The 72,089-nt window shown below is 39.4% G+C and overlaps 2 protein-coding genes across 3 annotated transcripts in view; both read right to left on the bottom strand.

Annotated features, from left to right (window-relative positions):
* Nucleotides 1-552, bottom strand: part of TGFB2 (transforming growth factor beta 2) — an 82,448-nt gene extending 81,896 nt beyond the window's left edge. For both annotated transcript variants that reach the window (XM_077759513.1, XM_077759520.1), the window contains exon 1: nucleotides 1-552. This exon is cut by the window's left edge and continues 180 nt beyond it. In XM_077759513.1, coding sequence (XP_077615639.1) covers nucleotides 1-52 — 52 coding nt within the window. In that variant the 5' untranslated portion in view covers nucleotides 53-552.
* A 14,938-nt stretch (nucleotides 553-15,490) lies between these two features.
* Nucleotides 15,491-53,167, bottom strand: RRP15 (ribosomal RNA processing 15 homolog). The gene is made up of 5 exons (XM_077759502.1): nucleotides 53,023-53,167; nucleotides 42,069-42,343; nucleotides 39,262-39,359; nucleotides 36,454-36,655; nucleotides 15,491-16,002 (listed from the first exon to the last, which is right to left on the bottom strand). Exons 1-5 carry the CDS (start codon nucleotides 53,165-53,167, stop codon nucleotides 15,859-15,861), a joined length of 864 nt encoding a protein of 287 aa, XP_077615628.1. The 3' UTR covers nucleotides 15,491-15,858.
* Between the last annotated feature and the right edge of the window lie 18,922 nt (nucleotides 53,168-72,089).

The raw sequence follows: 72,089 nt of genomic DNA, 5'->3' as shown, positions 1-72,089 counted from the left end.
CGGCCGTGACCAGATGCAGGATCAGAAAAGCGCTCAGCACACAGTAGTGCATTTTTTTAAAGGTGGAAAAAGTAAAAAAAAAAAAAAAAAAAAAAAAAAAAAAAAAAAAAAAAANAAAAAAAAAAAAAAAAAAAAAAAAAAAAAAAAAAAAGTAAAAAAATAAAAACCGAAGGGAGGAAAAAAAAAGAAACCGACAACTCTCAAGTACAGATCAGGTAGTTTGTTTGTTTTTTTAATGCGAAACTTTTGCAAACAATCGAGAGTCAACGTCCAATAGAAAAAGGTATCTTGCTTGAGTTCCTTTAAAAAGAAAATGCAGGTCGTTCCAAAAGTGGAAATATTAACACACGGTGGGCAGGGAGAACCCTAACTTGGGGGAGTAAGAAAAAGTTTTCTTGGAGCGACGAAATGGGGGGTGGAAAAAAGACGAGTGGCTATTAGGCAGGAATAAATTTAAGAGGAGGCAACGGAGTTCAGTGTGTCAGTTTCGGGCGCGGAGTGGCGGATCTGAACTCGGCTCCTGCGGCCAAAAGGGAAGAGATGAAAAGGCCCCGGGGCCNCGGCCGCTCGCAGACGCGTCCGGCGTCCGGCGCGCTCCTTCGCCCGCTCCGCCTTCTCCTCTCGCTGCGGACGCCGACCCCGCCGCCGCCGGCAGCTCCGGGGGCGCGCTGACTAGGGGGTGTTATTCCCTACGGGGGCTGCGCGGGGAGGGGGGGGTCCCTTGGACTCCCTCCCTTCCCCACCCTCTCCTGGGTGCTCGCCCTCTCGGACTCTCTCGCTGCGGGTAGGTGGGCCCTTGGCACCCTGAAATAGACCCTGCGCTTCTCCGTTGTGCAGCCAGGCAGCTGCTCACTGTGTCCCGAAGGGCTCCCTGGACCGTTATACTACGTCCTCCATCCCTGTCCCCATGTCTCCGTCACTGCGCTCCCGCTCTTCTCTCGATTCCTCTCTGTGCCCCTCGCTCTCCGTCTCTGCTACTCTCTCCCTCTGCCTCTCTCTGTCTCTCTCTCTCTCTCTGTCTCCCTCGTCGGGAGCTTCGGGAGCTCCCCTCGGAGCGAACCTTCTGCTGCCAGCAGATAACATCACGATCTTGCCTGGGAGGAGAGATTTATAAGTTCTCCCTGAACCACGTGTTTGCCTTCAACAAAGTGACGTGCTAGGATTACAGTCAGAAGTCCTCTCGTTTACGGAGACCACGAGCTCTCCCCCGAAGCGTTGGGGGGGTGTGGAAATGAGGACGGCTGTGGGCCGGGGAGGGAGGAGGTGGAGTGTGCGCACTGACAACAGTGATTTATGGTATTTACTTTATATAGTCATTTTTGGACCCGTCTGTTGAAGGACAAGCTATCAAGCCTCTCGTTTTTACTCAGCGTGGCTCACTCACAGCCTCCCAAAGCGAATCACTTGCTCCAGAATGGCTCTCCTCCTATATTGTACACACACACACACACACACACACACACACACACATTCTCTCTCAGCAAATGAGCATCAGTTTACTCAGGATTCACCCAGCCCTGAGACCTGCTTCCAATCTAAGATTCACTTCCTCTTATTTTAGTGGAATTATTTTCTGAGATTCCACCAGACTATTGTTAGTGCCTCTATCCTAAAGCTTATCTTATTATGGTTTGCTGTTTACTGTGTAGTCCTTCCTTTGACAGTTAATTGCTGAAAGCATGAAAACAGAGCTCCATCTTTTAAATCTAGAGAATGAAGTCCATTTACTTGTTTCATTCTTTAAATGAATGGATGTGTATCTTCTTACTTGGCTGCCCCCACCACCTCTCGCCATGGCTCAGTCTTCACCATCTTCCAGCTAGACATGAATAACCACCTTCATTCTTTCCATAGCAGACACCCAGGAAGCTGGAATCGTAAAGTCTTTGATGTCTACTGATACGCACTACACGTAACTTGACATTTTCTACTTCAGTCTAGTCTCAGATGAGTCCAAGAACGATTCTTGCCACTGTTCACTTTTCCCTTTGTCTTTTATTTTATCTTTAGTTACTCAAAGTCAACATTTTCATTTCATCATGACTGTGGCCATACTGCCTAGCAGATGATTTCAACTGGAAACTCTGTTGGGTTTTCCCCCAAACTTAAATCCCTCGTTCAGATGTTTCTTTCATAATAGAGAGGTCACAAGGAAGTTTAACTTCAGGAATTTACATGGGGATGGGGCCCATGTCATGTGTAAATAAAGCGTTGAATAAATAGTCATAATAATAGCGGACACGTACTACCCTTAGATAGGTAGATGTGTATATATGGTCATTTAATCTTTACAACAACCCTAGAAAGTAAGTATTATAATTGTCTTTATTTTGCAAATGAGGGTACTGGGGTACAGAGAGATTAAGTACCTGGGTCAAGAGCATAGTAGTATGTGGTCCAGGTCGATTTTACAGCCAGATCCATTGTGTACGTCCTTACCCACTGTAGACTTCTAAGATGCCCTGGGTAGATGGGTACCAGGGTATGTCTGACAAACAAGGATTCCATAGTGAAGTCAGTTTGGGAGATACGTGGGTCCCCACTGCCTCTTGCAGATTCACCAGCCCCATCATCATGTTTAAGGTTCTGAGAATCTTGCAAGGGGAAAAAAAAAAAAAAACCAAACAAGAAACCCCAAAACTGTTCTGCTCTTTTAATCTAGCATATTTTGAACTCCTTTGAACATGGAATTATTTACCTATGAGGACACATCGGAAAACTCTGAAATAAAGAGACCGTTCCAATCCACTTCTAAACACTTCTGAAAATTATGTATAAATCAGCATTAGCAGTTGCCTCTCCTTGAGGCCAGTTTCAAGTCGAAGCAGCTTGAAAAGACTTGGACAACCAGCTGCCATTCCAATAGCCCAAGCAAAATATAATCCAGAGGAGCTACCGTGGGGCTAGCTGCTCGCCCCTTGAGTTCAGTTTGAGAACAGCAATAGTCTAGCTGTACACGAAGGGGGAAAAGTGAAAATTCACATATTGAGGCAATCCTATTTTTTTAATGTTTTATTTATTTCTGAGGGAGAGAGAGAGAGACTGCCTGAGCTGGGGAGGTAAGAGAGAGAGGGAGACACAGAATCTGAAGCAGGCTCCAGGCTCTGAGCTAGCTGTCAGCACAGAGCCTGACACAGGGCTTGAACCCACAAACCATGAGATCATGGTCTGAGCCGAAGTCAGCAGCTTAACTGACTGAGCCCCCCAGAGGCCCCTACTGAGGCAACTCTAGAAAGTAGAGCAGGACTTGCAAACAGTTATGAGAGACTGAAGACGTTGCCTTGGGGTATGGCTGCTTACCTCCTTCACTGATACTTCCCTGAGGACATAGGTTTAGCCTCCCTGCAAATCAGGGAGACTACCTTCTTGGTATAGACACAAACTCACCAGAGGTTAAGTGGATTCAGATTAGAGTGTGCTTGGATTAGCAAAAGTCCACCTACATTACTTCTAGGAAAACAATGTACGCCATAAATACTTCTGACAGCCCTTCCCAACAAAAACATACACATTTAGGTCCACAATACCTTGTTGAGCACTTACTGCTAACTTAAAAACGCTTTGGACCCCTGGCCTATTCATAATAGACTACTTTTAATTTCCGCCAAAACCCAGGAAGGTAGTAATTTCCATGCCCATGGTGACATGTGGAATGGAGAAGTGTAGCATCTTGAGGTATCAGGAGACCAATCCCTCTCTCAGGTAGAAACCCTTTGAAGATGTAACAGGCTAACTAACACTGTAAGAGATGCCTCCCTGAGAACCATCAGTGGCTCCTTTCTTCTATTAAATAACTCATTTGGAGCCTTTTCATCTCTATATTCAAGAAGTAAACATTCACTAAATTTACTGAGCTCTTATTATGTGGTAGGGACCTTAGTCTTCACGGTTAAAAGAGTGTTTAACCCATCTAGATCATCTTGATTACCTCAAAATGGCATTTAACCTACATAAACGGGTAGGCTCCAGAGTCAAGTTTTCACGAGTTCACATTTCTGCCACTTTCTAGTTTTGTGATCCTGGCCAAGTTACCCAGATACTGTGTTAGTTTCTTCATCTGTGAAATGGGGAGAATGCATAGGACCCACAGGATCACTGAGGATTAAGTTCCACAAGGTACACAAAAGAGTTCCAGCAAACCTGGCACTTAGTATGTGTTCATTAAATGACCCACCATTTCCATATCCTGTCACATCTTCATTTTTATCCGAGAGTGTATAATAAAACACGTGTGGCCTCTACTCTTTCTCAGATATACATAGAATGAAAAAGCCAGGGAAGACGCTAGCAAGACTTTGCTTCATGGTTACGCCTCTGAGGAGTTTTGGTAAATCCATTCCCACCCAGGTGTTTTAAATATTATGGTATTTTGCTCCCATTAATCGTAGGACGAAAGGACAAGAAAATACACTTCAGGTGAATAGAACTCTTAACTTACTGAAGTCCAGTTAGGTTGAAATTCAAGATTAAGGTCTCTTATTATTTACCAACCTAAAATGGACTCCTTTGTTTTCCAGAACAGAGGGGCTGTCTCAACCACTAGCCCTTCTCTGCTCATTAATGGGTCCATTTACTTATGTCATGTGGAATTCCTACAAGATGCTAAACAAATGTTTGATATCAAAACTACTCATCTCTGTCCAGGGTTTTACCCTGTGGGATCAGAGGCAAGAGTTTATGTCATAGGTCCTTCCTGACTCTAATGAAAGAAAAGCTTCATTGGCAACAACTTAGAAAACTTCCCACAAAGGTTTCAAGTATTAAAAACCAGGAGATAGAGAAAAGAAATCTACAGAACTACTGTGATCGATTACATTTTCCTCCAAATAGTGATACCGGCCAAATGCAAAATAACCCTGGAGTGTGAAAATATTAAGCCCTTTTCGGTTCTTCTAATTTTATATTCGATGCAATTCAGAAACACTGGTCTGTAAAAGTCTGTGTCTCGTGTTCTGTGCGCATTTCTAGAAGTAAACCAATTTCTGCTCTCAGAATAACGAAGTGGAAAGGTTAGTGATTTCCCCAATTTTTATCTCCATGTTGTAGCTGCAGGTTAATCTAAGACAAAGTGATAAGGGCAAAGGAGGGAACACTGGGCAGCAAGAAGAAAGACTGAAAGCGAAGATCAGAGGTGGTAAGAGATAAAGGGATAAACTCAAGAGATAGGGGCGAGACAAAAACAGCACAGCAGAGATAAACACCCTTTAATGATACACTGTGGGAACATTTGTCTTACCCTCCGGAATTATGGTTAGTTGATGGATTACTGCATTGGCTTTTGGACACTTGTATCTCTATAGGTCACCCCATTTCTGCTCTGTGACAGCTCCAGCAGAAGTCTCTCTCAGGGAGGCTGTCTCTCAGTGGCCTGGGCTTTGTCAGCCCCAAGGTCTACTGAAATCTGGTTTGTTTCTGGTGAAGTTCATCCACTAAAATAGCAGTTAGGGACTGATAGAAAGAAATGGACGTTCCGGGACACTTGTCACAGAGCACAGAATGGATACCTGCTCAATAAACTGCTAGTGTTGTTACAAAGAAGCCAGCAGTGAGATTGTCCTTAAGGCTGCGTTTGCTACTGAAGCTGACAGAGTGTCCGCGACTCCCCTCACCCACCACCCTACTGGGGAGAGAGGCAGAGAGAGAAGTATTTCAACAAAGCACAAATAAAAACGAAAGAGGAGTAGGGAAAAAAAGCAGGCACACGATGCAGACGAGATTAAGTTCTCATAATTAAAAAACATGAGTATCACAATGTAAAGTGGAATTTCTATTTTCCAAGGTATGTCCTCTTCTAAATGAATTTGTCATCATCTCGGAGGGTATCACCGTGTGAAATTCTGAATGTGTATGTTTTCATGAGCAAAGTTACCAGCCTATGTCTCAGACAACCTCATCTTTCTGTTGCCTCGATTATCCTGCTACTAAAAAATGAAAACAACAGAAAAAAATCAACAAAGCAGAGTGGTTGCACATAAAAAGAAAACCTGGAGGCAGCTTTTATGTTAGAAGGGAAAACTAGTGAATAATTATTTTAAGAAGCAAATGATAAGTATACTCAACAAATATGTTAGAAAGCAACATTATGTGAGTGGCTACAATCTGTAAAACTGAAGACTCATGGCTACAAACTTCCCCTGATGTTTGAGTCTCAGAAGAGAGCTCCTCCAATGGGGGTGACTGAATCATTTATAACACAAGGCTGAGCACTTTATCAAGAGTGAAGAGGACACTATTCCTAAGCACATGAAGACAAACAGGGTAAACCAGAACCATACCAGAGAGTCACTCGATTTTGAAATGAAGCCACTTGAAAATCTGAATCTGTAACATCAGCTAGACATTCACCGGTTACAGTAGTGATCTATTGTGCACATTTCCAAGTCTTTTAGTTTATATCTGTGCTTCAGATTCCAATCATCACTATCAGAGCTTAAATTTGAAAAGGCTTCCTTGCACAGCTTTAGCACTTATATAAGCCTGCACCACCCTGGACTTCAGCCCCTAAGAGGTGTGTGGTCAAGATGCTTTCAAGCTCCATGAAAGCCAGTCTCCCAATGGAAAGGAAGAAGACAGTAATAATTGGGATTAAGGAGCAATTCATGTATTCTGTCCAAAAATTGGTTTTTGAATTTTGGAAAATGAACAATCCATAAAAGAATTTGAAAAGGGAAAATGAATTCTGTCCTCTTAGTTTAGTGTGTGGAAAAAAAGAACAGAATGTTTCTGCTTGTTATCTGGTGCTTCTGGGTCACCTAAAACTTTTTTACATGTTGATCTCCCATGTTTTAATAAACACTAACAGCTTCATAAAAACAGGATTTCACTTAATTAAAAGAGTGGTTTCCTGCGAACTTGAAAATTTTTGTGATGGTAATTCCTACAATTTCTGCTTTCTCCTTAGACTATTTCAGTTATGCCCATGCGCCCCTTTAAGTACAAAGGCAGTATCTTTACAGCTTCTATCAATGGCAAGGTACTTACCATAAAAATACATTTCGACAATGGGTATGTGTTATGACTTTATAATACACAGAGTGGACCTTAGTTGCCTGGTCAGTACAGATAAGGTTTTCAGTCTTGCTTCTTTCAGAAGCCATCATCTTTTAATGTTCATTAAGGTTATTAAACAACAATTGCAATTTGAGGAGTTGTAAAAAATAAATCTAATCAATGCCACGGTTGTATCCACTGTTCAGAAACTAGCCACTCATCTGGCTGTAGGGAAAAAGAAATGTGTATCAATCAGTTAATTCAATGATAGCCTAAATCATGCCACCTAGAGGAGAGCAGTGATATTTCTCATAATTTACTATTTGGAGAAAATCAACAGGCTCAATCTTCTGAGTGTTTTCATCACAGCTTGTTAAACAATCATACAATTATCATTTTGCTGTAACATCTTTCAAAGAAACCCGTCAACGGTTTCCCCTCAAGAATATTTCCCACTGATTTGTTGTTTCATTTCCACAGGGAAAACACTACATACGAAAACTACAGCACAAAAAAATGAAAGTCACAACTTGACATATTGAAAATATACATGTTTAGAAAAGATCCTGGGTCATTAACAACGGAACTTCCTTAATTCTAGTTACCTCCCAGCTGGTGATATTCTCAGCTAAAACCTAGTCTTCATTTATAAAGCATAATTTAAATATCTACATTCGTAAGAGCAAAAATGTCAGCACTTACATTTTTATGAATCATCGAGTGTCATTAAGTAATAAACAGAAGCATCTGGGCCATCTACTGTATCTTGGTAATGAAAGGAGCAGCCGTCATGTGCTAAAAGACAAAACTTCTGGATGGTAATCCATTAGTAACAGCAGTTCCATTTTGCAGGATCTGGGTAATTAAAACGTTTCAATTACCAGATATACTCAAGACCTAAAGTAAATGATCCAATAGTACATTGTATGGTTAACCGGTGAACCGACAAAATGAAGCTTGAGAGGACAGGTGTTACTGTCAACTCTAAATTGCCACTTCCAGGAAGATTTTCACTTTTTTTTTTTTTCTTAAGATTTTCACTTTTTGATACTTGTTATCCACTTGCTACCCTCTTCAGGCCAAAGGTTTGAGTCCTAAGTAAATGAGACTGAAAAATACAACATGTCTATTTAGTTTTTCGGAGCAAAGTTGGATTTCTAGAATCTCACTGTCTATGGGACACTAATACCATCTAAAATGTGAAGAATCACTGTTGTGGACAGCACCTCTGTTGATTCGAGTGTGGACTTGACTGTATTTATTGGCTGTGTGACCGTCCCTGTTCCCTCAGCTGTTTACTGGGGACAGTAACAGCACCTAAAGGCATTATAAAACACTCAGTCGCATCAGGCATATGATAATTTTTGTATAAATGTTTGTTATTGTTTATTCTGTTCCAACCTAAACTTGAAGGATGGAACTATCAAAGTAAAATGGTTGAGCGTGAAGAGGCAACATTTCAAAATAAATCAAGGAAATATTCTCATTTCAAAATAAATTTTTATTAATCAAGAGACACAAAGTGACACACGAGGCGACAAGAATCACATTTTTTTATGTTCAAAGCCAGGTAACTATTAAAATTCAAAAGAAAAAACAGGATTCTAGCAAGCAGGACTCTTGATATAGTCATCTTTGCACTTCTCCCTATCAACCCTTAGAAGGTCCTGGGTAAGACGGTATTTTTATGTTTCAGTTCTGGAACAGGCTAAGTAGGCAAAAAATGTTTTAATATCTCATTAAACACCAGGATCTTTTTACTCCGTGGGAGACTTGTCTTTCAAACTGTCAAAATTATCTTTACAAAAGATGTATTCTTATATTCATCTAATGAATTTTTGGCATTAGGAAAAACTTACTTATCCTATCCATGTTTTTAATCTTACCTTTTCAGTTACCGTATTACTGACGCATGTGTTTTCATCGGTGTTCAGAGACATCATTCTAAATGGTAGCAGAAACGGAGAAGTACCAAAATGTATGTACATGATCTCTTATCACTGAACCTGTGTGGGTTGTCCAAAATTTCTTGCCATTTAAAACAATGCTATAGGGGTTGCCTGGGTGGCTGAGTCAGTTAAGCATTCAACTCCTGGCTTTGGCTCAGGTCATGATCTTGCAGTTTGTGAATTTGAGAGCCACATCGGGCATATTGGGCTTTGTGCTGACAGTGCAGAGTCTGCTTGGGATTCTGGCTCCTCAGCCCCTCTCTGCTCCTCTGCTGCTTGCTTGCTCCCGCTCTCAAAGTAAATAAACTGAAAAAAAAAATTAAAAAAATAACAATGCTGTAATACTGTTCACACACCATTTTTATCATCAGGATTTTTTCGTGAGTAGGGTTTCTAGAAGTAGAATTAGGATTACTGAGTCTCAATATGTATCTCCTATCTGGGGACTCTTTATCTAGAAGAGAAGCATTTACAATTACCTAGATCAGAAATGAATGAGAAGTCTACATGCACAGCACCTGACGGTCCAAATGCATATAACAGACCCTCCCTACTCCCCAGCAGGCACTGTGCTACATACGTTATTCCAATCCTCATATGAACAAGTGTCTCCCAATGGCTTTTATATGCTAGTGATATATCATTTCACCTATCAAGTGTCCTTGTTAGAACCAAAATATGGCAGTCGGGTGTCACATGATCTAGTTATTACTAATGCTTGTAGAGATAGTATCACCTTGAATCTTTTGACCTATGAGCTTGTGAATCAATGATACATTTAAGAGAGCCCAGTGCTCTTGGACAAAGACAAATATTATATAGAAATGGCCCCGATGTTAGGCTTGGTGCTATGCAGTATTTGGGGGGACTGCTGTGTCTGGCTGCCTTGCTGGTGTTTTGAGAGCGGAGGTCAATCCACTGTTTATGTCCACTCCATGGGAGGGGACACATTTTAACCTCAGATTGAAGTCTGGTTCTGCGAGCGCAAAGAAGCAACTGTCTGGTCGCCTGAGGGTGAATCAACAGCTGCGAGGCCACCCACGCGTAAGGACACAGCTCTCAGCTGTCTCTCCATTCAGAGTCCCAGTTGATCCTGACCCCATACAAATCTGGTGCTCTTGCTTTGATGTTTATGAACCGATTGCATTTAAAATGCAGGATAATGATTCAGGGGTTAGAGAAACTGTTATTTATACAAATGTGGTTAACACCTCATCATTTTAAACTGGCCGTGCTAATAATGCTCATTGCGCTCTGTTTTCTGTTTTTCTGCCCAAATCTGCAATCTGCATTTGCTCTGGCAGGATGTCGGGTGTGTGCTGGGAGAGACTGGAACCGGACGAGTCCAGGGCCCTGCACGTCGTCAAGGAACTTCCTCGCCGAGAAGTTATCTGGGATCTGTGAATCCGGCCGGCCTCCAGATGTCCTTTCTCCTGTAGCAGAAACCTATTCTCTTAGAGAAGCAATATGATTTAATTGGTGTATTCATTCCAAAAGCTGCAGATGATTACACTAAAAAAACAGTGAAACGCTGTTTGTTATTAACAGTGGCCTCACATTTGCGGACAATACTTACCTGAGAAATAGTGTAATTGTAAAGCAACTTAAAATATCTTCTTCAAAATACAAATAGGGAAAAAAAAGAAACTGACAAGAATTCAATCAATAAAATGACACCATATTTGTATGTACTTAAATTGTATGCATAAAAGTTTGTCAGAACTCGTACTCATGGTTTCAAAGATTACTGATACTATCAGACTAAATAATATGCTCCGTAACTTTATTTTTCTTTAGACCTTGACTAGCCACACATAGCCATTAAAATTTAAAGTAATTAATGAGGTGCCTGGGTGGTTCAGTGGGTTGAGAGTCTGACTGGCTCAGGTCATGATCTCATGGCTCATGAGTTCGAGCCCTGTGTCAGGCTTTGTGCTGACAGCTCAGCCTGGAGCCTGCTTCGGATTCTGTGCCTCCCTCACTCTCCGCCCCTCCCCTGCTCATACTCTGTCTCTCTCTCTCTCTCTCAAAAACAAATGAACATTAAAAAGAAATTTTAATATAAAGTAATTAAGTAAAATTTAAAACTGTTCTTTGTATCACTAGTGACATTTGAAATACTCTGTAACCACTTAAGCTACTATATTGGATAGTGGAGATTTAACGTATTTCTAGCATCACAACACTTCTATTGGACTGTTGTACTGACTTGAACACTGAAATTACAAGGGATTATGTTCACTTCTTTAACACACATGCTTGCTTACATCCTTGGTTGTAAATGCTACTTACAAAGAGCATTTTAGCAGAAAGCTCAATGTGAACCCCTGCCTTTGGAGGGAGGGGCAAAAAAGAGGGAAGAGGTGAGCAGTCTGGACTAGTGATTCTTGACAAAACATGTTTTGTGACTATCTCTGAAGACACCTCTCGTGAGCACAAAAGGTTCATCACACACCTAGATAAAAAGCCCTACAATGTAACTCCCTGAAATTATGCTTATAGGCTAGATGAAAAATCTTTACTGTGGTTCTCTAAGCTAGCAAGCACTCGTTAGAAAATCTAAAAGTATTTAAGAGGCATTAGATGTTACCTGCCATCTGTAAAATTCTGATTAGATGCATTGCAACTTAGTATTTTATCACTCCTCTAAATGTCTTATCATGAACCTCGAAGACCATTCATTCTACTTCCAAATCTGTCCCCGGGCCCTCTGGACTAATATGCCTAAGCAGGCTCAGGAGAAGCTCACCCAGTCAAAGGGTCACCAGGCCTACCTTTGCAGCAACAGTCACTGAGATTCATCCATCCACCTGGCAAAATTCAGACTCCTGTTTTCTTGGGGATAAAAAGAGAGAGCTTTTTGTAGGCAAGGAATAGTCCTCCCTCCTGTTTCCAAAATTTGTTCTTACTGCAAGTTCACCGCAAATAGTCCTCATATTCCTATCTGCAGGGCTTAACAGTCTCTCTACCTATCACTAGCATATCGAACGGAGACGCAGATGTCACAACTTTCTAATTGTTTTACATTTAAGACAAGAAACAATGGTAGAATTATTCTACAACTAAGTTAAAAATGTACAATTTGCTATTTTACACACAGCTACGGATTGAAGATGTGTCTTCCCAAATTCATATACTAAAGCCCTAATCCCCAATGTAATGGTATTTGGAGGTGGAGCCCTTTGGAAGGTAATTAGGTCACGAGGGTGGAGCTATGGGATTAGAGCCCTTATAAAAGAGACTGAGAAAAGAGGATCTCTCGCCTTCCCAAGCGAAGACACTGAAAGAGGCCAGCCGTCTATAAACCAGAGAGGATTCTCACCAGACATCAAATCTGCTGGCACCTCAATCACGGGGCTTCCCACCCTACACAACAACGGGAAATAAATGTTCTTTGTCTTAGCCACCCAGTCTGATATTCTGGTCGAGTAACCTAGGCTAAGACAGACACATAAAGAGACACACATTCTTGTTCCAGAGTGCCTGCATGGCTCAGTCAGTTGGGTGTCCAACGCTTGACTTCGGCTCAAGTCATGATCTCATGGTTTGTGGGTTTGAGCCCCACGTGGGGTTTCACTGACAATGCAGAACCTGCTTGGGATTCTCTCCTCTCCGTCTCTCTCAAATAAATAAACTTAAAACAATTACAAAGGTCCAAAATGTATCTAGTAATTTTTCAAATGTTTATTTTCAAAAGTGAAATTCATGTTGCACAAACAGATCAACATACTAAACACGATCATGGTACTCTAAAGTCATTACAAAGACTGAAAAAATAAAAGTTACATCCCACTTCACTTAAGGCTTTTTAGCACATATATTTATAAAAATCTATAATAGAAATAACAAAAAATAAGAAAAAAAGTGAGCAAAAAATTATCCAAAGGTTGTGAAAGTATCACCGTATTTATTTGACCACCTCTTTTGTCTCCTATAGAAATACTGATGCTCTTTGGGGATTCCTTTCCAGGCATGGCTTGGGCCATTCCTTTAACTCCTTAGCCACACAATTTATATCATCAGTCTGTGTATGCTGCTGTTCACACTTCAACCTCAGGACATGTCTGCTACTGTAGCTTTAACTAGGACATCTCTAGGCATCCGTGAACTGTAATCAGATGGTTGTATAATGAAGTTCTGGACTCTCATGGCCTGAAGACCGGCACAGGCGGCCACTGAATATGAAATATATTCATAAATGCAAACCACAGTGATTAAGAGAGTCCTATGAGGTTTTCCAGAACATAAACATTCCCTTTTCACTCCCTTGTAAAACACACAAAATATTTTAAAGAATTTGGACTTACCCTCAAATAAACCTTCCAGAACCTCCTACTGAGTCATTTTCGGCTCTGATTACTGAAGGTGAGCTTTGAACTCCCATCGAAAGGGTTTTGAGGTATGCTTTTCAATGAGTAGAATATTTGATCTATGTAGAATTCTAGGGAACTTGAAAATAAACCCAGTACTCCAACTCCAAGCGAAAGTGCTAAACCACTAAACTACTACGTGTCTTCAGTCAGAAACAGGTATTAATTTTGACTTGGAGATTTCAGTGCCTAAAAACAATTAATAACCAACACAAACTATGCTAAATATTGAGAACCTTCACCATAGCCTTCTAAATATCCAGATAAGGGGATAAGATGATACCTAGCTGCAAGTTACCTGGTTACTATTTTCCATAGTCTTTCTAAACAAAAATAACCTTTTTACTATTATACTATTCTAAATAGTTAACAAAAATAAAACCCAAATATTGTTGTTATATTTAGATAAATCGGGGCTAGGGTTACAGAAATGCAGTTCTTTTCTTTTTCCCCCTTAACTCAAAGACAATATAAGAAGATGGAAGATGTAGGTTTATCTGGCTGATGTGAGAATTTAAATATTGTAGGTAAAATACTTAGGGTAGAGATGACAGAGCTAGAATATTTAAAACATTCACCTCCAGATACATACTTAATTTCTAAAACAATAGGCTGATCCTTGGATTTACATTCACATACAATGGTACATGAATATGTACCTATATATCGTACAGCCAAGAGGCACCATTACTAATATATATCAAACTCCCCCCATCTTTATGATAGAAATCATTTCATGTACTTTGAATATGTTTTATAGCCTTCTAACAGAACTGATAGAATCTTTTATTATACTGGCAACTCATTTTTATTTTGGAATAATTTCCAAAAGAAGAAAATCTGCATATATTCTCTTTCTTATTTTCAGTTAAAAAATCTTGCCCAATTTTAAAAAATTAAACCAAAAACTCTAAGTGTATGTTTCCAAAGTGTTTTAGTAAATGAAAAGTTATTTACCCATTTCTATCACCCAAAAATTCTATTCAGAAGAATTTTTGCAAAGTTTTCATATGATCCAGCATAAGATTAGTAGTAGAAAAGAAGTATAACCTTTAATTCTAGGGAGAAAAAAAGCTTTTAACTGCTGCAACAATTTTCTTTTCCAAAATTATGTATGTATTAGGTTATAATGAAATATTTATCTGTGTTAGGTTATACTGTGATATTTAGCACTCTTGATTACTATTGAGGAGGATTTGTTCACACTTATTTAAATTACCCTGACAAAATGGTAGTCCTATAATTTAGTAAGATATCAAAGTTCAAAAGCTGGGATAATTACAAAAATGCAGTTTGAACCTTGCCGGTGTAATCACTTGATACCTTAGGTGTACACCTTCTTCATGATAACAAGTAACCAGGCCATGGACTAATTTGACCTTAGATATGTAATGCCTGTAACACTCAAATGGGTTTGAAAATATCAGTATCTCTGCTCCAGCATAATTTTGAGGGGAGGATGCAGGTATGTGCAAGTGAGTAGTAGACGGGAACCATTTTATTATGGAAAGATGGAGAAAGGAAGGGATCCTTTTTAAAAAAGGAACAGATAACATTCATTAAATAATTTCTCTACAAGCTTTCCATCTTAGGCCCAGTCTCACAGAATTTTGGAATGATATTCAACAGTCTTACTTTCTCTTTCCTTTCTGTTTAACAGCTGGATACTAAGTCACCCAATTTAATCACTTTTAAGGTAACAATAGGAACTGAATCTCCAACCCAAAAGAATATTCTGAAGCAGACTACTGGCACTCCAACCGCTATTTCACTGGTCAGTCAGACCAAAAAAAAGAGAGTTTGAGCTAACCCAAATAACAGGGAAAAGGGGGAGGGGGGAGACGCTAAAACATGTTAAATATGCTTTCTAAGAAATTATGCCTCACTGCATAAGTTAAACATGAGAATTTCTGTCCCAGTAAATCTCTCATAGAAAAGTAACCTAACACTTAAGATAAATCTAAATCATTACATATGTATTACGTAGCTTATAAAAGGACATAATATAAAAGGGGAGATTCGGTGTGCTCCTTAAATCTTATCTACCAGAAGATCTAAAAATGAAATCATCATGCTGAATCAGAAATAGTATCACTGTAAACGTCACTACATAAGTTTCCTCAATAGCTCNAAAGAAAACACAGTCACACAGGTCTATTAAGTTGGGAAGCTGAAACATAGTAACTTCAAGGAGTTCATTTTTAATTGTGAAGAGTACTGTATTTCTAGAAACTGGCGAACATGGAAAAAAAACACCAATGTCCAGACCAGTGTGTAAAACTTCCAACGTCCTGGCAAAATGTGCATCTTGCTGATCAGTCAGAAATACTTCTTTTTACAAATGTTTTGAGGGACCAATACTTAAGATGATACATAGCCTGAAAACTTAATTTCACAGAGTTTTCATGAAAAGGAAAAACATCAAGTTGGTAATAGTAAAAGTCTTTGGGGTTTCTTACAAATGATAGCTTTATAAATGCCCAACTCTGAGAGCATGAGGCATTTCTCTAGGGAAGATACAACGATGGGATACGTGTTTCCTCTACAGCCTACGTGTCTGCGTCGCTTCCGGACTCTGGGCCACTGTTACCCGTGCCGTCGCTTTCTTTGTCCCAGTCTTTCATGGACGCTCCCATCATGAAATCATCTCGCAGGATTGTCCATCCAGGGCCCTCTTCTGATTTCCCTTCAGTCTGAAGACAAATTACAGAACCAAAATATCAGAAGGCAATTTAATCATAAGGAAAAAAAAAAAAAACCCAAGCTACAAAACAAACTTAGCAACACTCAGTTTTACAACAGGAATGAAAACAAGACAAATTATAGATTGATTTAACTTATGCACTACGATATTTGCATAAACATGTAATAGAGCTAGCTATATGTTAATAAAATATTTTAACTCCATAAAAGAATGCTGGAAACAAAATAATTTTTTTGCAGGGGGAGGGAATATAGTAAAATCTAGGTTTATCACCAACTTTTTTAAAAACTGGCAAACAAAAAACTTAAATATCATTTAATGTTTAGTGACAATTTATTAGAAAAATGTTGGCAAATTATTTTAAAACAAATAGAAATTTAACAAAGGCTTCTAACCCAAAATAAAAGAAAGAAAAGGAAAGTAACTTGGTTCTGTGCTAGGTTTTTATAGATGTTATCTCATTAAACATTTGATAAAAATTTGAACCAAATGTTCTTTATTTAGGTTATGATCTCATTGCCTGACCTAATCATGTAATCAAAAGACTAATCACATGCTAAAATGATAAATAACTGAAGCAGGCAATAAACATAATAGGTAGTCAATTCATTTTGCTTATTTATAGGATTTACGTTAAACTGTATGACAGCCTAAGAATTACAGCCTTTCATTTCATGGTACAACAGCACCACCTTGTGGTATGAATACAATATGTGCAGAACTCTAAGCTCTGGGATTTCTTTCCTTCCTTCCACACACATTTACTGAAAACTGTGTATCGAGCACTGTTCTTAGTGGTGGAAGTACACTGATGAACAAAACAAAGTCCCTGTCTTCCTGGAGTTAACGGTCTACGCCTTTCTGTTTATACCGTTCACAAAAGTACACAATGTTGGAAAAATCTCCCTAAATATGTAAGAACCCATGCTATTTGGTTAGAAAATAGTGTTATCTTTATGGGGGCTATGCAATTTTTAAGAGAAAAGATAGTAAAGACACATTCCAAGTTATAAGAGACTACTTATCTCATTCTGAAGCCACCTTTTATTTTAAAAAACATAGCCCTGAAAGAGTCATTCCATTTAGGGAAAACAAAGGACACTATTACAAGTCAGAAAAAAAATGTCCTACTGGCTTACTCCTCTCTTCCTGGGATCAAAGAATCAAGCAGAGCTTGTACCTAAAAATAATCCGAAGGTTGGAAAGCATAGAAATGTGAGCAAAGATTTCAGAACTGACTCAATAAGTCAAAAAGCACACTTTGCACTATAACTTAACCAACATAAAGAACAAAAAATAGCTGTGCTGGTTAAAAACCAACAGTGCAACACTTCCACAGCCTCCCATGCCACACTCAATGGGAGTGATCAAGAAAGAAGGTAACGGGTAACCCTCCTCATGGAGTACGCTAAGCCCTCCCTTTCCTCAGGTCCACAATGTCACACCTACTTCCCTACAGCTATTTTGTTAGATTAACTTACCTAACTGATAAAAGGCTGGTTTTATTTTCTTTGCTTCAACTCAAGTTTTGTTTGCTAATCTTCTTACTTTAATTAAGACAAAGAGTTGTTCCCATGAAGGATCCACTTTGACACAATTAAAACCCCTCTCCTGCCAAATTAATCATTCAGAGTTTCCAAGTCAATTCAAACAAGTGTATGCTTCCTGCTATAGCTACATGCAAGTTACTGACTAGTAAAGACGTACCCTGACACTAATGCTGGTGCTTACACATGAACATGCACCATCTCAGCGGGGAGCTTCCATGTTTAGACAAGTGCACCCAACATGCTATCACCATGTTTCCAACCAAAAGGCAGACCCCACATGGCTGAGCTCATTCCAGACTGTTCCTACAGGAGAGCTCATCCTGACAGCCAACTTCTGCCGGACTGACGGACTCCTCGACCACGCAGCACCACTAAAGCTGTTAGCACCTGAAGAGATGAGGGAGACAGAAGGGTGGGAAGGCACAAAGCCTTAAACACGTGGTTCAGAAAGGAACAACAGTGGACCGAAGGAAAGGACTCCTTAATTAAAATGTTGAGACCGTGCTTGTCTTGCAAGACAATTATGTAAACGTGTATTTTAGGCAAAGAGAACAACAACAGTAGATTCAAATTGACCAATTTGAAAAATAACAATGAAATAAAGCTATACTGGGGGATTCTGGTGGTACTGTTTTTGTTTTTTAGGCATTCAGTACTGTCTGTATCAGTAATTTTCCAAGCGTGGTCCCCATTAGCATCAGTATCATTTGTTAGAAACTGAAAATCTCAGGCCCCATTCCAGGCCTCCTGACTCAAGAAACTCTGGAGGCTGGAACCCTGCAGTCTCTTTTAATAAGCCATCCATCCAGTGCTTCTGACACTTGAAGTCTAAGAACCACCCGTCTATAAAAGAACAAATATTTCTTAGGAGTTTCATTCACTACTGTAAGACCAAACACACTATATAGCTAGAGAGAAAAGATTTTAGATTTTGGAAATCCAATGTAAGACACGTCACTGGATGTTTTCTAAATAGCCATCATTCAAGCTCTCATATTACAGTGGTATTTTTGTTCTGTGAAGCTAGAATATGGAGGAAAAAAAAAAAAAAACCCAGACAATAGAGAACTTAGTACAAACAAGTATGCGTTAATACATTTTAAAAACAGGTTTTTTTCCTATAATATCTGTCATGATGGTGGTTCCAGAAAGAAAACTCTGTCTTAAAGGCAAAGGGATGACCCTTCACTTTCTATGCCTACACTTGCTAAAGAAATACACAGCAGGAAAAGAAGCGGGGGTGGGGGGTGGGGGGGCCCACATAAGGGACGGTTTGCACAGAAACAACTAGTCTTGCGCAACTGCAAAACTCAATAAAACAACAGAAAAGTGATTTGTTGTTTTAGATAAAATCCTCAAGGAGAAGATGCAGAGACCCGGCAGCACAGCTGTAGAAGGCGGAAGCAGGATGGACGAAGAGAAGCTGCCTTGGCAAACCCCAGAAAGCAGACTCCGAAGACTGCAACTGTCAAGCTGCAATCAACCCAGCTTACACTGCAGTCTTCAAAAAACCAACCAAGCAAAGCCCCAGGAACTGGTATCTACTGGATACTTCTGGACGTGAGGGTAAGAATGGGAGGATCAAAATAAAGAGAACTGGACGGTGTTGAGAGAGAAGCGGATCTCTGGATCTCCCCCCAGTTGCACACGAGCTGGGTGGAAGACTGCTCAACCTCTGAGAGGCGACGGGGTGGCACCAATGAGGCACACGTGCACACCAGGAACGGGATTCAGTTACATGCCCTGTCCCCCAGCAAGGAGTCCCAGGCCTCTTCTCGCCGTTGGGCTCCCAAAAGGCTGGCAGGCAGACCCTTTCCTTCAGGCAGGAGATCAGGAAGACTCTAGAGAAAATCTAGCCAGTCGCTAATAAATCATCAATCGAGAGAATGCTATAGTAAAGCTCATGTCACATGGGCAACATCCACATGGTCCAGAACTTCAATCACCTCTTTGGGATTATTTGTTCTAATCAGGAACAGATAATTTAGGATTATCAGAAAGAAAATAGAGAATAACAAACATAAGCATTTAGAAAGCAACTTGTAGGAAAACAATACTGTTCAGAGAGAAAAAAATTTATGGGAAAATACCATGAATATTCTCAAAGAGTCAGGACATTATAGCACACCCACAAAATGAAAGCAGTTTGCTATTTAAGCTCAGGTCATGATCTCACAGTTTGTGGGTTCAAGCCGCACGTCGGGTTCTGTGCTGACAGCTAGCTCAGAGCCTGGACCCTGTTTCAGATGCTGTGTCTCCCTCTCTCTCTGACCCTCCCCTGCTCACGCTGCCTCTTTCTCTCTCTCTCAGAAATAAATAAAAACATTACAAAATAATAAAAAAATAAAACTAAAAAAGAGACATTAAGAGAATAATAAAGACCTTGAAATTAAAAACATGATGGCAGAAACAGAAAAATCAATACAAGGGTGAGAAGATAAAGACTGAGGAAAATAGTGTAAAAAGAAAAAAAGTAGTGGAAAACAGAAGATAATTAATTGGAGGACCAGTCCAGAGGGTTCAACATACAAAAATAACAATTTTACAGAAAGAATGCAAAAAAGGAAGGGAGGAAAATCAATTAAATACTTCAAGAAATTTTTTCCCAAAAGTAAAGGACACACATTTCCAGGATGAAAAGAGCCTGAGGCATGTCAAGGTCATGGTGCAGAATTATAGATACTAACAGAACATCCTATAAGCTTTCAGAAAGGAAACAAACAAGTCACATACTTAAGAGATGATCAGGAATCAAAACAGATACAGATTTTCCCACAGCAATCCTGGATGCAAGAAAGGAAGAGACAAATTCTTTCAAAGTGCTGAAGGAAAAGATTTTCCAATTAAAATTCAGTACCCAGATACACTGTTACTCAAGTATGAGGACAGAGCAGAGGAACTTTGGGACATACAAGTCACCTGAAAGTTTACCTCTGGCAGTTCTTAGGAAACTGCTGAGAACGTCCCCCACAAAAAGGTGGAGTAAACCAAGAAGAGCAAGACACAGGAGAGAAACAGGAGGGGACGCAGCACGGGAAGGAGAAGGCACACAGCAGCACGAGGGGGGACGGAGACTCCAGAACGGTAACTCAGCCCCAGGCACACCGACAAGCTCCAGCGTGGTACCAGCATCTTAACCTGACACAAACATGGGGGCTACGCTTGACCAGGCCAGTGGGAGTAAACCAAGAAAGGAATAGGGAATCCAATCCAGGAGAAACTCCAAGTATCACAAAACACTTAAGTCCTGGGAGGACAAGTGTGAAGTGGCCCAAGAGTGCAGTCAGCCCAGAGAAGGAACGAAAGACTCTAGGAGGGAGCATCTCAGGGTAAACAACTATAATAGATGTTTTACCTGAGGTAACTGGCTTGTGAAAATAAATAAACTAAGAAAGTTCCATGTGAAAATCAAGACAATAGTTGGCTTCAGGAGAAACAAACAAGAAAGGAATAAGAATACAGAGATGTGTGTCGGTTAAGTGTCCGACTTCGGCTCAGGTCATGATCTCACAGTCCGTGGGTTCGAGCCCCGTGTCGGGCTCTGTGCTGACAGCTCAGAGCCTGGAGCCTGCTTCGGATTCTGTGTCTCCCTCGCTCTCTGCCCCTCCCCTCCTCGCTGTCTCTCAAAATAAAATAAAGACATCAAAAAAAAAACAAGTATACAGAGATGTGCAAATGCAATTTAAGAGCTAGAGGAGTAATAAGTGGTTGCCCTAGGGGAGGAGTCATGGAAGGTAAGCAGAAAACTTTTTTAAAAAAATTTTTTAATGTTTGTTTATTTTCGAGAGAGACAGAGACAGAGCATGAGTGGGGGAGGGGCAGAGAGAAGGAGAGACAGAATCTGAAGCAGGTTCCAGGCTCTGAGCTCTCAGCAGAGAGCCTGTCATGTGGCTTGAACCCACAAACCATGAGATTATGACCTGAGCCGAAACAGATGCTTAACGGACTGAGCCACCCAGGTGCCCCCAGAAAACTGGTTTATAATAAATAACCCTATTGGCAAAATGAGGCCTTTTAAACCACATGGATAAGTAGAAATTAAATAGAAAAAAAGAGGACAGCACAAACTATTACTCAGTGAGTTTTACAAATCTTTCACAAGCCTCCTCTAAGATCTTCCCCAAAAATCTCCCCTAAGGCACCCTCTGGTGTTACTAATTAACAATAGGATTCTGTTTTCCTTTCCAACTTATTCAAATGAAAAAACATATTAAAAACATGAGTTATACTATAAAGCTATTTATGCTGGACAGCATACATAATATTGCCTTTTTTCTAAGTCTCTTAAGATTCCTAGCCAGATAGTGATTGTCTTTCTCACATCTTACATAAGGAAGTGAAGGCTCAAAGAAGTGAGGCAACTTACTCAAGTTCAGTTAATAAATGGCTGAGTCCACACTCAAACCCAAATCCAGGATTCCAAGTCCAAGCTCTTTCTGTAATACTATACTGCTCTACAACTGAACCGATAACAACACTATATATGAGCATATCACCTGTTATAACCTATAAATTTCATAGCTGAATGAGTACTAAAATACACTGAAAATGACATTATGTTTAAGACAGCATCTATAAAAGTCAGAACTTGGGAAAATTATTTTACACAACAGATTTACGTACTATCAATTTACTGGTTTCTTCCCATAACGATGATTTGCCATTAAGCATAAAAATTTCCTGAATACCTAGAGCATCCACAAAGAAAAGGTGCATCAGAGATAAATATAATATAAAAAAAGAAGGCAGTTGAGGGAAATTTCCAACGTGTCATTCATTGGGAAAACTTGCCTACAGTGATTCCTAAGTAGATTTCATTACGTGTTAACACATCATGAGAATTAGGGTTTTTATTTTGCTTATAAAGCAGAGGTAGAGGTAATTCGATGGATTATTTTTACACCAGGAATGAAAAGCCAAGAGAGTTCTGGATTTGAATCACAGTTAACTATTGATTACAACAGTGAAAATCAGAAAGTTTAGACGTCTAGGACTTGAGACAAAGATAATTACCTTAACCTTAGTATAGATATAGTGCATATCTACTACATACATATGTTTACTGTATACCTATATTTACTACACACACACACACACATATTTACTATCATCAGATGGACATTGTATTAACATTAAGCATAGACTGGAATGATAAAAATTTAGCAGCTTGTAAAGCTTGTCAGTGTTGCTGCAGGCAGTTCTAATTCAATGACCCAAAGCAACCTATAAGATAACTCTCTGGGCCTCCATCAACTGAAAAGTAAAACTGATTAAATGCAAAAACTTAATGAAAACCACATGATGCAAGGAAACAAAATAGTCCCTTCTCTCATTGGCCTGGTTTTCTACAAATATTTAATCAAGATCATACAGAAGCAGTCTGTGTCAATTGTGAAGATGAAGACAACCCTTAAAAATGTTAATCAGCTTCCATTCCATTTCAAGGTTCAAACATACATTGGCAGCTATTGAAAAGAAAACTGAAAACAGAGGTTTGGAATTATTCATTAGTCTAATACCAAATAATTAAGAGCTTAACCTCATTTCAATTTTGGAGGGGAAAATTAAAGTCAAATCCTAAAACAATAAACAGCATAATCACATCTATATTTAGCAATCAGCAATAGTTGTGATTTCATTGCTTTCCCTGAGAAGAACGTTCAGTTTTCATTTTAATTTAGTTTCACCTAAATTAAAGAAAGTTCTTAACACACTGGCTAAATTCACCTTAATACCTTTCTTGTTGCAAGTTTTTTGTAAGCTGTTTATAATTGTAGTTAGCAATCTCCTGATTACTGACTAAAGCTTATCTGAAAGTTCTGCTGGATAAATGAAGGATACATGGGAAATCCCTTTATACAAAAGATACATTCTGGCAGAAATCAACAAAAGTGAAATGTGGCCCCAAATATTTTTACTCTGAATAAGGACATCAATGATTTTCTCATCATGCCAGACATTAAAACATCCCACTAACCATATGGGATTGAAAAGTTAATCATGAAGCACTGAAATTTTCAATGTAGAATGTGTAAGAGTTCTAATGAAGAACCTATGGAGTCAAGGTTATATGATGACCCCACACCAGTACACCCTCAACATTTTCTGATTCTCAAAGAATTTTTAATAAGCAATTTCTAATTGTCTTGACTAATCTGTGCCTTCCTCATCCCTTCACAAACTTGTTTTAATTTGCTTTCACTATATTAGTAGAATGGTATTCCAGGCAACAAGCTCATGTGCGCTTTGTTTTTGTTAACTATACATAGCTTCCAGATTCTTGTACAGTTTACAAATTTAAATGGGTCATTAATAAAATCAAAGCAAACTAGAGAAGTATTTAGTAGGATATCCAAGGAAAAATAAAAATCAAGATGCTAAAATTATGTCACTTTTAAGTATAGTCCAAGCATGTGTTAAATGTATAGCGTTCTCTAAGAAAACTTAATTTTGTGTGGCTTGCCAAGAATTCAGGCCTGATTGTCCTAAAGAAAAAAAAATGCTTTTTTGATGCAGTTTTCTTTTTCATCTGCTGCACTTTTTCATTTTAATTTCATTTGCTGCCGTTGATTGTACTATGTCCTCAATAACTATACCTTTGCTCAAAGTGATTCTATTTGGTGGCCTCTATTCTGAATTGCTATCTATACATTTAGCTTCAAAGAGTTAAATCTGAGGAAACATTCATGCAATAGAGGTTCTCCTCATTGTTTATAATATCTTAAGAATTGTTAATAAGCTGAAGTTGACTAAACTACCAGAAAGACCAATGTTAACACCTCAAGGAGCCTTTTTGGCACAAGCGCTCTATGTATTTTTAGACTCAATTAGGAGCTTGAAACACTCAGAATACACTCTGCTGATTAGTCTCTTAAAGCCTATCATTGTTCTTTTACCAGCTATGCTACATAGTACATAAATGAGAATTCAGGTTTATAAACAAATTAGTAGAGCTATGAATTCATCTAGAAAACAGACACTGATGTTTTAATATGATAATGTGTTAAAAAGTGTGAGAAAACACCGTGAAAATTCTCTGTAAAACTAGGAAATATTATAAAGAAAAGTTAGTTCTATCCAGTAGAAATATGCATACTACCAATCTACTTACTGAAATCAACAAAAGATTTAAAACTATGTGGACGGTTCTCACTCAAGGTCCTGGAAAAGTGGGTGACTCCAGCCAGGTCTGTAGTCTAAGAGTGTATTGTCCCAGAAACCCAGAAAGCACTCCAAGAAAAATGAGGTCATGTCAAAAGGGCACAAGAAGCTAGTTTGCACTTGTTCCCATCGTCATGTTTGTGAATTTAAACATCAAAAAAAGCATAATGATTCTAAAATACTGAGCAACTCGACATTCATCCTATGTCCATGATATTAAAAAAAGACAGAGAAGAAAGGTGGGGGCAGGGGACAAGGTTCACTTGCCGGCACCGGAGAGGACAGTTAAACCACCTCCTAACTCTGGAAAGCGGTAATTAAAAGGAAAGGAACATCAACCTTCATCTTTTGGAACTTAAAATTTATCCCTAGAGAAGTAAATAGAAATAAATGAGAAAGTCACTATTCTGCAAACTCCAGTAATACACCTGTTTTAAGCAGGGGCCATCAATTAAAAAGGCAAAAGATAGATGGGGGAAGGTGTATTTGCTCCTTTCAAATTATTCAATCCAGAAACTACTTTCGAACTGGAGAGGGGAAGACATACCTTTAATAAGGAAACATCGATTACCACCTCAATCAAATGAAACACGACCATCACTAGCATGGGGCATTCCAGTAACAGGTCTCCTGGCAGGACCGCATACTAGCTGTACAGTGTTTAAGTATCACAACTATGCAACAGTTGTGCCAAAACAGTTTAACTTGAATCCTGACCTTTACTCCCAACTTTCCACTTATAGTAAAAGGGCACAGAGGAGAAAGTTGAAAGACATGATGAAACGGATTCAGAACCCGGATCCCTTCTGCAAGCACCTGGTTTAGTTATAAATGAATCTTCTGAATTGTGTAAGATGTGAATTTTATCTCAATAAAGCTCTTTAAAAAAAAAAAAAAGAATTTCTAGGATAGTATGGGTATTACCTTCAAATCATCACCCCCAAAGAAACAAAAACTAGATGGAGATAAAGACAGGCAGACAGCTCTAAAAAACAAACACACAGACAAGTGTCATCAATTTTAGAACCCAGGTGATAGAAATACTGGTCTTTCATTACTTTCTTCCTGTTTGAAAATTACCATAAAGTAATGGGGGGGGGGGAGATTCTAAAATTTCTATTAGGCAAATAGTGATTAAATACAGGATGCATTTGATATCCAGTAAATTTTAATTAATTCCTTGATAAAAGAATAGAAAGCCAATTCAAACAGTGAACTTACAAAGAATTTCTTAAATGAGTTTGTTTCATAATTCTGAAATGTTCAGTATGGTAAAGTTTTTATCTTCGTTAACAGTTTTGAGAAATGAGATTTTCAAAAGTATACAGCCAATTAATCTTTGATAAAACAGGAAAGAANGGAGGAGGACACTTGTGGGGATGAGCACTGGGTGTTATGTGGAAACTAATTTGACAATAAACTATTTGTAAAAAAATAAAAATAAAAAAAATAAAGAAAAAAATAAAAGTGTGGTGAAGCAGAATAAAAATCACAATAATTGCCAAAAAAAAAAGAGAGAAATGAGATTTTCAAATCTATCAGTCTGGAGCGCCTGCGTGGCTCAGTTGGTTAAGCGTCCAACTGCAGCTCAGGTCACGGTCTCACAGTACAAGAGTCCCACATCGGGCTCTGTGCTGACAGGTCGGAGCCTGGAGCCTGCATCTGGGTCTGTGTCTCCCCTCTTTCTGCCCCTCCCCTGCTTGTGCTCTGTCTCTCTCTCTAAAAAATAAACATTAAAAAAATTTTTTAATCAGTCTGCATGTGCTGCTACCCATCCAATGAAGGGGATGTGAGACCCAGGGAAAAAACAGACTGCAAACCATCTCTCCCATCCTCTTTCTGGTCTCGGCGGGGACCATGTCGCTCACATTCAGACCCACCTCTTCTAGTTCATCTAGGTGAGGGAGGGGAGACACGGTTTTCAGCTCTGCTTCAGATTAGAAGCACCTCAAATCTTTTTAAGTAGCAGGCAGCAATGACTGAAATGATTTTGGGGCAATACAAACTGTTTTAACCCAGATTCTACCAATTACTATCAATGTGACCAGGGGCAAGTCACTTAATATTTCTGATTTGGGGTTGCTCACCTCAAAAATGAGAATTCTAGTACTTCTTAAAATGGTAATTATATAAAAACCCCTTTCAATACCCTGAACAAAACAAACACTAGCAAGTCCCCTCCTGATCCCTCTACCACCACTCTTACTTAGTAATGCCCTGAGTCACCACATATATGCACAGAATCCCCAACTAGGGACATGTGTAATCTTCTAATGATGTTCACAAAGATGAGAACCTTCAAATACCATAGTACAAATGCACCCATTTAGAAACCAAACTTTCGTTGGTAAGTAAAATCTTGTCAGTAACAGAGTTAGCTTAAGCATAACTTAAAATGGGGAAGAGGAAGTAGACAAATTTCTAGGTCCTCGAAACCCAGTTTTATTATTTTGTAAGAATTATGCATTACTAGAGTAGATACACTCGAAATGAGAGAGAACTTCCCAAATCTAAACATAATTTTTATAAAATTGTAGGATAATTTATGGATTATCTAATAATTCATAAGTAGTAATGGTTTCTTTTCAAACTGGTTTCCAACTGAGATTCATTTTTGACTATTATCCGTTAGGAAAGGAAGAAATAAATACAAGGAACAGAAAATAAAAATGACTGCCAACATTTATCCAGCACTGTGCCGCACTTTACCTATTCTAACTCAGTTGACTCTCAGTTATCTCTAGATGTTTACTACTACTAGAATGATGATCTTAAATACACAAGAACCCTGGGGCATGGTTTGGGTAAGTAACCCATACATAGTAAATGGCAGACCAAGTGGTTTCAACCCAGGCAGTCAGGTTCTAGAGTCTGTGGCCTTTGCTACCACATAATACATCATGCATCCCCATACACATTCTCAGCTGCCTACAACTTCAAAACAAAACAAAAACAAAAACAAAAAACAAAGCAAACAAAAAAGCAAAATCAAACAATAAAACAAAAACACCCAACAAACCCATAGATGATTTTCAGCAAGAAACAGTACAATATTCGTTTGATTTTTAAAAATGCACCATGTAAATGTAAGCATGTAGTGTTAAGACTCACTATGCACGAGACAATTAAAAAAAAAAAAAACGCTTCAACTTCATGGATGAAAATCCTATACAAGCATCCACTTGAGCAGCTTCAAACAGAACATTTCTTCAAACAGGGCCAGGAGACGTATGGCACCGTGAGTACTTTTAACAGTAACTAAAGATTTCTACAAAGCTATGTAATTAGTTCTTTTCTTCCCTCATATGCATTTATCCCCCATGTCAAAATGCTGCACGTACCACTGTGCCAAACATAAATTTGCTTTGATTACAACTGTCGTCCAAATCCGAAACCACACTACATTAAAGCTAAACAGCCTATTTTAAAAGGAGTTGAGAAACTGGCTTTAAGCTGTTCCCATCAATAGCAATGTGTACAATCATGCTCATTCTCATTTCAAACTCTGGAGTCTCTCTTTTGTCTAAACTCTCATCTATTTAGGCATTTTCAGTAAACAAACATGAAGCTGAATTATTTACAAAGCTAGAATTCCACACATTCCAGCCAGAGCTGCTTTTACGTGTGAGTGAAACACTGCTGCCATGTGATGCCGGGGCAATTTAAGGACAGCATCCTTCTCTACCCCCTTGCCTGCCTTCCACCCCCCCTCCCCCAAATTAAATCCTGAAAACTGCTGGGGGACCACCGAGGGAGCTGTGTGAGGGGTCCCTCCATTCCTAGGTTTCTTACTTCAAAAGCAGGAATTCAGTACGTCTCTGAACCAGTTTTAACAGAATACAGCAGTGTGGAGTCTAGGTCTAAGTTACTAAGATACGAAAGAAGCCAGGGATTTCAAAAGCATTCCCTCCCCTAAATACCTAGCTAAGAAGGAAATGTGATTGTCATTAATGAGAAATGTATGAGAGACAGAGCCCCCAAACTTACCTCTGTGTTTGCATTTCAAGTGCTCATATCACAAAAATCAGAAAACAAAACAAAACAAAACTTTCCTCCCTCAGTAACTTTTTCTCCAAGGGATTTAATTGAAATTTGTTGTCCAGCAATCACTAAGAAAATTACATTTTAACAGAAACTGGCTAACACTTTCCCCTACTATAAGAAAATTATTATTGTGGCTTCATTATAAACACAGGTGAACATGATATTGGCAACTTCAAATAAACGAAAACCACGCAAGTCTGTAATTCAAGAGTTTGAGTAACATACAGGCCATGCTTTTCTGTAATAGCAGCCAATACATTATTCTCTTTTAAGATTCACAGACGTAAAATTCACCATATACAGAGGTGCTTCAATCCCACCTTTAATGAAATAGGCACTTAAATTCTAAGAAATTTGACTAAATTTAGTCAACTTTTCAAGAAAAGGGCAAAAGGAATAACCACAACTTTGGAGAGTATGGGAAAAAATAATGGCTCTAGCTTATTAAAATCTAGATTATTCAATATATTGGGAAAGCATAACACTCTAGATAGGTATGTGTTCTGAATGACAGAAGGAAAGAATATTTCCCGAGGGATTAAAACATAAATTTTTAATGAAAACCTTTGTCATATAAAATGTAAATTGTTGTTGCTCCCTTAAACAGAGCATCCTCAATAAAATCTAAAAACCACTCAACGTCAAAATCAGGAATCAATCAATAAGCCTTCTCACATGTTGGTATGTAGCTGATACCGGGCTTCATTTATTTGGTTCAAGAGCAGGATTTAGGTTTGGGATTGTAGAACTCTCTCCAAATAACTGACAATTCTTTAAACCTAGAACATTTAAACTTAATCATGTGAAAAGCTCTGTAAATTACAGTACGTGCCTTCCCTGACCAGGTAAACAGAGAGGACTCCTGAATATCTGCAACAAGGGGCCTTCCTATCCACTGCTACTCTGGTTGTCTGCTCCTCTGTGCTCATGCTTCTGCACTAACCGAGTGCTCTAACTACATGTGCTGTTTTGAACCTGCTCTGTAAAGGTCATTCTTCTCATTTCTGATTACAACCTGGAGCGGACTTCATCCTGTAAGTCTTCAGCACTACAGGGAAGGTTGGGAGGGGAACGGGTGAAACAGGAGATGGGGATTAAAATGCGCGCCTCTCATGATGAGCACTGGGTTATGTATGGAAGTCCTGATTCGCTTTAACTGTACACCGAAAACTAACAGAATAGTGTTACACTGGAATTTAAGATAAAATAAAATAAAAAATAAACTCTACCTCTTAAACGTGTTCCACCTTTTACAGTTTTTATTTTGTGAAACAGTCTCCACTTTTGAATCTCCCAAGCTGTAGACCTCGTGGGCCTCACAACTGGCCCTGAATCAGGTCAGGCTCATATGAAGTCAACCTAAACCTGGAAACTACCTCTCCAACCTGGTTCCTCTCTTGCACCAACCCCCTCCTCACCACCGCTTAGCTCAGGTGTCCCCCTCTTGCTTTATGGCAACCGCCACCCACTGGCTGCTCTTCTGACAGTCCTTCCGTCCTTCAGCCTCCTTTTCCTTAAAAAGAATCAAATCTGATCAGGTCACTTACTGATGAAAATTTACAGCTGGCTCCCAAATGCCTACAGAATAAAGTCCAAATTCCCTAACCGAAGACAGAAGACTTAAGAATCTGACCCCAACCTACTTCCTCAGAATCCCTTTTCCAGCTTCCCAACCCATCAGCAAACACCCTATATTCCAACCTCTATGAAAGAAAGAAAGAAGAAAGAACGGAAATTATAAAGGATGTGAAAAATTGGAGAACTGGGAGGCTTTCCTCCCCTATGGGAGCACAATGGCTGCCGGCTGCTTTCCCGGGGATTACTACTAGTGAAAATGTCTATCCGTTATGACTTCATTCTCTGACACTTATTTCACTTCTTTTCAATGTTTACAAAGACTCTGTTTCAATATAGGCTAGTTTCAGCAGCACTGAACACTGGCTCTAATTTATGACTTTTTAAATGAAATTCTTTAGCTTGAAGGTAAACATTTCAACAGAAATACCACTCACTGGTGCTTCCTTTCCTGTTATCAGAATTCACAGCATACAATGGAAAATGCTTCTTTAGATACTGAAAGCACCTTTACCTACAGACTAGGTTAGTCCAATGAATGGATCAGTGCCTTCACCATGTTTGCTTCTTGACATTTTAAAATTAAAGCTAAGTGTCTTGTGTTCTCCGGAAGCACGTTCCTCGAGAGTCCTGTTTTCTGTGAACATCCTCCCATCATAATTTTTCTGACTTCTAAATCTTCTAATTTCACAAGCAACATATCGTCTGTATCACCTGGAACACCTGTTTAAACAGTTTTCAAATGGCTTCTCTTCTTGCTTCCATATGAAATGTTTGGTGGACTGAGTTACTCCAAAGAACCAACCTCCACTGAATTTAACATTTAGTACTTCACCACAAATTTCTACCTTTTTGGATGAGAATCGCTCTTTTCTTAAGTTCTCTCACTTTCACTGACAGTGTTCTTTCTCATGGCCCTATCTCAGAAAAATATGCATGAAATAAAAAAACAAAAATTATCTATGTCTCTACTATTGATTTAACAAGATTTCTGGTGACATGACATGCTAGTGAATCGAGAAAACAATGAGCATTACTGAGAAGTAGACATAGGGCACTGAAGTCACAAACACAAGTGACCTACTTCTGCATATAAGCTTTGCAATATAAGGAATTCAAAAGAAGAAAACAAATAGATTGTTACATTTGTAAATGACAGAGGTGTGATGTGTTTACATTCGTTAAAGTAATGGACATCCACTGTACAAACGGCCCGGGTTAACATGACAAAAGAGATGTGCAATTGTTATTAAGGACAAAAAAAAAAGTTAACCCTGTCATATGTAATGGAAGAAATAGCTCATTTTTTTAATAGATGAAAAATACTTAAAATACTACTTACCCTAAGTTCTAGTGAAGGCTTTTTGATTTACAGATATTAGCTGTTATCTCTTCTGAAATGAGCCCATCAAGTACCTTTTTGTTTTACTTTGCGGTTTCCAGGCTCAGCTCCAAGAAATAAAGTATAGTAATTAATGACTCAAATGTAATTTAATATATCAGTCTGACATCTTTTAACTTATGTCTTTTCAAACTCTCTTGCCCTAAAAATGATCTTTAAAAAGCAATTATACCTTTTTGGCCTCTAAGGAAGGCTTTCCCAGAAAGCCTTTACTCCAGAAATAATGACTGCATATAATAAAATTAAGAAAAAACAGATTTAAAAAATTCAAGGGCAACAATATTCTCTAAATCAGCAGAGTCAGAAGATTAAAAATACCTTGATAAATAGCTAATAATATGAAAGGCAGTCTTTGGAACATACAAAAAAATTTGCTCCTATCTAGGAATCAAAAGCCTTTGAAGATTATGGTTTTTAACCATAACAAGCTGACTTAACAGGTAAAGTTGTAGCTCACAAAAATAACAAATATAAAGACATAAAATGAAATAAATCAAATGTAGACGTGTAGTGCATAATACATACGACTCTTAAAACAGATTTAAAGGTAGGTCATAGCTGTGTGATGTGTAAAGAAATGACTTAATAATCTGCTTATCTATCAAATTAAAAAATGAAATCCATACACTGATTTTTTTTTAATCATACACTCTCTTTTCTTTATTTTCTAAGACACAGTGTTAACCACCCGCATGCCAGAGGACGAACTCAGATATCTAAAGATCCTAAAAGGAAGAGGGATGCTCAGAAAGCTTGCCTCCAAGATGCAGACACAGAAAAATGCAGGAGATGCATATGTCTGCTTTACGTGGACACTTTCCTCTCTGTAAGGCTACAAGTTTAGAAAAATGTTTAGAAACAAGTAGTTTTTAAATAATCCACTTCAAAAAGTAAAAAATCTCTATTACTGGGGCACCTGGATGGCTCAGTCAGTTAAGCATCTGACTTCAGCTCAGGTGATGATCTCACAGTTCCTGAGTTTGAGCCCCACGTCAGGTTCTGTGCTGTCAGCTCAGATTCTGTGCCTGCTTCAGACTCTGTGTCTCCCTCTCTCTCTGCCCCTCCCCTAATCACGTTCTATTTTTCTCTCTCAAAAATAAACATTAAATTTTTAAAAATCTTCTATTTAAAGATTTACTGTTTGTGAAATATTTTATAATTAATTTTTAACCTTTTAAAAAGTTTTTTATTCTATTTTAGGAGAAAGCGTATATGTGTGCCAATTGGGGAGGGGCAGAGAGAGAGGGAGAGTGAGAATTCCAAGCAGGCTGTCAGCACAAAGCCTAACCTGGGGCTTGAACTCATGGGGCTAGAACTCACGTTCTGTGAGATCATGACCTGAGCTGAAACCAAGAGTTGGACACTTAACCGACTGAGCCACCCAAGCGCCCCTTATAATTAACTAAAGACTATCAATAATTCTGTTAAAGCAATAGGAAGTTAGAATAAGATTAACCTCTTTGCTTTTAAAATAAAAAGGAAATCTTCCAATTAAATAGCAGACATGCATTTATCTAATTCTTACGGAAAGTCCACTTAAAATGGTAAGTATAAAAATTATAAATAAACAAGGAAACAATCTAGAAGGGGAAATAAATATAGACACAATATGCCAACAAGTTTTGGGACATAAACGAAAACTGGATAGAGTAGTGGTAACCAATCAGAAAGAAGAAAAAGCTAATGTTTAAGTGAGAAATTGGATCCATGCTTAGGAAATGGAGGCGAGGGAGCAAGTGGGGGTGAGAGGGTGTGATAAAAACACAAGATTGGCTGACAGTCTGTGTGAAGAAGCTGTCGGACTTTTAAGTTCCCTCCCTGGCTCACAGAGGCAGGCGACAGGCCCGAGCCCGGACAGGTAGTGCAGTCTCTGAACGCCGTGACCTCAGGAACACTGAGAGGTACGAGGGGATGGTACTGAACATGCCTGCATACTGAATGCTGCCTGACATGTGGCCACATCACCCCCACCTCTGCCTCTGTGGTTACTTTGCTTCCTCCCACTTCCGTCTGGCAAATCTCCCCTGAGCATCTCTTGTAAGGATACTTAACACTGGATTAGAACCTACCCAGATAATTCAGAATGATCTTATCACCTCAAGATCCTTAAGCTAATTATGTCTGCAAAGACCCCTTCTCTAAATAAAATACAGTCATAAGCTCTGGGAATCAGAACATGGACTTATCATTTTAGGGGTCACCATTCCAACTACTACATATAATCAGCCAACACATCAGCCCAAGTTCTAAGTGCTTCCAAGGAATAAAATAAAGCAAGAAAACAAAAATGAAAGCACTCCGAATGTATGTTCATATAATGGATCCAATCTCCAGTTGATATTATTACAATTCTATCCAGCTTTCTTAATATGAAACTACTGGCTCATTTTTGTTTTTGCACATAGACTTTAATGCCACAACTACGAAAAACAGGAATAACAGGGTTAAGGACTTGAAGACATAAAGAAGGTATTTCCAGATTGGCGTTTGGACAGATAGCTGCCAGTGAATCCAGGTTATACATGGACCGACTCTGAACTTTAAAGATTTCATAACGTTAGGAATACAGGATAAAAAGCCTGGGTCCTGATCCATTATCCCTGGGAAAGGGACAAAGAACTTCCATAAAAGCTCTCCTGTTAGACTGAGAAGGGAAGAAGCATCTATTAGGATAATGGTGCTAGGAAAAGGCAAAATACGAGGAAAAAAAGGAAAATCTTATTTTCTACTTAATTAATATCCTCCTTTATCCATTTTATTAATCTACTTCTCATTTCTGAACAGCATTTTGGCTCACCATTTCCAGCTTTACCTTCCCTCCTTCTCTTCAACTGCTTTAAAAGTCCACCTACTTCGGGGCTCAGTCACGCATCTGACTCTTGATTTCAGCTCAGGTCATGATCTCACGGTTTGTGGGCTCTGCGCTGACAATGCGGAACCTGCTTGGGATTCTCTCTCCCTCTCAAAAGTCCACCTATTTCAAGTAACTTCATAGGTTTGCTGATCTATGTCCTAAATGAACATTACAGTTAAATCAAAATTTCTCCCACAAACAGGACAGCCACTTAATTTACCTTACTGTAGGTAAGCATCTGACTTACTACCTCTTACTGTAGCATAACTGATGATAACATGCAGTCCAGACATACTAATGTAGAATCTGTTAATCTTATTTGCTCATTTACTTTAAGTCATCTGTCTGAATTTAAAAGATAGAAGGATAGCACTGGGTACAAACAGGCACTAGTAAATATTTTTGATATTAATAAATGACCCAATCAGAAATACTACAGAACTTCTTTGTTATTCATGTGCAAAACTGAGCCAAATAAAAATGAGTCTCGTGGTTTTTCTATAAATATGAAATCAAAGTGAAAGCAACATTTTTAAAACAAATGTGCCAAAGTGCTGTTAGGGTGGGATAAGAAGTTCTAGAAACAAATTATTTTGAGAGCAAAGACACCCGTCTGACAGTGAAGTAGACTAAAACAAAGTCAAGGGCAAAAGTGCAAACGGTAAGAAAGAAGAAACAATGGCACTGGAAAGAACCCTCCATGTATTTTCACAAGTCATGAAAAAAATAATCCCAAAGCTAAACAAATGCTTCTATTAAAAATTATTTTAAAATGAACAGAAAAGAAAAAAAAAATAAAGATCTTTCTTTTTCCATTTTCCCGCTAGCTCTTGTTCAATGCTGCTGGGTCTTTCTCTAATTTTTAGAGTAAAATGTCCCTCGTGAGAACACAGCAGTTTAGATTTTTTAACTAAAAAGTATAAATTCCCAAACATAGTATTCACATGTTTATAATTAATTCTGACAAACATTTTAAAATAGCAGCACCAGTGATCGTCAGTATCACATAGATAATTAAAAAACAATTTGGGTCCTTTAATATGTAGGAGAGAAAGTTAAACAGCCTAGAAAAATCTGTCAAAATTAGGCAAAACAGCAACTTAATCAAAGAACTTGAAACAATACTTGAACCCCAGGCTAGCAGGGAATTCCTGGATGCCCTTCTTGCCAGAGTTTCAAACAGAAAACTAACAACTTCTAACAGAGACCCCTGTTTCCTGAGGGGTGTACTTTTTCTGAGCAACAGAAATGAAGCCATCGAGTACACCTGTACTTTGCTGTCATTGAAAAACAAAACAAAAAATAAACAAATAGCCCTGTTCAGAGTACGGCACATTTCAGAACCTCTCACCTAGTATATTAAAAAGGAAACTATTGGGGCCCACAGGTGAAAAGGACTGGAGAAGCCCAGTTATCATGCGAGGCAGGCAGACAGTATCTATACTCCTATCTGGCCAGACATCACCAAGCGGCCTCAGCACAAGGATGGCTCTCCACCATGTTCCCCAAGGCTCCGATCCTTCATGTTTTAGAAGGTACATGCCATCACAGTTACCTCTGTGGGTAAACATCTCACACCGAAGCTGTATCCCTCACCTGGGTTTCTATTCTCCCAAATGCACGAAGGACAGGGTTTTAGATACGAGAGATCCAGCCCCATCTCTAAACCCTCTGGTTCCCGACCTCTAACGGCAGGGGTACATATGTCACTTTTAACTGGCAACTTCCATACTGAATAAATCATCGTGAAACTTAGGAATCCAAACTTTTAAATCTGTAGTGTGCTTTTTCAACCCAAAACTTTACTTGAAGAGCTAAAAGTCAGATGGACTGAATTCTTTATAAAAGCCTTGCCTGTTTGGCTTTCAAGTTCTTTCCAGTCGAACTTTTCCCACTCGTACTTGCATCCATCCCTCTCAGAACGTTGATGAAATCTTTCTTGGAAACAGTCGATATCAGCTTAGCACGTTTTCTAATTGAGCTTCCAGCTTCCTTAACCTTTTCGTCAACGTTCTTTTGATGCTTCTGAACAGCATTGAATAGCTGTACCACACCCCTATAGAACAGATAATGATCAGAACAACATTAAATAACAGTTACACTAAGTACAAACACAGAAGATAGAACACATTTTTACTGCTTAGGAAAGAGGCAGGCATTTACAGGCACTCAAATGAAAAGAGCTGAATCTAAAAAATGAACATAAATTTATTTCAAAGAAGGAATATACATTTCTGAATAGAGAATATATGTAGATTAATAGATGGTTTTTCTCGGGGCGCCTGGGTGGCTTAGTCGGTTAAGCGTCCGACTTTCGCTTAGGTCATGATCTCGCGGTTCATGGGTTCGGGCCCCGCGTCGGGCTCTGTGCTGACTGCCAGCTCAGAGCCTGGAGCCTGTTTTAGTCTGTGACTCCCTCTCTCTCTGACCCTCCCCTGCTCACGCTGTCTCTCTCCTAGAAATAAATAAAACATTTAAAAAAAAAAAAAAAGGTGGTTTTTCTCTTCAGCTTTCACGTTTCTAAATCAGCTTTTATGCAATTAGAACTAAAAATTACTTTTAACACAAATATCTATTTCTCAAAATAGAATTCTACAATAACTGAAGGTATTACAATGTGACAGAAAGAGAGCAGCCTCCACAGTTAGCTGTCCAGCCATCTGACTCCAGGGAAGGTTTTCTAGATCTCCATTTCATATCTAAATGGGAAAAATTATACTCAAGCAGCTTAAAAAATATTTAGTTATATTATCTGCAATTCTTACAATATAAAACTAATATTAAAATCCTATTTTAAGAAACACTAATTTAAAACATGTTCTGTAGTGAAGTTCATTCCAAGATGAATTCTGAAGGTTAAGACCTACAGTGTCCGTTACAGCAGCCATGAGCCCCATGTAGCTAGTAAACCACGACAAGCACTGGCTGGTCCAAATTGCAAAATGCTCCAGGTTTACAACACACAGTGAATTTTGAAGACTTAGTATGAAAAAAGAGAATTTTAAAGTCTCATTAATAATTCTTTTATGTTGATTATAGGATAAAATAAAAATGACTTGGGTATATTGGGTTAAATAAAATACATTACTCAAATGAATTTCATCTCTCTTTTTTTTTTTTTAACTGTTTTCAGTGTGGCTACTAAAAAGTTTTAAAATATTTATGTGGTTCACATTATATTTCTACTGGACAACACTGATTTAAACCATTAACATCCTTTCCAGCTCTAAATCACTGGGAGTGGTACTCCGCCATGGCCCTGAGCATCCCTGTACATTCTTGCTAAGTTTTGCAAGGATGCGAGGCCCTGGCGGTTCTTTACACAGGTCATTGCTGAGAGTTCAGTGTACCGTATGCAGCCCTGAGGGACAAGGCAACATCTCCCCCAAGACAAAGAGTAGGCTTGTTACCATTCACCACAAAAGCAATAGATTCATTCTCAAGTACAGCGTTTTCCTGTAACACAACCCACCACACACTCAAGCATCCATATAGGGCACCTGTGTTGCCCTGAGGGACAAAGGGAACCGGTGGGAACGTGATGCTCTGACTACTGCTTTGCCAACAGTAACAAAAGTCCTTTGTCTCTGACCCAGAAGTGTCCTGTCTTCTGCCAGTATCCAGGAAACTAACAGTCTAGCTTATTAGCTTATATATGAGGATAAAATTCCACACCCTTCAGAGCAGAGCTGGGACCCAAGTGAGGAAAGTGAGGTGCCGAGGGTATAAAATTTAACGAAGTACTTACTCTTGTACACCAACCATGCACTTTTCTAAATTCTTTATATGTTATTAATTTATTTCTCAGAGAAATCCTGCAGGGTAGATATAATATTCTACTGTTTTTATAGGTAAATAAACTGAGACAGAGCAAACTTAGGTAGCGTGCACAAGGACGCATGGATGATTAAGTCAGCACTGGGATCGGAACCTAGCAGTCTGGCTCTATTGCTCACACCCTTATCTATCTCACCGCAGAACAGCCATATGGGTTAACAAATGACCCAAAATGTAGGTAGCTAGAAAATTAAGAGTAATTCCCCTACATATAATTGCTATGTTCTTGAAGCAGCAGCTCAAATGTTCTCTCCTCTGTGCAGTCTTCCCCTGGTCCCCTGACAATCTCCTGCTGTGCGTTCCCAGCACACAGGATATACGTCTAGTCTCAAACACACTAGAACGCCTTCAGGAGAGTAGGCCAGGACCTCCCAGCAGCCACCAGGTTCTACTTATCTTTGGACACAGAGGGCATCAAACAAACGTCTGGTGCTAATGATAAAAAATGCAGATTGAAAGGTCGGCATAAAGTTGCTGTCATGCATCATTCCTTATGCCTTAAGTACAATGCAAGGTAACAAAACCAGTCACCTAGTGCTATTAATTCAGACAATCATCGTGAGAGAAATGCATGTCTAATTAGTGTTCTTGTGACTAAAAAAACATGATCTGAAATAGGTTCAAACCAAATATATACTGAGGACGTTACATTCTCGCCTCATGAGACCTGCAAAATCTTCGGCTGAATTCAGTATTAAGTAGGCAGGTTTTGATATAAATCACTTGGCTCAGGGAAGGCAGAGCTTAACAATCAGGTCTAGTCCGAAATGGATCATTATCAAAGCTTCAGTATACTTATTTTTTAAAGGGCAAGAACAGACTTACCTTGTTGCAATTCTCTGAAGATTTCTCTCTGTTTCTTTGTCTTTGACAACATCTGGCTTTACTCTGCACATCATTTCCCATTCCCGCTTCTTATCAAGCTGTGTTATAAATATTGTTATGTGAAAGATTATTAGGCATTTTTGAAAGTATAGCATACTTTGATATGATACTCTGCGAAAGGACAAAGGTAATAAATCATTCTGGCTTAGTTTGTCATGGGGACTGAAAAAAACCCACATTTTGGGGGTTCAGCTCGGGGGGCCTGTGGTTAGCACTCAGCATGTCATGTGAGAAGCACAAAGTGAGTTTCCGTTAGGCTCTCTGACAGCAGGGGCCTGGAGAGCTGCCAGAGCAGGGGACTGCCGGCGCCAGGCAGGGCAAGGTGGGGTGTGAGAGAGCCACACACCCGACCTGCCACCAGCAGACCATCAGTGGTTCAGCATCAGGAAGACCCCAAACTATCGTCTTCAGTAACCACAAGTTTAAACACCTTAGTTTTCAGAAACTGTCTTTCTCAGTATCAGAACTGTTATGAATTTGTATTAGTTTTTATTTTTTTTTAATTTTTAAAAAATGTTTTATTTATTTCTGAGAGAGAGAGAGAGAGAGACAGCGTGAGCAGGGGAGGGTCAGAGAGAGAGGGAGTCACAGACTGAAACAGGCTCCAGGCCCTGAGCTAGCTGTCAGCACAGAGCCCGACGCGGGGCCTGAACCCACGAACTGTGATATCATGACCTGAGCCAAAGTCGGATGCTTAACAGACTGAGCCACGCAGGCGCCCCAAGAATTTCTATTAGTTTTTAAAAGAAGAGCAGCATATTCAGTAGTACTCCACACCCAAGCACCTGGGACACGCGGACACGTCAATACGCTCCATCAGCATATACGTGGTCTCAGGCCAGCGTATCACCTAATAGCAAATACACTAAATATCATGAGCTCATCACCATGAAGCTGGTGAGCATCAAAGGTGGTAATAGGTATCAGTGGGAAAAAAAATCTCCTTTTATCTATTCCTTTTCCGGATCCATCTAATGTCTCATTTTGTATTAATGAAAACGTCTAATTATAGTAAAATCAAATTCCTGCTCTCGCTTGAAAAGATTAGCCAGATTCCTTCCTAAAGGAATCGATTCCTCCCCAAATCAGATACTTTACTTTAACTGTCTTGAAATTCACTATCAGATTATGCCAGAATTTAAAAATCTTACTTTTAAAACAGTTGAGGGGCGCCTGGGTGGCTCAGTCAGTTAAGCATCCTGAGCTTTGGCTCAGGTCATGATCTCACAGTTCGTGGGTTCGAGCCCAGTGTCGGCCTCTGTGCTGACAGCTCAAGGCCTGGAGCCTGCTTTGGACTCTGTGTCTCCCTCTCTCTCTGACCCTCCCCTGCTCACGCTCTGTCTCTCTCTCTCTCTCTCTCAGAAATAAATAAAACATTTAAAAATTTTTTAAAAAAAGTTTAAAATAGTTGATTCTTAATCATGTGTAGTACCTAAGGCATACATAATCCCCAAATGCTTTTTAACTTTGAAGTATATTTTTATAGTTATGATTAGAAATAAGAACTTGATATTCTGGATATTGATAATATTTAACGTCCAAAATAATGATAATTTGCCTAGACTCTACTCAGAAATATGTAATAAGAGCACTTGTAGCTACTGTGTCCTGTTTTTGGTGCCAACAGCTGCATTTTCATACATTAGGCCGACACTATCCTCTCTCGCTTACAAAGCACTGGCCTGGAGCAGAGTAAAGGGACTCATCTCTCTTGGCTTCAAAACGTTCTTACTTTTACTAGAACACTGGGCCTAGAAGGAATTAAGAATTCTATTTTTAAAGTTTCTTTCAGCTTTTGTCAGAAAATAAAGATTCACATTTTCAGTTGAAAAGCTATCAGTTAAGATTTAGAGATAAAACTTAATCTTAAAGCAAAATGAGAATGCAGAATTAATAACAGAGTATGTTCTGTTTCTAAAAGCAAGGCTTGAAAAATCCCACTTTCCTATATAGCCTTCTGCACCGAGTAACCAGTATTAGAAACAAAGGAAATAATTCATCTTGAAACAAGCTAAGGGGGAGGATGAACTTAAAAGGAAAGAGATGTCAATTCAAATCTATTTTTCTTTTTTACCTAGGAAGTACCTCTTGGAAATCAGTACTTTTATACTGTCAGTACGATTATAGAAAGTTATTTTTCTTTCATTAAAAAAGTATTTTATACATGGAAATACATCATCAAGTACAAGGGATTTAAAAACCTTATTATTGTTTCTTTATTTTTATAATACACAATGGCAAACTGAAGTCCAACTTCTGGCCTCTAATCAACAGACTCTGTAAATCTAACTTCTATCATCAATGCTTTAACAAGTTATAATTAATTCAAGGTTAGCACGGAAATAGTCTGCTTTCAGAACTGCAACCAATCTCTGAGGATGACATCCTCTAGATTTATATTACAAAATAGGTTTTTAGCAAAAAGTAACTAACAGGATTGTATTGGTTCAGAACCTAATGATGATACAAACAGCAAAACTGAAATATTTAGACCCAGGAGTCACTGCCGCACGTATAACTTACTTGATTTTAAAAGGATACACTTCTTGGGAGTTTAATTTCTAGTTCTTTGCTTAGATGCTTAAAATGTGAATGTGCTCAATGGAGTAATTTAGATGAAGTTTCTAAACAAACTTTGGTTATTCACTCCTACGTAAAAAGCAAGTTAAAAACTAGAATGGGAACTGGACCAGGCAACCGGATGAGGAAAACAATCTAATCTACAAAACAACTGGTTTAAGACACACCTGTTTTCTTTTCTCTAGTCTCTCTTGTTTTAACTTTTCTTTTTCCTTTTCCAGCTCTCTGTTTTTGACTAGAATAGTGGGTTTGCTTCTTGGAGTTTTTTTGTTAAGAATTTTGGCCATGGCATCCGCCCAGCCCAGATTAGTTCCAACACTAGCTTCCGCTGCATTTCCATTTTCACTGCCACAGGGTTCAACTTCATCTTCATTGTCAGCTTCCATTGCTTCATCATCAGAAGAAAAGTGATCCTTTTCTGATCCATAGCTTCTTACAGAACCTAAGAGTAGCGACAAATTAACTTAAATACTGGAGGCTGCCGAGGCCACGCCAGACCCCCCGAGATCCTTCCTACAGCTAACAGTCCTCCAGCTGCCTGCATTCTCGCAAGCAGGGACTTCTCTGCGGCACCAGCAGAGGGCAAAAGGATCCTCCATCCTACTGTCATCGGCCTCCAAAGACCTGGCCCAGTCATGCTGGGCTTCTGCACCCAGGACCCAGGTAGCAGAAACAAATCCGCCAGCCCACACCACCTCCATCAAGGTGGCAGCAGGTGCAGACATGGGGGCAGTGTAGGGTGCGCTCAAGTCCATGGGCCTTAACTGTGTCATTAAACTATTCAAAGAGACTGATGAAAATTATATTTTTAAAACAATTAACAAACAACTGTGATCATCAAGGAAATGGTACAATGTTTCCATGGTATAGGGAAGTCAGAATAACCTCTCTAGGGATTTGACTCAGAGATTCAAAATTCTGAAATTTGTGTGTCGAAACATCTAAAAAACAAGACAAAAAAACACAGCCTCCTTTCATAGAATTTGCATGTAACATTATAAAATTAGGTGTTTTAACATTTCTGAAAGATAATCTAATAAAGTAATACCCACCTAAGACACTGAAGATTCAATGGTAACTGGATGACAACATCAAGTTCTTAGTTGCAGATACGAAAGTGGACTGCTGGATTTTATCATGCACCATCTCCACAAAAAGTATAGATGGGTTATTTGCCATCTTGTTCATCTTTTTTTAAATGTTTATTTATTTTTGAGAGAGAGAGAGAGAGGGAATGTAAGTGGGAGAGGGAAAGAGAGAAGGGGACAGAGGATCCAAGGCAGGCTCCCTGCTAACAGCACAGAGCCCCGTGCAGGCTCAACTCACAAACCATGAGACCATGACTGGAGCTGAAATCAGACACTTAACTGACTGAGCCACCCAGGCACCCCTGCCAGCTTGTTCATCTTTAAGACTCAGATAACTGGGGTCAGAGGGTCGGCAGAAAGAAGAGTCTGGTCAGTGGCCTTGCTTGAAAATCAACTTGCTGAGAAGCTCTTGAACCTTAAATTTTGCTGCTCTCTCCACGCTGGAGTCACCGCACCTGACCAACAGGAGCGCCAGCGCGATCTGCGTACAGCGACAGGAGCGAGAGCCTTCTGGACAGCTTCCGTTTTGTTCTTCAGAAGCCTATGGAGCTTATTAGAAATACTTCAAAGGAGAAAATCATCCAACAGCTTAGTAACTTGGAATATTTCTTCATAAGCAGAAGCGGAGCTAACAAAGCACTGCGTTGGGGCCCCTCTGCCTGGACCGTAGCGCAGTTTCATAACCAGAACGTCCGCTTCTACTTCTGAGAAGTCTCATTGCTTTTTGTTGTTACTTCAAAATAATCTGCCTCTCAACTCAATTCTCACCTTTCTTATTTAAGTCATTTCTATTAATGTGCATATTGTTTTTCCTAAACAGTTTCTGCTTCCCGCCCCTTAATTCAGCTTATTGTCATGACCAAAATAAAAGGAGCTGAATGTATAGTCAGCTCTTAACTCTTGAGTGATCCTCTCGCCTCTATAAAGCCATGAATTAAGAGAGATGTGCCAGAAAGATCCGACTTTGCTAATCATTATAATACCTGTGATTCTGCTATTACTTTTGCATAATACCTTTATTTAAGTGTTGGGAAATCATGAAATGAAAAAGATATAAAACTAAATTATTTAATATGGTTCAGATGAAAATTTCTAACATTAGAAAATGGAAAATAAAAACATTTAAGACATTTTACACATATGGAAAAAATGAACCTCAAGCATATAAGTAAAAATAAAGTATCTTCAAAGTGTGATAACAGTGCATCAATGTTATCAAAAAGTAAAGGAGACAATGGAAGAAATTGCTAATAATTCTACTGCCATACTATGCTATGCTGTGCTTTTTTTTTTTTTTTTTTTGAGAGAGAGCGAGAGCGCTCAAGCAAGCAAGAGAGAATCTTAAGCAGGCACAGAAACCAGTGCGGCGCCCGACACAACCTTCAGATCATGAGCTGAAATAAGGAGTCAGGACACTCTACACATTTCTTTATCACGAAAAAAATTTTTTTTAGGTAGAAACTCATTTGCCACATATTTAATTTGAAGCTTTCTCTGTATCCTGCAGGCTGGATGTGTGATTCTAAGCTTTGACATACAAATACAGGTGATTTAAGAACTGTATTATTTATAAAATATTTTAAAAAGGACTCAGATTTCGCCAAACACAAGCTTTTAGCAGTATCATTCAATTTGATGAATCTGAGTGTCTGCTAGATCTCAGTTTTCAGTGTCGCAGAGTTTTTCCCTCAGAAGCATCCCCTAGGACCAGTGTTCCCGGGAAAGCACACCGAGAAACAAAGTTTAGAGAATGTAACTGGATGAAAAAAACACAGGTTTTATTCCTGAGTTAGTAGCACTGCACAGATATTAATAACAAAATAACCAATTCTGTGACAAGTGCTTCTTCTAGTAAGACATTTATCTAAATATAAAGAGGCATAGTGGCTTAAAAGTTTGTGTCAGTGAAGAATACCTGGGTGATGAAAAACAGAAGTCTGTACCAGCTTCTGGTAAAATGTCAAAACTACAATACTGACATCTAGTGTTTTGTGCTGATGAATTCACGCACAAACTGCAACAAATATCCTATTTTCAGTTGCACTGTGAAAGCAGCCAAAAGACTTTACGACTGTATAAGCTACTACAATTCTCTACTTCTAAACTTTAGCATTTTTTCTTGGTGTTTCTTACCCAGACTATCACAATATGCATATTCTAGGCACACAATAAATCCATGAAAGGTTTTATAACACCATTTTATACAACCTATATAAAGCACTTAACAATCCCAAAAGAATCCACTTGATTCATAATTTTTGATTTTTTAAAAGAAGTTCTAGCTCAGAGGTGTCAGGCATTGACTGCAAAAATGGANTCTACTTATAGCAGCTCCAAAAAAAAAAAAAAAAAAAAAAAGTATTTACTTCAAGGATACCAAAGATAAAGCAAATCAGAAAGTAGAACTGGGTCTTAAAATTTCACTGTACCCTATGAAGATGAGATTTTGTAAAAAAACTTTCTACTAACTGATCTTTACCAACAGAAGTTAAGTGACTATATCCACAGCACCATATAAGTAAAAACTTCTTTTAAGCCTTGAGTGCTATCTTAAACATTAACTCTAAGTTCACACCCTATTTTTAAAATCTGGAAGTTAAGGACTACAAAGAATGCTTACGGGAAGCAATAACTAAAGGTTCCAATGTAACTTTCTGCATTCATGGAAATATTCTATTACCAGAGCTGCCCACTAACCACTAGGCATTAGAGTCTACTCAAGTGCTTCCAGTGAGGCCAGTACAATTGAGCAACTGAATTTTTAATTTTAATTCTTTTACATGTAAAAAGCCACGTGTGGCTAGTGAGTTAGAGCCCTGCAGTGCTGCGGTAGACATGGGCATTCCCGTCTGCTGCTGCCTTCCTCCCCAACTTCCAGCTCCCTTTCAAATCTGCCATCTGTCCCTGATCCCACATTTAGTTAGCTGTTGGCCCAGAAAGTGAGATAAAGTTTTAAGAAGACTCAGTCCTTCAATATTTCCTGGGCATTCATGACTGATGGAGAAGGAAAGGGAAAGAGAAAAGTCGAAACTAGGTTCCTCTCCTTGAAAAAGTCATATGTTTAGTAGGGTCAATAAATCCATTAACGAACTGCAAAATTTGGTTTTACAACTTGTAAAATTCGTAAGTGTTCTTTTAAAAAAGAAAAGGTAATGAGGAAAAGGGTGACTGTTTGGGGGTATCTTTTACGAAGATGATATTAAAGTCACTTCTAAGCAAGGGTTTGAATGACAAGAGAAGGAAGGAGGCGAGGGAAGTAAGACTCCACAACCCACGAGAACTGAAAGAGGCAGGATCACTAAATCTAGAACCAAAAACTTCCTAGATCTAAGTCAATGCCCTGTATAAAAACTCAAATTATTATAATCATCATTATTATGGGCGTTCCAGGCAGCATAAACCAGCATGTCCAAAAGCATGGGAATGTGAAAGAAGGTGAAATGTTGATGAAATGACAAGAAGTTCAGACTGCATGAAACCGGATCTAGGAACTGGATAGTAAGGACTGAGTATAAAAAGCTGGCTGGTTTATAAAAAAGCAGGTCTGATTTACGATCCAAGAAATAAAATATGCACATTAACCCCCAAATTAAAACCAAGTGGTTTAAAATTACAGCACTGTACGTGTGTGTTTCCAGTAAGAGGCCAAATTGCTCCGGTTTTTTTCTCTTGGTACCTACCTGAGGCCTTTACTTTTAAACAGTTTCTCTATTGGATCAAGAAGGTTGTTCATTGAAAATACCAATACCATCTGGGAGCATGAAGGCTACTGATTAACATTTAACTTACTTCACACCTTTAGAATTTACTCTAAATCAAACAGAATTCCTCATAAAAACTTGGTAGAGATCAGCTAGTGGTAGTTAAGAGTATGGAAACAGAAGTCTGGCTACCTGAATTCAACCTCAACTCCAGACACAAATCTATGTGACTTTTCTGATGGTTATTAAGTTCTTTGCCTTAGTGTCCTCATCTGTAAAAATGGCAATAAAACAGTATCTACTTCAGTTTTATGACAATTAAGAGTTAATATATATAAAATTCTTAAAAGAGTGCCTAGCCCAGAGTTAACATTTAAGTGTTGCTTATGTACCACACACATAGACACACATGGTAAGAATTTTAATGTGGTGGCGGAGGAGAAATGAGTAAGCAAGGAACACCTCTGGTAGCTGCAATCTACAAGATGTGTGAAACGCTGAATGGGAAGCTTCAGACGACCAGCTAGTTGTCTAGCACAAGGGTGAAGAGCTCAGATTATAAAATGAGACAGACTTGGCATTAAGTCCTGATTTCACTACTTTCCAACAGTATTATTTCCTCTTTTTCTCAGTTTCTTTATAACAAAATAGGCATGAAAACAGGATCTACAGAGCATTCGTTTGTTATGTTGATTAAATGAGATAACACATGAAAAAAACTTAACACAGCCCTGGTACACAGTCAGTGTGAAATAAATAATAGAGAGTAACAGAGGACACACAAGAATACTGAAAACCTGGAAGACAGACCCGAGATGGAAGATCACAAAAGCTTTAAAAAGGATGCCAAAAAACAAAGGGTAAGACGAATTTTACTTCCATTATAATTCTACCTACAGTCTCCGTTATAGCCTATAAGGCACACGCCAGGGAATTTTCAAGTGCAGACTACCTATGACTTTATTTTAGAAGTGATCAACATCACTGTCCCATGCCTTTTTTTTTTTTCAAGTAAGCTCTATGCCCAAAGTGGGGCTTGAACTAATGACCCCAAGATCAAGAGTTAAATGCTCTACCAACTGAGCTAGCCAGCTGCACCAAGTCCCACAACTTTTCAAGTACTCTAAAATATTGACAATACTAACAGCTAACATGTATTTAGAGCATGACGCTATTTTTTAAAATTCCTTTTAAAGTTTATTTATTTTGAGAAAGAGAGAGAGAGCGAGAGAGAGAGAGAGGAGATGGTGAGGGGCAGAGAAAGAGAATCCAAGCAAACTCCTTGATGTCAGCACAGAGCCTGATGCAGGGCCTGATCTCAAACTGAAATCATGATCTGAGTCAAAACCAAGAGCTGGATACTTAACTCACTGAGCCACCCAGAGCAAGATACTATTAAAAACAATTTTTATGATTACCATTTAATACTCATAACACTCTGAGTTGCTCTTATTCTTCTATTTACACAGGGGATGATTCCAAAGCTTAGAAAAGTTAAAATTTTGTCTGAAGTTATAAAGTTAACTGGATAGAGCAATACAACTGTTTGACTCCTGAGGCACTAGAAAGCTTTGAACCTAAGATTCAACCCAGACTAACCTGTACTGAGTTAAAGCAGAAAATATTCATTAAATAGTTTAAGAAAACTTGAATTAAAAAGATAGGGGTGCCTGGGTGGCCCAGTTGGTTACGCGTCTGACTCTTGACCTCAGCTCAGATCGTGACCTCGCAGTCTTAAGATTAGGCCTCCGTTGGGCTCTTGCCCTGCTTGGCATTCTCTCTCCCTCTTTCTGTGACCCTCCCCTGTACACACGCACTCTCTCTCTCAAAATAAATCAACATTAAGAAAATCTGTTTCTAAGCCTCAGCTACCCAGAAGAGCCCCTTCGTCATCCCCATTCTGAGTCTTCCTAAGAACGCACACTGTCCCAGTTATCAAGAGCTTTGAAACTACTGCTCCCCATTCTAGCTGTGAATCATTCGTTCTGCTCAAGCCACGTGATCTTTCCTGCCATTATTACTAAATTTAGAATTTTCAAAATTGATATTTAAAAAAAATTTTAAAGCACTTATCTTTGGAAAAAAATGAAGTCATCCCAAATTTCCATAAAAATATGGAAATTAAAATTAAAGTTCTACTATAAGACAAATTAAAAGATGTGATTATATGCGCTATCTAGGCAAGCGAAAGCACAGAACCTGGGTGCAGTCTGTTTCCTGAGTCTTTCCTATAAATTGCTAAACTACTCAAGTAGGGCTATGATATATTTCATTTCTTAGACATGTTCCTTTGCTATTTTAAGTAACTTACATGATTAAGGAGGCTGTAAGCTACAGTTTGATGAAATGCACATTTATCTGCTAGGTTATTATATCTAAAATACAGCTTTATAGTTTATCAAAAATGAAGCGATAACTCCTAGGACCTTCTAAACTGGATTGTTATCAAGGCTTCTGTTAGACGCATATGGCCATTTTTCATATATGTGACCAGAAAAACTCAGAAAATATGGAATTGACATTCTTCTCTACCAAGTTATAGTCACATGAGCCCATGTTATGAGGGAGGGGTTGATCACATCATGGCNGGTTTTTTTTTTTTTTTTTTTTAAGACTACAAGCATAAGAATAAAGTTAGCATTGTGTCTCAACCTCCAACACTGCATCAATTCAATAAATCTGTGTAGTTCAAGGATAACTCAGAGGTAGAGGTTATCAAACTCCCCTTCATAATACTTGACACCACTCCCCTTCATAATACTTGACACCATCAACCTCTGTTTTTACTTCTTCACCTGACTTGATTTACTAACTAGGGAGGCTACGTGTGCCTGTGTGTGCCTCGTTCTTATCAGAACGAGGAAACTTCTGCAAAGTCTGACAAACAATACTTAAGAGTTTTACAATGGTAAAAGCATATATAGATAGCTTTTACCTTTCTTACATAATGTGCCAAAACAAATTAAGGCCAGAAGGAAAAGTTCAAACAATGCATGGGTTATACCTGTGTGTTTTCTACTAAATTTAAGTGGCATCTTACTAAAAGAATTTGCTTTCAAATATTCATGATAAGGCACATCTTTATCAATTTTTAGGATCCAATTAAAATTCAAAGAGAAGCCTCTGATTCAATTCCTGATAAAATGAGTCGGTACACTTCACTTTAATAATAAGCCTATAATTTGCACCCTGATTCAGTGATGTGTCTGAAGCCAAATTCAATCTTCTGCCTTTAAAGTTTCTCAGCATCCATTAGCTGAAATTTTTTGAAAACTTACTAGTTCTGCCAAGGCCACACATACATAAATATCTGAACTACAAAAGATGGGTCACCTTTCCAGAAGTAACTGATTTCATGAGAGGAAAATAGCAAATACTTATATTAAATAACAAATTCTGAATTAGACAAAAGGAAGATGTCCCATCTTATGACCAATGGACCTACATTACTGAATGTATTAAATAAGAGGCCTTTTAAATTTACCTCTGTAAAAGGTACAGTCTAAATCCTGAAGGAAGTCCTGATGGAGTCAACAAAGTCAAAATCTAAAGGGTAACAGAACAAGAAAGTGCAGAGAAAGTGTAGTGGTCAAGAGTGTAGGCGCTCAAGCCATCAGCTTATGTATTGGGATGAACAAGTTAGAACTTCTCTGGGCCTCAGTTTCCCGTAAGTAAAATAAGAATAATATTATCTATTTCATAGGTTTGTTGTCAGAATTAATTGAAATGATACACCTATGAGGAACTTAGAACAGTACGTAGAAATGCTCAAAAAATAAAGCTGTTATTATGTAATTCCTCTACCAGTAGAGTACACCCAAAATTTATGGTGCTATGAGTTTTTTGGCAGGTTGGTTATTTGGAAAACTGAATGATTTCCTTCTGAGAAACATTTCAAGTAGGTCCCTTCTCTCTCTTCACAGGCCTGTCCTCATGCAAACCTGACACAGGTTTGCAACTGCTCATCAGTGGTTCTGGCACTCCACGTCAGTCGCCACAGAGCCGGCAGCATATTTATAAACATGTGTCATTTTCTTCCTTACATGTTCTCAATAGCTCCCTACTGCCTGCAAATGGAAAGTCCAATTTCCTTCATATGACCCACAAGGCTCTTCACCCTCTGTTCCCAGTTTCACTAGTATAACTTCTTTGAATAGCTGGAGTCATAGCAGACAATTCATTGTGTCCCAAATAGCCCATGCACTTTAAGAGACTGTGTGCCATGGTACATACTTTTCCTGTATGTCTGAGGAAACTGTCGTCTCCACCCCCAGACAGAAATTTATTCATCCTTCTAAGGCCTACATGAAAGGCCACATATTCATTTCTTCAAAACGAAAATCTACTTAATACTAAAATGTGCAAGGAAGGCCCTTTGAAAATAAAGATACATAGCACACAGTTCCAGCATTTGGGGAACCTATATCTATAAGGAGAAAGACATGCTAAGATAATAACAGAGCATACTATGAGTAATATGTATAAGACAGAAAGCGATGCCTAAGCTGGGTTCTGAAGGATATGGGGTTCTCTCTTTCCATCCTTACCATTTTAATTGGATCATGACTGTAATAACTACCTCTACCACTTCCTTTTAATAATACTCAAAACATCGTATTACAGTCTTGTTTAATATCTATCTCAGTTAAGACTGTAATTCTACGGCAGAAATTTTTTCAACCTTTGTATCCTCAACATGGAGTAAGTTATCCAACTACATTAGAAAATTAGGTTTCCACATTACCCCAAACCTTTCTTAATCCACAATGTAACTGATCTACAGTAGCAAGAGAACCTCAGAACCTAACTGGCATTGACAATACTACACTGAAAGGTCAGAACAGCTCTAACTTGGAATTATTCAGTACTTGAACATACTAATTTCCACCTGAATTTGTAAGCAGTACTGATATTTTGCTTCAAAGGTAGTGTTTCTTTCTCTGACAACCCCACATGAACTAGTCTATAGTACAGGAAGGGTCAGAACCACAAGTTCTTATTGCTGCTCAACAAATTGTTCTCCTCAACTCCTTTGGAAGGAGATGAGGAGTGTAATTACCTAGAGACTACAGTGACCATTTCATCTTCTTGGTCTTGGAAATCCAGGCTTATCGATTCAATTACTTAAATTACTGTGAAAAACACACTCCGCAGCAGGCATGTTTTAGGTACTGGGAAAGAGCAATCTTTACTCTTAGGGAACTTACATTCCAGCTGGGAGAGACGCACAATTACACAATATGTCAAATGATTGGGAAAACACTGAGAAAAAGCATGAGAAGTCAAAAAGTGAAGGCAGGGAGACAAGATGAAGGAAGAGTAGTGGCGGTACATTGTGGAAGGGGATCAGAGACCAGTCTTGCAGATAAAACATTGGATCAGAGATAGAGGAAGTGAGGGAGAAACACAGAAGCATTTGAAAAATACTCTAGGTAGTGAAGTCCCAGCAAGTACTGAAACCCTGGTGTGGGAGCCTGTTTGATGTGTTAAATCACAAGGATATCAATGTAGCTAGATTACAGTTAGTAGTTAGTAGGGAGCAGAGTAGGAAATTATGAGATAAGACGACCATACAATCTCAGATTTCTGGATGTTATTCTGAGATGGGGACCCAATGAACCATCCTGAGGACATAACTCACGTAATCTGTACATTATAAAAGAAGAGCTCCGGCTATTACAAAGCTCCAGCTAGTAGGAAGGAGCAATAACTGGACAGAAGGTCAGGGACCGTCGCAATTTCTTGTAACCAAAGAAGTTAATGCCAAGAATGATGGTCTTAAAAGAGGTGCAGCATGGTCAACCTCGGGGCTGAAGGCCTCAAAGTACCTTTCTTCTCTTTCAATAGCAAGCGTCTCTGAGAGTTCAACTGATACTTTTATTTATTCTACTTTAACCAAGTACTCTTGTTTCATTCATTGCTATCAGGTCTCTAACTCCCGGGTGACGCACCGACCACAGAAGTCAAGTACCACTTATCTCTCTCTAACCTCTTTGGCCTTTCGCTCCTTCCCTACGAAAGAGCGAAACCTATCCCACTCGTAATTTAAAATACCCCCCCCTTCCCTTTGCCTACTGTCATTGTAACCTTTCTGCTACTGTCAGTACCAGTTGCATACGCTTTAATTAGTAACAGTGACAGTGGAAATATCTAGTAAAAGGATGTGGAGTTTCAAAGCGTCCGCTACCTAGTCTTCTCACTGGGCCCAAATCTCCCCTCCGATGCCACGCCGAGATAAAACTAGCTGCAAAGCCACTCGCATCCCCTGCTTGCCCCAAGTTTCAACCGGGCCTTTCTTTTCAGCAGCCCACAGTTCAACCCTAGAGCATTACCTCCACTGTCGGTAGCGTCTTTGCCCTCCTCTTCCAACTCCGAAGCGACTGCCCTGGCTACCATTTTCATCTTCTTTTTCTTCTTTAGAGAATTTTTCAGCTTTTTCCCCGCACCCACACGTGAGTCCCTCACGGCCGCAGCCATCTTTCCTCACCGGAAGCGACCAGTGAGAAAATCGCGACCGGGGGTAACAAAAAGAACTTCGGCATTTAGTTCCGGGGACACAAGGTTCCGGGGCGGGGCCCTCTCGCCGGAAGTTCCGGGGCGGGGCCTCAGCTGGGGAATTGGTGAGTGTCTGGTTGAAGTCCGCTCGGGTGGTGAGGACCATCGGGCGATGCGCGTTCCCAGCCGCCTCCCCGAGCAGCTCGCCCTTGCCTTGGACCGCTGCCGCAGCCAGGAGCAGTCCACCTTGACTCCCTCCCTACACCAATTCCCTTCTGTGCGGCTTTATGGAAAGTTGGTTTAGGGGGTTCCTCCAGCGTCCCTCCCGGGCCTCCTAACAGCGCCCGCGGCTGGGCAGCAGGAGAGCGCGCTCGGCGGCGCTAATTAGTCTGAGAGCACCGTCCCCTCTCCCCAGGCACCGACGCCACGCACCAGATCTTCCTCAAAAACGTTGTCACACAGTCTCCCTCTGATTAACCCTTCACGTGGCTTCCAATCGCAAAACGAATAGAGCGTCGCGTTCCTCCCCTGGGTTCGGGCCTCTCCCGCGGGCCTAGCTCTGGCTCCCGCGGCCCCGGGCGGCCGCGCTGTGCTCCTGCCTCCGCCCCCGGCCAGCCTGTCCCCGAGGCCAGCCTCTGCCGGGGCAGCGCCTCCGGGCAGCTACTGCAATCTGCCCCTGCCGTCCCCTCCCCCACCCCACCTAAATTGTTGGCTCCTTCGAAGTAGGGACCATAGCTCACTCACCATTCTATCCCTCAGGCTAGCAAAGCTGACCCAGGGCAGGAGATCAAAGTACACTTTTGGAAGGGGTGAATTAATGAATGACAATGCAACTACTGACAAAGTTGATTAGTCAGACTAACAATATAGTGATGGGTGTTGGGGGGAAGGCGGGGATGGGCATGGAGGGGGGCACTTGTGGGGATGAGCCCTGGGTGTTATATGGAAACCAACTTGACAATAAACTATTTGTAAAAAAAATAATTAAAATAAAATATGAGGAAAACCACTGTAAAAAAAAATACAGTAAAACTTTGTATCCTGTTCTGTAGGCCAGGTATATTCTAAATAAATAAAGTCTTTCCCTAAGCTTAGCGTTTTCCTGATAGAAGGCTTCTTGGTTTTTAATACCTAAAATCTGTAAAGGAGTATGGATTTCTCATTTCCACACATTCCAGATGGTGTTGGGGGGGGATTATATTTATGTAACCCCAAACTCAATACGTTTTAAAATAAAATGCTGTTTTGTTTTTAACAGTACAGGAAGTGTCATAGTCCAAATACAATTGGCAAAAAAATAAATAAAATTCCAGAGTAAATCTTTTGAAAAGTGCAGTTACCGTCAACTGGAGAAGCACATCCCCTTAGGAGATTGCTGGGGCGGGGAAGTTCTCCCAGTCCTGCTCAGCGTCTATCTTCACTGCCGCTCAGTGCCACTCACCTGTGACCTGCTGACTTTCATACTTAACCCTTGTTTTTGCCTAGTGTTCTACACTGAGTTCTAAACAACGTTGGGAAAGCCTTGGAAAAAATTGTAGAGAAGGAAGCAAACCTGAGAGAGAAAGATGATTACAGTGCGAAGGAGGCTGTGTGGCATAACAGGTACCATCTGCCAATATTGTTGAAGATCAGCAGTGGGGTTTTGAGCATTTTACATCTTAATGTGATGGTTTATTTATAAGTAGGGATTTACTATGTTTAGCTGCAACTTCAGAAATTGCTTGGGGGTTAGAATTGATTGATCGTTATTCATTCAAATTTTTCTTTTTTAAAAAGTAACACAAAACAGGCTCCAGATTCTCCTGCAGAAATGTGATTTTCAGAAAGGGATTACTACTGTTATGTGGGAGATTCCTGTATTAAAAATCTTCATAATGAACCAGTGAGCTAGGTATCATTGTTCTTGTTTTAAAGAACAAGAGGAAACTGAGGCACAGAGATTAAATGATTGCTCAAGGTCATACAGCCAGTAAGTGGCAGCATCACATTTAAACCCAAGAAGTCTGCCCCGGGGTCTGTTCAACCACGGAGCTATATTGTCTACTCAGACTGTTGCACTTGAGCATTTAACAAGAATGTACTGAGAACAGGCAATGGAAATTTCTGGCAAGCACTAGAATTCATAGATTAAAAACCAACAAATCTCAGCCCTTACAATGAACTAAGATCATTGAAAGGCTTGCAAATAGAATGTCCATCGTATGGTGGAAATGGCTGAAGTCACCTATATACTTACACGAGCATTTGTACAAACGTACCCGTGATAGTTGTCTGTTTATTACCTCTCAGTGCCCCATTCACCCTTTTTGGCTGCTCTCTGAAAAAATAGGCAGATCCTTGAACTATTTTTCTGTTGCCTACCAGGAGATGTTAAGCTTTGTCAGTAGAGGGCGCTAGAATGACATTATAAGAAGAAGGAGCTCTCTTCGCCGGTCCAGTATGATTCCTCCTTCAGACTCCTGCCTTAGCTTTTCTTTCCCCAAACTGCTGCAGTACAGGTAGCTTCTCCAGCATCTGGTTTCTGCAGTGCGCACTGGTCAGTAGCACCTAGTGGCCAGCAGCTTTCCCTGGCCAACCCCCTTTGGCATCACACAGCGGAACACTTCCAGCAGAACAGCTGCCCGTGAATAATTTTCTCTGGCACCTTAAGGGGCATCAATTTCTAGAAAGTTCGGGAGGGTGGATTTCCAGCAAGTTTTTCTGGCTCAGCACCACTGAGCCACTGCTATGCCCTTTCCAACAAGATCTGAGTGTCAGTTATGTGTGTGAGTTTGGGGAGGGACGTCTTCCTCGGGTGCTTTATTTCAGCTCAGGTGACATTCTCTGTTCCTCTTATCTGCGGTTACTCTACCCCTTAGAGTTCTCTTCCTTTCTGACTGGGCAGTCCCTTGTTACTCCAGTGCTCTGTTATAGTTAACTCTTCTTTCTATTAAACATTCCTATTCAAATTACTAAATAGTTTCCATCTCCTGATTGGCCCTGACTGATGTAAAGCTAGAATGGGTGATGTGATGAAAATATTAGCAGCACTCACATACTGTCCCTGTCTGCCCTTGACACTGTTAGAAAGTTCCACAGAGGCTACTCATTTTTGGAATAATCAGAGGAATTAAAAGAGGGATTCCTTGTTAAAACACCAATGTTTAGAGGAAGATAACAGATAAAATGATTTCCCCCAGGGGATTTGCTCCAGCGTGGCTGATGTGAGTACACTGAAGCACTCTAAACTGAGGAACATGGAACAGAAAAGAGGAAAGAGTAATTGCACAGTGTACCCAGAGCAGGGGGTGCTGCTGTCTGGCTGTCTGAATGCAAAAATGATTGGACAGGGGCTCTGGAAAGAGATTCTAGATAAGTGATAGTCCATGAGTTCTCTACACAGAGAAAAATCTATGAAGGGAGACCGTAAACAGAAAGAAGATATCGTAGTGAATATCAGCATTGCTACTTGGAAAGGCACAAGAAAGAGGGATCAGGATTGAGAGTTAGGAGAAGGAAGAGCACAGTGAGATATATTTCCCCAAAGAACAGCTTGTCACTGATGTTACATTCTACTATGATCTCAAAGGAAAAGAAATCACAAAATTTAACTGATGTGTCACTTTAATGAGAGATATCAAGGAAAGTTTTTAAAAACTGAGATGATATACCATGCTCCTAAAGGAGAGATCAAGTGTTCTGAAGTTATTTATTTATACCAACCAAACTCCCACTTGAGTAAATTTTGAGAGAGAAGAGGCAGAGGGTGATGTCTTGATAAAATAATTCTAACGTTCAAAATAAGTAAATGAAAATAATATTCCTTAAAAAGGGGAGACTTGAGGTGTAGCTTCCCTTTTTAGATATTAGAATATAAGTGTATGCTAATTAAAATATACAAAACAAAAGAAAAAACAAGTGTAAATGAAATACATTCTAGAATATATAAAAATAAAATATTATACAGGAAGCATCATGAATTAAAAAAATGGGCATTAGTCAACACTTATTTCAGTAAATTAATAATTTACAGAGAAAAATAAAATTAGAGGCTCACATCTTATACTAAAATTAATTCCAGAATTAAATATGAAACAAAATGTAAAAAGAAAAAAGAAAAAGATCTGATTTATTGGGATTGTAGAAACAACTCTCCAATTTAAAATCAATGAGAGTGAGTTCTAAAAATGAGAACAATAGATCTAATATATAAAAACTAAAAACTATCGGGGCACCTGGCTGGTTCAGTCAATTAAGTGTCTGACTCTTGGTTTTGGCTCAGGTCTTGATCTCATGATTTTGTGGGTTCAAGCCCTGCATCAGGCTCTGTGCTGAAAGTGCAGAGCCTGCATGGGATTCTTTCTCCCTCCCTCTCTCTCTGTCCCTCCACCACTCATGCTGTCTTTGTCTCTCTCAAAATAAATAAACAAATTTAAAATAAAACTGTTGGGGCACCTGGGTGGCTCAGTCGGTTAAGCATCCGACTTCAGCTCAGGTTATGATCTCACAGTTCATGGGTTCGAGCCCCGCGTAGGGCTCTGTGCTGACAGCTAGCTCAGAGCCTGGAGTCTGTTTTGGATTCTGTGTCTCCGTCTCTCTCTGACCTTCCCCTGCTCACGCTGTGTCTCTCTCTCAGAAATAAATAAAACGTTTTTTTAAATTTTTTTAAAATGAAATAAAAACTATAGATTTTAAAAATAGTCAAAATATAACAGTAAATAGGAAGTGAATTAGGCAGAAAGTAAATTTTAAGATGATTATGGAAAAGAATTCATATGATTTCTGCATCTGGTCAAGATGGAGTAACAGGAATCAAATTTAATCTCCCATTTGGTACGACCAAAAAATAGACAAAATACATGGAGCAGTGGTTTTCAAGAACTGGACATCNGAATGCTGACAAAAACTGAGGACTGATGGATGTGGGGGGGAGGGGGGATGGGCATGGAGGAGGGCACTTGTGGGAATGAGCACTGGGTGTTATGTGGAAACTAATTTGATAATAAACTATCTGTAAAAAAAAAAAAGAAATGGACATCAAAAAATGAAAGGTAATGACCACTTAGAAGTGAGAATTTTTCCCAAACCTAGGTGAGCCCCATGATTTACCCCAGGATACTCCTTCAAGAAAGTTCCCAGACCATGACGCAGGAAGGGGAAATTAAATCTCACCCTGGAAAACTTTCCAAGCTGAAAAGATGTAGCTGAGAGTCAGGGAAGTCAAGGCAACTGGAATTAACAGGGCAGAGCACCAAAGAGAAGAGAGAGAACTCAGGTTTGCATAGAGGCTCCTTCAAGAATTTAGGTGACTACTGATCAATGCTTGCATGTCAGATAATACCCAAGACCAGGGAAAGAAGCACCCAAAAGTATGAGAGGTGATAGTTACCTATGCACATATAGGATTGGGAATCGTGCTTATTTCCACCAGCCAGACTAGAAAAACCTCATGGTTCAGAGTACTTGCTATAGTTCATATCAAAAATTGTAAAAGGATATGAGGTTTTATTTTATTTGCAAGTTAACAGGAAGCCTGCTCAAGTTTCATGAAGGCTGGGAGAAGACACAAGACTCCTAAGTATGAGAGGAAGAACAGTGTATTGATTATTTAGAACAATCACAGTAGCAAGAGTATCTGCTGTTTTTCTAACAATTCTCTGAGTGCCGGCTCCCACAGGGTGACCCAAAGAAGGCTAGGTAGCCCTTGCACATGCATTGGGTTGCCTTACATGAGAGAAACTTGAGCTACTTACAGTAACATAAAAAGTATGAAACGCTTAGGGATAAAAGATGTGAAAGACCTACCTGTGTGCTAAAGACTATTTAGCATTGCAGAGCAAATGTAAAGAAGACTCTCCAAATTAGAGACATATACCATGTTCATAGGTCAGTTAGAAGACTTAATATTGTTATCAATTCTTCCCAAATTGGTATACCGATTCACAACAATCCCAATCAAAATTCTTGCAGACTCTGTTGTAGAAATTGACAAGTTGATCTTAAAACCATATGAAAATTCAAAGGAGCTAGAATAGCGAAATAAAAAACTTTCAAAAAGAAGAACAATGTTGAAGGACTAGCACTATCTGATTTCAAGACTTGATATTATAGCCCTACGATAATCAAAGCAGTATAGTATGGCGATCAAGGTAGACAAACAAATCAACTGAACAGAATAGAAAGTCAGGAAATAGGCACACACATATATGGAAAACTGATTATTGACAAAGATACAGAGTCAATTCAGCAGATAAAGGATGGTATTTTCAACCGATGCTTTCGGATATATATCCAATTATGCAAAAAAAACAAAACAAAACAAAACAAAAACCCAGTACTTCAATTCATACCTCACACCATACATAAAAATTGACTCAAAATGAAATAGACCTAAACAGAACATACAACTATAAAATTTCTATATAAGAAAGCATAGGAGCAAGCCATTATGTAAAAGCTACATACTGTGTGATTCCAACTTCAGGACATTCTGGAAAAGGGGAAACTATGAAGACAATAAAAAAATCAGTGGTTGCCAGGGACTGGGGGATGGGCAGGGTGGAGGGAGATGAATAGAACACGGGATTCTTAGGGCAGAGAATACTCCGTCTGATGCCATAAAGATGGATACATGTCATTATACATTTGTCCAATCCGTAGACTGTTTAACACCAAAAATGAAGAACCATGCTGTGAACTATATAGCCTTTAGGTGATTTTGATATGTCAGTGTAGTTCATCAGTTGTAACAAATGTAGCATTCTGTTGCTGACTGGTTGATAATAGGGAGACTATCTAGCTGTGGGAACTCTCTGTACCTTCTCAAGCTTCCTGTGACCTAAAACTGCTCTAAAAATAAAGCTAATTTTTAAAAAAAAAGGAAGGAAGGAAAAAGGGAGAAAAGATAAGCCACACAATTGGAGAAAATATTTAAAATGCATATGTCCAATAAAGGACTGTGACCAGGATATATAGAGAACTCTCAAAACTCAATCTTTATTTAAGAAATTTTTTTTAATTGGGAAAAGATTTAAACTGACACTTCATCAAAGAAGATTTTTTAAAAATATTTTTTAATTTATTTCTAGGAGAGAGAGAGACAGTGTGAGCCAGGGGAGGGTCAGAGAGAGAGGGAGACACAGACTCTGAAATAGGCTCCAGGCTCTGAGCTGGCAGTCAGCACAGAGCCCGACGCGGGGCTCGAATCCACAAACCGCGAGATCATGACCTAAGCGAAAGTCGGACGCTTAACCGACTAAGCCACCCAGGCGCCCCCAAAGAAGATATTTAATAGCAAATAAACACATGAGCTGTTCAGCATCATTTGTCACTAAAGAGATGTAAATGAAAGCCCCGATGAGATACTATTACACACCTTTTAGAGTCACTAAAATGAAGAAGACTGACCATATCAAATCTTGGTGAAAATGTGGGGAGTAACTGGTACTCTCATACACTGCTTGTGAGAATGTAAAGTGATCGAGCACTTGGAAAACAAGTTGGCAGTTTCCTAAACTTTAAGAATACTATCGAACAGAGGCTAAATTCAACATTACAGAATGAACCATGTTCCGCAAAGTTCTTATGTTGAAGCCCTAACTGTAATGTGACTATATTTATAGATAGGGCCTTAAAAATGATGATTAAAGTTAAATGGGACCATATGGGTGCCTCCATCCGATAGGACTGGAGTTTTTTAAAGGAGAGTGAGAGACACCAGGAATGCATGTACATGGAGAAATGGCCATGTGAGGACACACAAGAAGGTGAAGAAGGTGGCCAGTGATAAGTCAAAGAAAGATGCCTCAAGGAGAAACCAAGGTGCTGGCACCTTGTAGCTTCCAGAACTGTATGAAAATAAATGCATGTTGTTTAAGCCACCAGTCTCTGGTATTTTGCCATGACAGACTTAGAAAACTAGTACTGCCATCCTCTATCTGTTCTTCCGTTAGTAAGATATATCAGATTATAATTCAGTCCATTTGTAATAAGTCGGGTTTATAAATGACTTAATCATTGCACTCAATATGCTATGTGACCTTTGTCAACTTACTTTACCTTTAAAAAGGTATAAGTGTTTCAGTTTTCTCGTCTTTAAAGATGAATGGGGGGCACTTGGATGGCTCAGTTGATTAAGAGTCCCACTCTTGATTTCAGCTCAGGTCATGATCTCAGAGTTCATGAGTTCAAGCCCCACGCCGGGCTCTGTGCTGATAGTGTGGAGCCTGCTTGGGATTCTCTCTTCCTCTCTCTCTGCCTCTCTCTCTCTCTGTCTCTCTCTCTCTGAATATAAGTAAACAAACTTAAAACAAAAAACAAAGATGAAGGGGTTGCACTAAATAAACTTTAAAAATATTATCATCCTACATGTCTATGCTATTGTGGAATAAATTTCCAAGTAGATTTTGTTTTTCCAAATCATTCCCCCTTGATCTAAATCTTTTTTTGATGTTTTTTATTTATTTCTGAGATACAGAGAGAGAGAGACAGCATGAGGAGGGGAGGGTCAGAGAGAGAGGGAGACACAGAATCTGAAACAGGCTCCAGGCTCTGAGCTAGCTGTCAGCACAGAACCCGACGCAGGGCTCAAACGCACAAACCCGTGAAATCATGACCTAAACTGAAATCTGACGCTTAACTGACTGAGCCACCCAGGCGCCCCTTGCCCTTGATCTAAAATCCATGATTCAGGACTAAAATGCAAACCTTGCAAAAATAGTTAATTGCAGTAATCTGAAATTAATAATCCTAATACTAATAATATAATGTGGTTTTTTTTCTGGACTTTGCTATTTTTGAAAGTAGTCACAGAGTGCAGGGACTATAAAGATGAACCTAAATTCTCTTGTATCAACACGTTCTGAACATAGCAAAGTGGATAACCTTCCTTTGTGGGAGACGAAGACTCACAGATTTAGATGCCTTTAAGTGTATGGCATTCTGCGTCTCCTCTGGATACTGACCCATTGGACAGAAGAAATTACTAGTAATAATTTTACATGTGTGTCTTAAGACTTTTGAAATCCACTAAGGAGCGAGTAACTAGAACTCCAGCTTTTCACAGACTGGGGATTTTGGCTCTCTTAAGGAGAAGTGGAACTATCTCCCAAGTTCAAGAATTCTAGACTCCTTTTTTCATATGGCTGTTTCTGAATCTTACAGTCTTTATTTTTAAGGATACATGTCTCTGAATCCTTTGGAACATCCTTCAAAAGAGGAAAACCTTCCTTTCTTTACTCTCCCTAGCACTGAACATCTGCCTTAATTAAGACCCAGGCAGTAGCCTCATTCTTCCTAAGCAGACTGAGGCAGTGTTTGATCGCCGTTTTAGAAACATCCCTGTAAACAAGAAGGGGACAGATTACATCATCTGGTTGGTGTTAAACAACAGAACAGGTGAGTACTGGCAAGACTAATAGGCTTTATTTCATTTGAACAAATTACTCTTGGACTCCTGGTCTCAGAGCCTGCATTAGTGAGACAGGTACTATCATGCATCAAGGAGGCATGAAACCTTTCATCCACCTTGCATGAAACCTTTCCATTAAAAATTCACCTCGCTATGGGAGTTAACAGTCTCTTAGGCAGTATCCATCAACAATGACAAGATTTGCCCAGCATTTCTGAATGATCAAGCAAACAAAAGAGGAAAGTGGGTTACTTTGATCCTTCCAGACTTTTAGATTCTCATTTCTGCTAACAGAGTGCATCCTAATTGTGTACAAGGAACTTCTTTCCCATTATGACAGGTGAACTTGACCTGTATGTCCCTATTAGATCAATGACACAAGTGAAAGAAGCCTTAAGAGCTGGGCCTTTTTATTCCATCCTTCCAAAGCTGAACAGCCACATCATCCAAGGCAGGTGACTATTTGCGCAATGGTAAAGTCTCAAGGTTAAGACTTCCTAGGCAGGTCATTTATTCCTCAAATATTTAATGAGCCCTTACGATGCACCAGGTTCTGCATTAGACACTAGGGATTCTAACAAAACAGACAAGATCCTTGTACTTATGATGTTTACATTCTATGTGAGTGAAACATAAGTGATAAGTAAATCAAAATAAATAGCTGCAGCCAGTGGTAAGAGTCACAAAGATAGCAAAACGTGGTAATATAATAGAGAATGGTTTGGAATGAGGGGATGGCTGGAGTGGGACACTTTGGAGGGAGGTCAGAGAAACTCTAAGGAGATGACATTTGAGCTGGGATACGAGTGGTGGGATTGAGATGGCAATGCGACCATCTGGGGGAAATTCTTTCAGAAGACAACAAGTTCCTTTAAGAAACAGAAGCCAGCAGGAGTAAAGCATAGTGATCAGACAGGTGTCGCACACGGTGAGGTGACAGGGTAAGAAGGCACCAGATCAAGCATACTCACGTAGGTCATGGCAGACACTCAACTTTATCCCCAGAGAAATGAGGAGCCATGATACCGTTTTAAACACAGTAACAATAGGATCAGAACCCATTTCTCAATGACTCTTTTAGTTATGTTGGAAATAGAGTCAGAGTATAAATGCTCAGATCAGTTAGGAGTTTACTGTAAAATTCTATGTGAGAAATCATGGTGGCTTAGGATAAGGTGGAAATAAATTTAAATGGATATATAAAGAGTTAATTTTAGATGTGGAAACAAGCAGTTGTTGATGGATTGGATGAATACAGGAAGAAAGGGAATAGAATATTATGCCTAGATTTTTTACTTAACATCTTGGTGGATGATGATGCCATTTGCTGATATAGGGAAGGCTGGGGAAGAGCAACTTAGTGGAAAACATTGTTTCTATTCGGACTTGTTAGGTTTAAGATCTTGATATCTAGGTGAAAATGTTGACTAAATAATTGGATGTCAAAGGAGAGGCCAGGGCTAGAGATATGAGGTATAAAATTTAACAGCATCATCTTGGTGGTTATTAATGCCCAGGAACAAATGAGGTTTTCCAGGAAGAAGAGAGAGAGGAAAAAAAAAAAAAAAAGGAGGCCATAATCCAGTTGACAGGAACTCTGATATTTAGAGGTGGGGGGAGCTCTAAATGTATAGTCAGAAAGTAGAAAGAATTGGGAAATTAGGAAAGCAAGAGGGGAAAGTATTTAAAAAAGGAAGAAGCATCATCTTTTATAGATACTGTTGTGAGGTCAAGTGAGGTGAGGACAGGAATGTATCCAAAGAGGAGATTACTAGGGAATTTGTCAAGAGTTCGGTGGGATGACTGGAAAGAAAGCCCTGGCAGAGGGAGCTAGCAAATAAACAAAGACTCTGCTTTGCAGCAAGATGGCAGACCATATGTGCAGAGAAATGCCTTCTGGTATGGAGAACCTAAAAATAATTGGTTAGGTTATTTTAGATGCTTAATAACTACTTATTAAGTGAATAAATGAACAACTCCAGGCTCCCCCAGATGGCCCAAGATAAACACAGCATCTAATGCCCCCGGTCCTTTTCTGGCAACCCTTATGATTTCATTAAAAACTCAGGCCTAGAGTTAAATCTGCTTTCTATCTCTTTGGGCAGGAGAATTGGAGTACTTTTGCCTCCTTCTGTGGGGTGAATGGGAGTGGGTTGAGGTGGATGATCTGCTACCTACTAAGAGTCCAGTTCTATTCCAGAATAAGTAAATCCAAGTCTCTGAGGATAGGGTGTCAGCACTGGTATTTTTTAAAAGTCCCCTGTCCAGTTGAATCTGATGCAAAGGGAGAGTGAGTGTCACAGGTCGATGTGAAGGCTGAAGTAACCAATGATAGTAGCAGGTGCAATTATCCCTAGTAAATATGGTGCTGAGATTGGACCTAACACAGCAAGGTGAGTAGGGAGCAGACATTTCAGGAAGATGTAGTTTTAGAAGAGAAGAGGCAAGATTGGCAAAGAAGAATGTGAAGAATACTTGAATTACTTTAGGTACAGGTGGAAAAGATAAACCAGGCTTCCTATGAGGAACTTCCAAGGTCAGCCATCTTCCAGTTACACAAGGGTATGAAACGAATCCTGAAAGAAGAGGTTAAAGATGTAGAGAGTTTGCTGATGGCAATTCTGGTTGAGGTAAAGCACAGTAAAAGGGTTTGAAAGGACAGGAAGTAGAGAGTCTGGATCAGACAAGGAATCTCTGCGGAAGCACTGGGCAAGTGTCTGGGATGAAAATGGATGGCCCAGAAGAGGTGACTGAGGGAAACAAGGAGATGCGATAATGATGGAGTTCATCTGATCATCAATTATGGAAGGTGAGCAAAAGTCACAAACAGTCCAGAGTCCAGTCTTTGGTGAATCTGAGCTCATTGTACAAGCATGAAATCCCATGGCAATCTAGGAGGGATGATCTCAACTAGGAAGTTTGGTCTGATGGTCTGGTGGTGACTATTTTCCACTCAGTATGGTGTCCCTGAGCTGCCACCTTGAAGTAACCCACCACTCCTTATTCCCAGTTCCCAGGAAATTCCTCTTATTTCCTTGTTATTCTTTTTTTCTTTTTTAATTTTAGAGAGAGAGAGAGAGAGAGCACTCATACACAAGTGGAGGAGGGGGCAGAGGGACAGAGAGAGAATCTTAAGCAGGCTCCCCACTCAGCACAGAGCCTGTTGTAGGGCTTGATCCCATGACCCTGGGATCATGACCTAAGCCAAAATCAAGAGTCAGATGCTCAACCGACTGAGTCACCCAGGCACCTCTCTCCTTCACTATTCTTAAAAGTGTTCCCTACTCTTCCTAACACCCCTGGGAGCCGTAATCTCTTAGGGAAAAAAGCATGATTTTACAAAGACTTGAAGAGCAATAGATTTCAAACCTACTTGTTACCACTCTCCAAGAGTCCCATGATCAATGTAAATGTGAAAGCCTATGTGTCTACTTGCAACTGGAAAGGAAGGAGGGATTAGAAAGCAAAAGAGAAATTAATGTCTCCAAATTATTATCCATACTCACCTTGCAGGAAGTATTTCTTTCAGGCAGGTGTTAACTGAAAATCATAGTTATCATAAGGAATCCCCGTAGCCCTACTGGGATCTGAAGTTATCTTATATATTCATTTATTTTATTCAGTCAAAAAATACTTTGGGTTACCTTTCTTATGCCAGACAGTATTCTATATGCTTAGCTAAGAACAGGCCAAATGACGGCATTCTTCTTTTAGAGATTATATTTTTGTAGGAGTGGGGAGACAAAAATCCTATCAACCAACCAAGAAATAAGCCAGAAAAATGTCAAGTAATGATCCTTTTAGGGATCCTCCCATGAAACTCTTACTGTGAGTTTCATGGGAGGCAAATGCTGCCATTTGCCTCCTTTCTAGAAATTTACTTAGGTCTTGCCTCAAATAAATGGGCAAGTTTTTCCCATCCTCTCCCTCTTTTGTTTTTTAAGGTATCATTGACATGCACTAAAATATGAACAATTTTAGATGCATAGTTTGTTGAATGCTTGTAATTTTATAAACCTGTGTAACCAGCACAATTATCAGTATATAGAAAAAATCGCCTCACCCTGAAGTTGCCTTGTGTCCCTTTGTATGATTCCCACAGCCCACCACCAACCCTTGGCTACAACTGATATGCTTTCTGATACAAGAATGTTGCCTTTTCCAGCATTTATTATAAATAGAACTGTACAGTATACAGACTTTTGTATTTAAGTTCTATATTTTTCATTTTATTTAATTTATTTATTTATTTTTTTTGAGAGAGAGAGAGAGCAAGGGAGCAGGGGAGAGGGACAGAGGAGGAGAGAGAGAGAATCCCAAGCAGGCTCCACATTCAGAGCAGAGCCTGACTCAGGGATTGATCCCTGAGATCATGACCTAAGTCTGAATCAAGAGTTGGATGCTCACATGACTGAGCCACCCAGATGCCCCTTTAAGTTCTATTTTTATTGACTATGTAGTTTTCATTTCATGAGCACCATCTCATTGATTCAGGAAAGATAACACATTCAGCTTTATCTACAAAGATATAATGTTTGCAAACTAGTTATTTTAAAGCCAACCCCCTCATTTTTGTTAATTGCACAATAAAGCACTATAGATGAGTGCTCATATACTACCAAGTGCTATAAGATTGATGGCAGGGATATTGAGTTTCTTGCTTCTAATCGGCATATTATGTCACAAAATCCCCCCTACCCCTACCAAAAAAAAAGCATTTGAATGCAATGATACCCATCTCTTCTGTGCTTTGCCAAAACATGTAAATTTTTGGCCCGTCAAGACAAAGTCACCAATATATGGATACAATTTTAAAATAAAAACATAAGAAATAAATTTTAAAATAATAAATAAAATTAAAATTAAAACTGAAATAACTTTTAAACTTACATAGATTTCCCAAATATTTCTATTTTTTTAAAATCCTATTTTCTATATTCTTTTTTAAAATTAAAAAAAGTTTTTTGGATTTGTACTCTTTATAATAAATTGATACATTTTTAGAATTTACTAAAGAATTTTAAAAGATGCATATAATGAAAAATACATTTATTTATATTTAAATATAATTTGTATCAGAGCTGTGTAGACTACTAAATATTATGACATCTGGATTTTTGTTTTCAGACTTCCTGCCATTTTGCTACACTATTGCTAGCACTGAAATATTCTTTCCCTTCAGTGTCTGGAAGAGATGCTAAGCACAGAGCACCAATGCTGTTCCCCTACAGGCTTTCAGTAATTATTTCTTATTGAATTTATGGGTATTGGTTACACTTACTGGGATCAAAACACGGGCTCAGCATGTGGCACAATGCGCCATTCCACCCTCAGCCTTCTCTGTCCAAGAAAACAGGGACTCTGTTTCAGAATCTCTGCTTCAGATGGGTAATAACAGGAAGCTCGAAGTTTAGACAATGGAGAGATTTGTCTACCTTGCCAATCTTGGTCTGAATACTTGCTGCCTAACGGTGTGAGAAAAACATTTCTATTTTCAGAACGATCCTGGGTCTGGACAGAAAAGGATCACAAGATGCAGTGAGTCAGGTGAAAGAGCTGTCAAGTTGAAAAAGAGATTTAGGAATAAATCACCAAAAGACATATCGTTCTTTCATGGGCAAAGAAGTTTATTTTTCTGTTGCCTCTCATGCCCGTATGAAGTCATAGAGGGTTAAAAAAACAACAACAGGAATCTTGTTGATTTTACTTCTTTTTAATCATAGAATTGTAATGCTTGACGAGCCTTCGATAGAAGAGACTGTGTTTGGTTGAGATGTCCCCAAGGACACACAAGAGGAGGAACTATCCAGCACTCACATGCTTGACACCCAGCTCTGTGTTCTTCCTTCTCTGCCATATTGCCTCTCCATGGCTAAAAAGGTTGACTTTTTCGGGCTCTAATGAAATATTAACTTTCCAATTTCTTGTACTCTGCTACCTCGGGAAGTTGTTGTGGTATTGATAGAACTTTTCTTTAAAAAAAAAATTGGGTGTGGTCATGTGTTTGATCAAATCCAATTATAGTCATTATCACAGGAAATGAAAAATGACCGTTATTATAGCAAATACTCTCTAAGCACATTGCCTACTTGGCTTTTCTGATTTCTTTCAAGCTCTTTTCATTTTGTCATTTCAAATGGATTTATTTATATAAAATGGAAAACATGAAATTTAATTTTCTTTTCTTTTTTTAAGTGTATTTAGAGAGGGGGGGGGTGCCTGGGTGGCTCAGTCATTGAGCATCTAACTTCAGCTCAGGTCATGATCTCACGGTTCATGGGTTCGAGCCCCACGTCGGGCTCTGTGCTGACAGCTAGCTTAGAGCCTGCTTCAGATTCTGTGTCTCCCTCTCTCTCTGACCCTCCCCTGCTTACGCTGTCTCTCTGTCTCAGAAATAAATAAAACATTAAAAAAAAATAGAGAAAGAGAAAAAAAAAAAAGCATGAGTGGGGGAGGGGCAGAGGGAAAGGAAAAGAGAATCCCAGGCAGGCTCCAAGCTGTCGATGCAGAACCCAATGTGGGGCTCAGTGTTGCAAACCATGAGACCATAACCTGAGCCAAAATCAAGAGTTGTTTGCCCAACTGACAAAGTCCCCCAGGCACCCCCAAATTTAATTTTCTTTAGAAGGAAACTAGACAACATTGGGCTTTGACTTCACCAAACTCATTGCACGAGGCCCTTGTCCTTGCACAGGAGGAAAGATTAATGGATGAAGAATGTTCAGAGTTGCAATAGGACTTAGTAGCTAGCTTCACTTCAAATAAAAGTGTGTCCATGAAGCAAATGATTCTCTTAGTGATTTGAGACCAGGTTCAGATGTCCTAATTCAGACATTTACATATAGCTCTAGGTTGAAATGGTACCACATTTTTGTTATTATGTATATTTACACACAGGCTATTTTGAAGGCGTCTTATTGAATTGTTCCTGGAAAACTTCTGGCTTTAAGGACACTTTGAGGACTTTCTGAAGGAAAGCGTTTTCTTCGAACATCAATGTTATTTCCTGAACTTGCCACTGAATAAGGTTCATGACTGTAAAACTAGATATTTAGAATTGCTTTGGATCAGGAGCAGGTCCCAAATGGCTGCCAGTCCAATAAGGTTCTTTTAACATGTGGAATATTAATAGAATCCCTGGAGCTGGAATCTCTCATTTGGAAAACCCATCAGTAATACTCTCGCTACCCTTTGAAGATCCATTGATGATCTGTGTTTCACTCACAGGAAAACCAACAAGGATAAAATTGTATACTTTTGATTTTGTGGTAGGATTCAGTAATGGCCCAATTATGTTCAGCCTTACCTGGTAAAGTGTCTCTCTAATTAGTGTATAGAAGTTTCAGGAAAGCTATGACCTTTTGTTCCTTCTTCTACTAATGAAAAAAGGCTTGTACTGTGGGGGGGTGGGCATGAGATTGTTACTGAAATCCACTAAATAGGGTAATAAATATATTCTGATGACTGTTGATTTTTCTGTGAGATAACCAAAAGACCATACTGTGGCCTTCAGCGGATGCTTAGACCATGGTACACTTAACAATTATATGTTTTTTCCTTTAAAACTGAGATTCTTCCCGAGTTTTCCTTGTAAAGATCAATGTAAAGCTTTGACAAGCTTCTAGTATCCTGCTTCCAGGACAAACAAGTAGGTAATCAAAAAGGGCATGTGTTGCTTGAGTTTCACTTCAAGGGGAAATCAAACCATGTCCTTCAGATCACAGCCAGTTCCAAGGTCAACATTAATAAAAAGTGTAGAGTTAGAAATTACAGGGGTAAGCAATAGCTAATAAGCAAAGAAGGTTCCTGAATCTGAGAAAAGGATGTAACCAATTGAAATCAGATGATAACAGGAAGCCCTGCTCTGCTGGATCTTTCCTAGGGCTTGAGCTGGGTCAGATCAAACAGTGAAATGGCCATTTACAAAATGCATGCCTCCAAGATTATCAACACAATTAGCCTTTTACTTCCTAATTCCTCCTGAATCTATCAGCTTCTTTCCATTCTCCTGCCACTATCTTGGTCAAAACCTCCAAAATCCCTCCCGTGAACCTCTTGCAGTGGCCTCCCAGATGGTCTCCCTGCGTGCACTAAGCAGTGATTTATTTTTATTACTATTTTTTTTTTCAAAATGCAAGTCAATCGCAGGAACCTCCTGTCCTTTTTCACGTGGCCTGCAAGGCTATGCAATGGCCTAATGGGATTGACTCTCAATCCCAGAGAGTATATTCGCTAAGGAGACTTTTGGCAGTACCTGGAGACATTTTTGGTTGTTACACTGGGGTGTGCTATTGGCATCTAGTGATTATACTGCTAAACATCCTGCAAGGCACAGGAGAGAACCCTGCAACAAAGAATTATCTGACCCCAAATGTCAACAGTGCCGAGGTTGAAAATCTTGGCCTTAGCCCCTGCCTACCTCTCAGCCTCATCTTGGATTACTCTCCCCCTCACTTATTATGCTTCAGGCCTGCTGGATGTCTATGAGTTTTGCAAGTATGCTATCTTCTCTCCCATTTCTAGCTCTTTGTAGATTTCTCCCTGACAACTCCTACTCATCATCTAAATGTTACGTGAAAAGTCCCTTCTTCATGGAAATCTTGCCTAATGTCGACCCAGCCTTTTAGATACTAATAAGCATGGCTAGGATTATTTCAAAGCCTGAGGAGGGAAGAGTCTACGAATTTAAAATCATCAGTATTTGCAGCCAGCCAAGGGGATAGACACCAGTTCTCGAAGAAGACATATCTCAGTGCTGCTTTTTCCTGCCATAAGTTTTCTATTTAGAATGCTTATTAACTGACAGACTTTTTACTCAGATAAATACCAAGTACCTTCTATGTTCCAGGGATTATGTCAGGTAAGGGGCAGAGGATTACAAAGGTGCCCATGATATACTCTCACATCGTAGGGTTTAATGTTCAAAGTGCTATACTAGTTGAATAAAGAAGAGCAGACCAGGATGTGACTAATTTGATCCGTGCTGGTGCTCTTAATCATACAGTAAATACTTATTAAGCATTTGCTGAATGCCAAACATTGTGCAAGATGCAGGGGTACAAAGGTAAATAGTAAATTGTTTTTACTCTTAAGGAATTTTCAATCAGTGGAAATAATAGCTAATATTACTGGGCTTTACACTCCTGTTCACGTGTATTATATCTCACCCATCCCTTATACTTTCCCCCATGAATTAGGTGTTACAATTAGCCCCAAATTATAATCAGATTTTTAAAAATTTATTTCTAGGAGAGAGAGAGAGACAGCGTGAACAGGGGAGGGTCAGAGAGAGAGAGGGAGACACAGATTCTGAAATAGGCTCCAGGCTCCGAGCTGGCAGTCAACACAGAGCCCGACGTGGGGCTCGAACCCATGAACCGTGAGATCATGACCTAAGCGAAAGTCAGACGCTCAACCGACTAAGCCACCCAGGTGCCCCCAGTTAGCCCCAAATTAACAGACGAGGAAACTGAGCTTTGGAGAAGGAGAATGACAGTTCTTGAGTAAAGTTTCTAT

Source organism: Crocuta crocuta, unplaced genomic scaffold, assembly GCF_008692635.1.
Source record: "Crocuta crocuta isolate KB4526 unplaced genomic scaffold, BGI_CrCroc_1.0 scaffold556, whole genome shotgun sequence".
Lineage (NCBI taxonomy): Eukaryota > Metazoa > Chordata > Mammalia > Carnivora > Hyaenidae > Crocuta > Crocuta crocuta.
The sequence above is the reverse complement of the archived record's forward strand: the minus strand, read 5'-3'. Positions and strand labels throughout refer to the sequence as shown.

Bases quoted from the DNA above. Each gene is read 5' to 3' on its own strand.
- RRP15 (XM_077759502.1), bottom strand. From the start codon at position 53,167: ATGGCTGCGGCCGTGAGGGACTCACGTGTGGGTGCGGGGAAAAAGCTG. The intron at 36,656-39,261 runs GTAAGTCTGTTC...TCTGTTCTATAG, and splicing joins CTTCAGAGAATTGCAACAAG to GGGTGTGGTACAGCTATTCA. The intron at 16,003-36,453 runs GCAAGGCTTTTA...ATTTGTCTTCAG, and splicing joins AGAACTTGAAAGCCAAACAG to ACTGAAGGGAAATCAGAAGA.